We start from the raw sequence: 66,922 nt of genomic DNA on the forward strand, positions 1-66,922 counted from the left end.
ACTTGAACTTGATCCTCACTAAATAAAATGACCTATTTGTGGTCTATCAAACATACATTGTACACCTGCTTTAATTATTAGAGAGAAGGACACACTGACCAGACGTAAAGAACGTCCATGTTAAAAGTAAAGATTAAAAGCCGCTCTTCCTGAGACCGGGATGCAGGACTTTTTGTGATAAAGACTCCCTTCCCAGAGGCAAGGCCAGGTTGACTCCGTCAGCGTGCCAGTCTGTTTTTGTTTGTTTCAACCTTAAAGAAATGTATCCCTGACTTGTTTAACGTTCTTTGCTTTGATAAGATAAAATTGTGCTGAAAACCACGCTTTTCCGGAGCGGTTTCTCAGAGAAACCAGGGAAGTGAGCCTCTGGCCTGGTTCTTAGTTTGGCTCAAATCAAACCCCTTTCTAATGATTGTTGTTAGTTCTGACGGGGGGGCCCCGCCTTTCTTCTAGAAAGGCTGCGTTCTTCTTCACACACGGCCCACCTGGGGGGCTCATATCTAAATACAGCGAAAATAAACACGAAACGGTCGCTGCCTTTCGCGGGCCTATTTTTTTCCGCCTCCACCTCTCACGTCGTCGACCCAACTCCAGACTCAGGCTGAGGGACCGCGCGCTCCCCTACGCCACTCGGCGCCAGCCGGGGTCCAGGGGTCCCGCCGGCTCCTCGGAAAGAGGCTGCGCGCGGCCCGGCCCGCCGCCCCGCGGCTTCGCCTCTCCGCGAGACTTCCCTCGACTCGCCGGAATCTCGGGGCACGGCGGGAGGACGGCGCGGCGGGTGACGTCACACCGCGCCCCCGACGCAGGCGCGTGCGCGAGGCCGGTGGGACTACGCTTCCCAGGGGGCCACGCGGCGCGCCCACTTCCGGGGGACGGTGAGAGGCCCGGAAGCGGCGCAGCGGCGAATCCAGCGGCGACAGGTCGGCGGCGGCGGCGGCGGCGGCGGCGCGGCGGCGGCGGCGAGCATGCGGGGCAGCCGGCGGCCCGCGGCGCGCGGCGCGTTCGTTCCCCGGCGGTGGCAGCGGCGCGCGGCGGCTCTCGCGTGAGCGGCGGCGGCCGGAGCGTCCGGCAGGGCGCCGGGCGGGCGGAGTGCCCGCGTCTGCGAGGCGGCCCGGCCGGGCCCGGCGGCGGCGCCATGTGGAGCGGCCGGAGCTCCTTCACCAGCCTGGTCGTGGGCGTGTTCGTGGTGTATGTGGTGCACACCTGCTGGGTCATGTACGGCATCGTCTACACCCGCCCGTGCTCCGGCCACGGCCGCTGCATCCAGCCCTACCTGGCGCAGAGGCCCAAGCTGCAGGTGAGCGCGGGCCCCCAGCCCGACCGCCACCCTCGGGCCGGGCGGGCCGAGCCGGGCGCCAGACTGACCCGGGCGGGGCCGCCTCCCCGCCCCGAACCCCGACCACCCTCGCCCTCAGCTGGCCCCTGTGCCCCACCCCGTCCAGCGGCCAGCCTCAGGCTTCAGCAGGTGTCCCCCTGCGGCAGGTCTGTCCCTCTGTCCCGTCACCGCCGAGTTCTGTCCCCTGAGGCACGGCAGGCACTTTTTGTGCGGCGGCCGCTCAGGCCTTCCTCTGTCAGCGCCCGGCGCTTTCTGCCAGGGCCCCCGCAGGCTTGATTTTCCTGACGGTCCTTCTTCCAGCTCAGTGTCTACACCACCACGCGGTCCAACCTGGGCGCCGAGAACAACGTGGATCTGGTCTTGAACGTGGAGGACTTTGACGTGGAGTCCAAATTTGAAAGGTACCTATGTGGGCAAGGTGACAGGCAAGCCCCGTAGCCATTGAGATTGTTGAAGAGTCAGTGTGTGTGTGAGTGTGAGAGAAGTGTGCCTCAAGAGAAGTGGTGTTATCGACCCTCTTATGCACGGTGGAGCATTTCAGCTGCAAACATCTGTGAAACGTAGGCAGCAAACTTCGTTTCACTTGAAAGTAGCAGCTGACCAGTTTGTCACTTAGGAAGTAGCTTACCCGGCTTCTAACCAGTTGTGGGATGCAGCTCGGCGCTGGGGAGTTTCCGGAGTGGTGGGGATGGGTGCAGACGACGTGGAGAACAGAGCTTACACAGTTCCCACAGCAAAACTTGTGTTTTCCCAGCAAAACTTGTGTTTTACCATCAGAAGTGGTTCAGTTCTGTCATCTAGAAGGGAAAAGAGAAGGGTGGAGGGAAGAATTTAGCAGAAAATCAAAATTAAGTGAAGCGTAACTTCACAGAAAAGAGCAAGCAGTATAAATATTGAAGTATGTATCGTAACATTTTAAAGCTGCATGTAACTGATGGTTCTAGTTTTTTAAGTTTCAAGAAATGTTATTTTAAAAGCAATGTGTTCATCAGGAGTCGTCCTCTTCCGTCTTTGTTGTCTGGGAGGCATCAAGACGAGCACTGGGTTGTGTGATGTGCAGAGCGCGAGTCCTGTGGGAGAGCTGCTGTGGGGCGGGGCGGGTCACGCGTGCCTGGGGTTGGCCCGCAGCCTCAGCGGCCGGCGTGCAGGCCTTTCAGCTTTGCGGCAGCTGCCCGTGCCTTCAGAGCAAGCTGCGTAAACGTATGTTTAGGACCTCAGTAACATCTAGGCAGGTGGGTTTCACTCTTAGTACATCTCAGCCGACAGTAATCGGTTTGTGTTCAAAACGGCATTTTGTATAGACTTGCATAGTCTCCACCTCCACAGAACAAAACACTTATGGGGTTACTGTCATCATTTGTGTTGTTTCAGGACAGTCAACGTCTCTGTTCCCAAAAAAACGAGGAACAATGGCACGCTGTACGCCTACATCTTTCTCCACCATGCCGGCATCCTGCCCTGGAACGACGGGAAGCAGGTGCACCTGGTGAGCCCGCTGACCACCTACATGGTCCCCAAGCCGGAAGAGGTCAACCTGCTCACTGGGGAACCAGCGGCACAGGTGAGCGGTGCCCGCGGAAGGAAGCCTGCTGGCCTCTTGGAGTCCGCACGTGTCTGCACATGCGGTTATCCCCATTCAGTTAGTGATGTGCAGTCTGAGTATCCGGCGACCTTCTTTACCTGGATTCCTTCTTAGGTCACCAGGCCTCTGAGCCCTGGGAGCGTGTGTGCAGGGCAGAGAGTCGGTGCAGGGTGGCCCCCCTTGGCTATGGTCAGACTTGGAGCTGGTGATGCTGTGCTGGGGCAGGATAAGGCAGCGCTGGGGTGTCAATTCTAAGGATGTGACCTAAATTAGAAAGGCAAGAGTACAAAGTGTGTCTCATACGCCTAGAAAACCACACGTGCAGGGAAGGCTGATGGGCGCGCACTTGGCGGTGACCACAGGGGAGGACAGAACAGGTAGCCTGGTGTTTGGGGCCGTGTGCCCTAGAAGGAGAGTTCTTCATGGCCAGCGGCGGCAGCTCGCCGGGAGGTGTCCCCACCGTCTTCTCTGTGTCCTGGAAGGGCCCCTGGGTTCCCTTCCCGTGCAGACCGCACAGTGCTGCCCCAGGGCCTTCCCGGGAGCCCAGTGGCCTGTGGAGAGTGGAGGGCGGCTCTGGATCGGGCAGGTGCTGAGTCAGCGTCAGCTGTTGCTGCTTCTGGGAAGACGGTTCTGGTGTTACTGCTAGAGCTGAACTGGAGCTGGAGGGTGGAGATAAACAGAGCGTCGCTGTTCACGGGGCTGCTCAGATCCAACGTTAAGATCTCCCGCCGGGAAGGGTTTGTTCTGAATTTAGTGGATTTAGGCTTGTTGCCCAGGTGCGGACATGCCCCCTCCAGAAGGCTGGGTGGAGCTGCTTTAGAAGCATCTGGGTTCAGGCTCCTTGCAGGCTGTAGGGTTCTCCTCTCTAGACTGCCCGCGCCTCCCGCTCCTGTTCCAGGGCTTGGCCTTCCCGGGGCCTCCACTCGGGCTGCGGGCCCAGGACCCCTGCTCGGGCTGGGGGCCCGGGACAGGAGTCAGTGAGATCCAGGACCACGTGCTCTGGAACAGCAGGCCTTTCGCTTCTGCTGTGAGCAGGCGGTGGGGAGTGAGGGTCTGGGCGAGGGCCGCCAGGGTTCCCCCCTCGGGCCTGCTTGGGGCTGTGCTCTCTGCTCGCAGGCTCCTTGAGGGTTCCACACCCCCGCCCCAGACCTGCCGGGCCCCGCCCCTCCCAGCCTTTCCCTGCTGAGTCAGCGCTCATGGTCAGCAGCAGATCGAGGCCAAGAAGAAGCCGACGAGTGCCCTGGACGAGCCCGTTTCTCACTGGAGGCCCAGACTGACCCTCAACGTGATGGTGGACAACTTCGTCTTTGACGGGGCCTCCCTGCCCGCGGACGTGCACCGCTACATGAAGATGTAGGTGCCGCAGCTTGGGCCTCGCCGCTGAGGCCCAGGGCAGGGGGTCGCTGTAGTTCACGTGCCTGGCTTGAGCCTTGCTCGTCACCCCTGAGCCGACAGCAGGGGGGGATCCGGTGGGTGGGGGAGCCCCCTCTTCCGCCTCCTCGGGGGGTCTCACAGATCACAGCTGCCACCAGGACTGGGAGGGAAGAAGGGAACAGTGGGTGTTTGTCTCGGAGGGAGAGTGGAGAACCTGATTCGGCCAGGTCACCCTGCAGGCTCTGCCCTGTCTGCATCCCGCGAGTTTGCACTCCACTCCCTCGGCTTAAACATTGATCGTTAGGTCGTCCTGTTACCGCTACTTGCCATCGGAATCGTAACTGTTAAAACCGGCTTAGGTCACCCTGCGTCTCTGCGCTGCAGGGAGCCCCCGACGCCCAGCCCGGCCCCGGGTCAACACGTAGCGCCTGGAAATGCGGATGAGAATTGTTGCCTTCCGCACTTTGCAGAGGTTCCTCTGGTGTGGTTACGACGTTTTGCCTTTTGTAAAGTCAGGATCTCGTTTTTTAACGCTGGGTGCATTCATAGTTGAGAGCGTGTGGGTCACTGGGTGAGAGGCCCCTGCCCGCGCCCCCTCCCCACCCCCTCCCACCCAGGCATGTGGCCCTCACGTCTCACTGGACCCTGGACGCCCCATGTGGGCGCACGCACGGCCCCTCGTTCTTCTCTGCGTCATGAGTGGCGTCCCACCGAGTGCCCAGTGCCCAACCTCACCGCGTCCTCCTGGTGGCAGCTGTGGGGGGAGGACGTAGTGCGCGGGTCCCTCCGCTCCCTGTGGGAATGCGAGTCCTGGGCCTGTCAGCGACCAGAAGCTGCTGGCGTCACGGTTGGGGGAGCGGTCTGTGAGGTAGACCCAGCATCTTGGGGCTTCAGTCCTCTTGGGTGCTGGAGCCCCCCGGTGACCTGGAGACGGCTCTGCCCCCAGGATCCAGCTGGGGAAGACGGTGCACTACCTGCCCATCCTGTTCATTGACCAGCTGAGCAACCGCGTCAAGGACCTCATGGTGAGTCAGCCACCCCCCCCACCCCCGACCCCCGACCCCAGCACAGCTCACACACTGCGGGCGGGCGGGCCCTACCCGTGATGAGCATGGAGCCTTGGACAGCTGCTCGTCCCCCGAGTGGCTGTGGCCGTGGCTCCATGGGGGCCCAGGTGTCTGGTGTGGAGGCCCGGCCTGTTCCCGAGTATCTGGAGCAGAGCCTGCCTCCTCCAGGCTGGCCCCCAGTCACCTGCTGCCCCTGGGGTGGGCTGGGCTGACCGCAGCGGTAACAGCTGACACCTGAGGTTGCTTACCGCTGCAGGCATCATGCTGGGAGCCTTGCAGCACCCGAACAGGCGTGTCACAGTGTCCCCGACCTGCGGGGACTCATTTAGGGTCTGGGAGGTGACCTCTCCGTGGAGGCCTCCTGCTCAGTGTCTGCTGGACAGAACTCAGCTGTATGGGGCCCGCTGACCCACACGTGCTTGCCTGGGGCTGCAGGGTCGGGTGTCATGGGACACCTCCCCTCTACACACGGTGACACATCAATTCCAAGTGTCCTCAAGGGCCCCATTGAGGGCCACCCCTCCCTGCAGCTCCCGCCGCCCCCGTGAGTGTGGCCGCCCCACGGTGTTCTCCTCAGGGCAGCTCGGCATCTGCTCCTTTGGACAGGCGCAGGCTCCCATGGTCTCTGCTTGACTCAGCTGCCCAAGTGGGTCCCCACTCCTGCCCAGGAGGCGCCGGCACCCAGGGCTGTGGTCACGAGAGACACGTAGGGTTCGGGTGATGGAAAGGAGCTTGAGGAGTGAGGGCTTCCTGGAGGAGACACCTGCAGGTCCTCAGAGGACGGTGTGGTGCCAGGCCCACGGGGGCCCAGCTTGGCACAGGGCCGGACATTCGCTGCTCCCCCCCGCAGGTCATCAACCGCTCCAGCACCGAGCTGCCGCTCACCGTGTCCTACGACAAGATCTCGTTGGGGCGGCTGCGCTTCTGGATACACATGCAGGACGCTGTGTACTCACTGCAGCAGTTTGGTGAGGGTGCCAGGCGTGCCCCAGGAGCAGGGAGTCGGGGGAGCCCAGAACTCGGCGCCTGTCTACCTGTGAGGCCGTCGCCCTTGGGCCCCGTGGGGTCCGAGGAGCTCCTCTGCAGACGAGGTGACCCCTCGGGGCTCTGTAGCATGGGTCCACGTCACCCCTCACTTGGGGCCTCGGTTCTCTCCAGGGTTCTCAGAGAAGGATGCTGATGAAGTGAAGGGGATCTTTGTCGACACCAACTTGTATTTCTTGGCGCTGACCTTCTTCGTGGCTGCGTTCCACGTGAGTGCTCCTGGTTGTCCAGTTTTCCTGGTTTCCTCCCCTCTCCCCAGGAGAGGGGTCTGCACTCAGGCTCGACCAGCTGAAGGGCTCGGCTTCGTCTGTTTAGAGCCATTTTGAAAATAAATCAAAATCAATGAGATTAGCAAAATACGCATTTCCTCGTTCAAGGTCTGGCATGGCGATTCCAAGAGTTACAGTCTGGTCCTGCTGGGAGGGTCTCCGTTAGACGCAGCAGCTGGCGGCTGCCAGGAAAGCCCGTGTTGGGCTGTGCTTGAGGCTAGAGGGCAGGGGTGAGGCCCGTGCACCTGGCTGTAACAGCGGGTCCACAGGCCGGGGGAACCAGAACTTGTCAGAGCCGCGCCAGGGCCGAGGTCTCCCCGAGTGGACAGCATCTCCAACCAAGCCTGTGCTCTCCCACACAGCGTGGGGGCTCATCACTGTTCTGTCATCTTTCAGCTGCTTTTTGATTTCCTGGCATTTAAAAACGACATCAGTTTCTGGAAGAAGAAGAAGAGCATGATCGGCATGTCCACCAAAGCAGGTAGCAGCTCAGGACTTGCCTGTGTCCTCCGAGGTGCCCCTCGCTGGGCCACGCGGGCGGGTGACGAGCTTGCTCTGACGCCCACATGGGTGTTCGCCCAGGATCCTGCAGCTCTTGCTTGGGATGGGTTTTAGGTCCCCATGGGAGCAGCCTGGGAGGGCGAGGGCAGCCTCCTGGCGGTGGTGAGCACCTCGTTCGCCCGGGGCAGGGGCTGTGGGGGCCGGTTCTCGCTCGTCTGCGTGGACTCATGGTCCTGCGGGGCGCCAGGCTGGCTTCCCAGCAGGGGGTGGTTCTTCAGCTCCTGTGGCAGTTCACTCCCGAGGGAGGGGCCTGGGGTGCTTGAGTGGGCCCTGTGTCCAGGGTCCGAGTCTCGGGGTCTTCTGTGCTGACCCCTGACTTCCTCGGAGGGGAGGACCCCAGTGAGCCCCTGGCCCCCCGCCGGCCTTTCCCGGTGGTGGTGTGAGCAGGGTTTTTGGGGCCTGGGACCCGAGTTGCTGGCGGGCACTGCCCTGCAGGGGGCGTTCCCACAGCCCTGGTGGCTCCTGAGTCTCCGCTGGGAAGACAGGCGCGGGCACCGTGGGGTCCAGTCAGGAACCTGGTCCCCGCACCCCGTCCGTGTCGTTGTGTCAGCGAGTGTGGCTCACTCACCTCCCAGCCCCTCAGGGTCGTTCTGCGGTTTCCACCGCTCCCTTTCAGTGGACAGAGGGGAGACGTGCTTGAAGGTGCTGGTGCTTTGGGGCCGAATGCCTGTGTAGGTGTGGGCATGAGTGTGCACCTGTGTGGGTGTGCGTGTGGGCGCAGCCGGCTGGCCCCGCCCCGCGCTCAGCCCCGCCCGTCCGTCCCCAGCCTCTGCCTGGGTGCGTGTGGGCGTGGTGGGCTGGCCCCGCCCCGCACTCGGCCCCGCCCTTCCATCCTCAGCGGCTCTGTGTGCGAGGGTGCGGCTCTGTGTGCGAGGGTGCGTGTGGGCGGGGCCAGCCGGCTCAGCCCCGCCCTCCCGTCCGCAGTGCTCTGGCGCTGCTTCAGCACCGTGGTCATCTTCCTGTTCCTGCTGGACGAGCAGACGAGCCTCCTGGTGCTGGTACCCGCGGGCATCGGAGCCGCCATCGAGGTGAGAGGCCCACCTGGGCACCAGTCTGCGTGCTGCCTCGAAAGTCCTGGGGCCCAGGTGCTCAGTGCGGGTCGGGACCGGCGTCTGCCTGGGGACTGGCCGGCCTGGCTAGGGTGAGGGCGCCGCTGCCTGGCTCCTCCGGTGGAGCTCCGCACAGCCCCGTTTGAGTCCACCTGGAAGTCCCGCATCCCGTCCGCCCGCGGGACGTGGTAACTCGGTGGGTGGACCCCGTGGCTCTCGCTGAACTGATGCTGTGTGGATCAGGATGTGTGATGGGGCAGTGTGGGGGTGATGGGCCAGGGCGCCCCGTTTCTGGAGTCCAGGGCCCCTTGGGCCTCCGGCACCGCCCTCACCAGGACCCTCAGCATGGCTGTGTCCAGGCCCTTGCCTGTGGGCGCCCCTGGGGAATTGCTGGTGGGGCCCTCCCGCAGCCACAAGTCATGTGGAGACCGACTTCATGGCTGTTGTGCTGACCGCACCTCAGGGAGGCGGCCACCTGGAGACACCTGGCCATGGCAGGACGTGGGGCTCTGGGCTGCGTGGAAGAAGGTGCCAGGGCAAGTCTGGAGGTGGCTGGGGGTGGCTAGGCATAGGTGAACTAGGTGGGGACTTGGTGGTCCCCAAGGGTGGACAGGCTGGGTCTGTGTTGGAGATGGGCGTTGGTCAGGGGCCCACCGAGAGGTCAGGCTTAGCTGGGGTGCAGTGCAGCCCGTGTCCTGATCAGTCTCCATCCAAGGAGCGGCCATGGCTTTTTCTGGGTCCTGGAACCTCAGGTGTGGATTTTCCCTTCTCAGCTGTGGAAAGTGAAAAAGGCCTTGAAGATGACCGTCGTTTGGAGAGGCCTGCAGCCCACGTTTCAGGTAGGGACCCCCCCCCCCCCCCCCCCCCCCCCCCCCGTGTCCTCTCGGGGACCCGTCACCTTCGTCCTTTTGCAGCCGGCCTGTGGTGCAGGCTGACCGCTGCACACGTCCCTTGGCTGCATCCCCGTGACGTACAGTCCTGAGGGCAGGTGACCGTCTCGTGGTCACCTGTAGGCCCACAGAGAGACACAGGGGTCTTGGTGTGGGCGGGGCGGCTCACCCCTCCACAGCTCTGCCCTCAAGCCCCCTGGGCTCTGACTCCCCTGGGGTCCCCCATCCCCAGCTGTAGGAGCAGCAACCCCCACCACCCCATGACCAGGCAGAACGCTGGGTAGCCCAGCTCAAGTGGAGCGTCCCACGGGGGTGGGGTCCCCCCGACCACACCCTGAGGGGCTCTCTGGTGTCGAGCTTCCTGGGGCGTCAGCGGGAGGTTACGGCCGGGCGGCTGCTCCGCTTGGTGTGGCGGGCCTCATGTGAAGACCCCTGGGACTGTGAGGCTCCAGGCGTGCGGGTCAAGGGTGGGTCACACGGCGGTGGGGTGCAGCTTCTCTTGGTCCTGGTCACCCCAGCGTGTCTGCCCAGGCTGATGGAGAGCAGGGTGTTTACTGAGAGCCCAGCAGGACCAGGGCAGGAAGCGGCCGCGCTGCGTGACATCCAGGTCGACGGGCCTGCGTCCCAGGCTGTGTGCTTGGGGCTGTAGGTGACCTCATGCCTGGCTGGGTTCCCCCTGCTCAGCCTGCAGCCTGGTCCCCTCTCGGTCGCAGCCGGGCTGAGCCCAGGTGCCTGCCTGGCCCCTGGGGTGACGTGCTTGTGTGGAACTCCTTTGCAGTTTGGCACTTACAGTGAATCTGAGAAGAAGACAGAGGAGTACGACACCCAGGTGAGTGGCGTGCTCCTGGCTGTGGCCACCCGCGGAGAAGGCCCATCCTGGGTGTGGGGCCTGCCCCACCTTAGCCGAGACCCTGGGAAGCTGCCTGCTGGGTTTCTGACCCAGGAGGGGGCGCTGGGGGCTCCCAGGCCCCAGTCCTGTGGACCCCTGCGCCACGTCCTGTCCTGTTGGGAGATGTCTTCCTCCCCGTGGGGCTGTGGGGCTGTAAGCCAGGTCCCTTCTGCGACGTGGGGTTACCCCCCCCCCCACGTGGTTTTCGGGTTCCCCCTCCCACGCGGTTTTCGGGTTGGTTCACACATTCCCTGTGCAGGGATTTTGTGTTCTGGTTTCACGGGCATCGGCTGCATCCCAGTTTTCACTGGGTTTCGGTAAAGCCCGGATCAGAATCGAGGGTGGTGAGTTGCCTTAGTCGGCAGGCAGCCCCAGCGTGGAGCCCGGAGCCTTCCCTCAGAGTCCTTTGCTGGACATCTGGGCCCCCGCCTGCCCCCAGTCGGGCTGTGAGTCTGGCTGTGTTGGGGGCGAGTGTGGATCCGTCACATATTCGTGGTGGACGTCCTGTGGGTAGATGCTCGCCAGCCTGTGTCCTCCACGCAGCCCAGCTTCATTGCCCTCGACGTCCCGCTGCTGTGCCCTCGGGTCTGTGGGTCTAGGCGGCTCAGAGGCCGGGCCCTGACCGGGCGCTTCCTGCTCCCCAGGCCATGAGGTACTTGTCTTACCTGCTCTACCCGCTCTGCATCGGGGGTGCCGTCTACTCGCTGCTCAACATCAAGTACAAGAGGTGAGGGCACCCTGCTGACAGCCGCAGGTCCAGCGCAGCCTCACCCTTGGCCACGGTCCTGGCTGCCTGCTGCTGGCCCCACGCGGCCGTCTGGTCCCCGCGAGGTGGGGAGCACTCGCGGGAGCAGACTTGGGGCTGCCACACAGCCCGTGTCCAGAGGGGCCGGGGCCTGCACACTGTCCTGGCCCCATCCTCCCAGCGCAGGCATCCCTGACAGCACCGGCGCTCAGGCCGGGTTCAGGGCCACCCACGGGCTCCGTGGTTCCGTCCCGCTGGAGGTCGTCGAGGGAAGTCTGTCGGTGCCCAGTCTCTGCCGTCCCCTCAGTGGGGGCACCGGGGAGGCCGCCATCCATGCAGGTGGCCTGGGCTAGCCCGCTGAGAGCAGCCCCTGCCGCGGCACCGAGAGGGCAGGTGCGTGGGGGGCTCGGTCACGACACGGGCTGAGCCGTGTCCCCATCGTCTGCCCTTGCCTTCCAGCTGGTATTCTTGGCTGATCAACAGCTTCGTCAACGGTGAGTCTCCCGTCTCGGCGCCAGTGTTTGCAGTGGGTCACGCTGATCGGCTGCCGTGTGGCCTAGTGTGGCGAGAGGTTCCCTGCCCGCCCTGCCCCGTGTCCCCCTTGCTGGGCCTGTGGGGTTGGCTGTGGGCATCGTGTTCTCGTGGAGGAGTCGGTGTGGGCAGCAGATGCCACTGCTGTGGGGCACCGCAGCCCCTGGCCCTGTGAACCAGGGCAGCACGGCCCACTCAGCTTGTCCAGACCATGAGCTGCCGCTCCGCAGGCCGCCAGGCCCGGCTTGGCGTGTTCACCGGGTGTGGCAGGGCCCTGTCTCGGCCTGAGCAGGAGGCAGTGGGTAGCTGTGGGCAGAGCTCCCGGGCGGCCCCGATGCCCGGCGGGGGGGCAGCCCCAGGCCCTGTGCCTCCACGCCCGTGTCTCCCCAGGGGTCTACGCGTTCGGCTTCCTGTTCATGCTGCCCCAGCTCTTCGTGAACTACAAGGTAAGAGGCACCCCCTCACCTGTGAGCCCCACGCCCCTGGGCCGCCCAGCCCTGACGCGCCCCGTTTTCTTGTCCCCAGATGAAGTCAGTGGCACACCTGCCCTGGAAGGCCTTCACCTACAAGGTCAGTGCGTTGCCTGCACGAGCCCCTTGGGGCCTGGTACTCACAGCCAGGCCATGTGTCAGCCGTGCTCCCGTGGAGGGGCGTTGGGGGGGTTCTCCTTCAAGCACAGAGCCCCGCAGTGGCCCTGGAGGCCCGGGGTCTCTGCCCCAAGTCCCATGAACGGTCTCCCGAGTGACAGCCATGCTGCTTCCTGGCACCACGCACCCTACGGCGGGTGGACGCCCTTGACCCCTGGCTGGTGTCTGGGGTGCTGCTCCCTGTCCACCAGGCGGTGGGTCCAGTGGTCCAGGCCCGGGCTGCCAAGGGCTGTCTGGGTATGTCGTGGCCTGGCCATGTGCAGAGGCTGGCACCGCGTGACCCTCCAGTAACCGTGAACTAGAGCGTGCTGGGTCGGGGGTGGGGGAAGGTCAAAGCTGCCTTCTGCTTTGGATGTGCGTGGGCATTCCATGCAGGCTGGCTCCATGACCCCAGGTTCCCAGGTGGTGCTCCTCCATGCTGTTTGCGGAGGGCGGGTGGGACGCCTGGCCATGGCGTCCGTGCCAGGGTCACCATGGGCCCAGGCCCCCCTGCTTTTCCCCACTTTGGTGGCTCTCAGATCACTGGGCGGCAAGCGCCCACTGGTGACCGCGTGCCCAGGAGACTCTGGTCTCACGGCCCTGCCCGCCCGCAGGCCTTCAACACCTTCATCGACGACGTGTTCGCCTTCATCATCACCATGCCGACCTCCCACCGGCTGGCCTGCTTCAGGGACGATGTGGTGTTTCTCGTGTACCTATACCAGCGGTGGTGAGTGTGGCCCCAGTCCTGCTTCTGTGGGCGAGACACTGGCAGGGGGGGTGTCGGGGCCCTGGGCCCCACGCAGGAGCGCTGCTCTCTGTCTGACCGCCCCGCGAGCACGTCGCTCCCCTGCTCGGACGAGCGTGAGGCGGGCCATAGCCCCGTGAGCACGTCAGGAGTCCGGGCTCGGTCTCCACCTCGGCATGGGTACAGCTGTCGGCGGTGGCCTTGGGAGCAGATGTCTGGCCTGACCGCTCTGAGAATGTCGGGAGGGTGCAAGGCAAACCCGCGCCGGACTCCCACGGGGACTGAGCATCTGAGTCCTGGCTGTCATGCACCCAGGACACATGTGTTCGCTCTTGCACGCCAGCCGGCCTGACGCCCACACGGTCTCGTTGCAGGCTTTATCCCGTGGATAAGAGTAGAGTGAACGAGTTTGGGGAGTCCTACGAGGAGACCCCCCAGCGGAAACCCCACGCAGACTGAGCCAGACCCGGCGCGTGCAGCCGCAGTGCAGGCAGGGCGCTGCTGCGAGGGTCGGCGGTGCGCGTGGGCCTCCCGCCGTCACCGCCTCTACGTTGCCAAACCCCCGGGCGTCCCTCGTGGCCTCGGGCGCCTCCGCATCGTGTCCGCGGCGCTGACGGTGCCGCCCATGCGGACATCCGTCCCGGTCGCCGGGCCCGGGAGCGTCTGGTCCTGGTGGGTGCTGGGCCGCTCCTGCAGGGTCCCCACCCTGGATTCCGTCCCGGGGTCTGTGGGCGCTCCTTGGGGATGTCACATGCCTCCTTGAATCCATTCCGTACAGACTCTGGGATCAAATGGTTTTTTTCTTTTCATTTAAATTTGACTATTTTAAAGCTTAATGTATGTATGTTTCTATTTTAAAATAAATTTCTCTGGCTGTACACTCTCTTTGGCCTGACATGACATGGACGGTTTCAGATAGCGGCATTTATCCCGTTCCCAGAAACGAACACACAGTCGGTTTGTGTATGTGCTTGTCAACAGGAGAAGGTTTCAGGAATCTCGGACCACAACTATTCTTACATGTCTGCGTCTGATTTTGAAGCTGAGTCGTCGCAGTCCTGGGGGTCAGCAGAGGAGTTCTCTTAGAGAAACGCCCTAGGGCTCACAGAGGGAGAAGCTGGGCAGGAAGGTGTCTTCACGGACAGGGCAGATGAGGGTGAGAGCTGGTGGGGGACAGGGTCAGTCGTGTTCCCTGAGATTCATTCTTGGAGCCTGCTGGCACAGTGTCTGGGCACGTGAGCACGTCAGCATCTCAGCCACTGAGCTGACTCTGAGCCCAAACCTCCTCAGTGGGCTCTCCTTGGTGATGTCTACACTGGCAGGCTGTGGCCTCCAGTGATGTCTCCAGGAGTGCATCCAGGGCCCCTCCGTGGCCAGAATGTGGGGCTAGGTGTGGGCTGGCGCCGAGGCAGCTCTCAGGGCCAGATCCACGTGTCCCCGCAAGTCCTCGAGGCCAGACAGAACCACACCCAAGAGTCAGCTGCCAGCACGTGCTGCCCCATTACAGGGGAGAATCTACTGACTGAGAAGACTTCATCCCTGAAAGTATATCAGAATATATTGTAAAATGAAGGCTTTACAGACACTCAGAAGTAGGAGGAACTCCTTGCAGCAAACCTGCTCTTTGAGAAACCTTACAGGGAGTCCTTCCAACAGGGATGAGGGCAACAGGTGCAGATGTGATCTGTGCAAAGGAGGGGGAACCCCAGAGACAGCAACCAAGTGGGTGAGTCTAGACTGACTTGCTCATTTAAGTTACCTAAAAAAAATCACCAACCACTTAGAGCTAAAATAACAATGGTGTTTTGTGAGGTTCCACAAAGCCAGGCAGGGGGTACTCGCGATGCGGCTGCGGGTGAGCTGCGATGGGTTACAGACAAATGGCCTCTGAAGTAAATCGGACAGTGGGGGAAACCCTCGGTGCAGGACCGAACAGGACAGTGTGGAAAGAGGAGTGAGAACAGGGCACAAGTCACCACCTGCAGCTGAAACCCAGCCTGTCAAAAATCACATTAAATGTAAATGATTCAAACACCCCACTGAAAGGCAGAGATTAACAGACCAAATAAAAAGCGGGCCCCAAGAACACAGGTTGAAATCAAACACTGAGACCATATCTACGTTAACATCAGGAAAACATATTTTAGAGAAGTATCAATAATGTTACCAAGAAATAAAGTATTTTTATAAAAATAAAGGTATTCCAAAAAAGGACATAATAATCTCTTGAGTCCATAAACATTTATGTTGAAATATTGAACATATTGAAAATATATTACACAAAACTGTTTAGGAATGCAAGGAGAACTAGTCCACAGGGCAGTCTTAATTCTGTGTCAGAGACTGACAGACGTGTAAGGAGATCTCTCTGAGAACAGGGGGGACCTGAACACGTTCACTCTACCTGACCTGTTGCAGACACTCCTCCCAAATTCAGAAGTGTACACACTTTTCAAGAGCATGCAGAGCATTTACCAAGAATATTCTGCACAATAAAACCAGCCTAAACAAACATGAAATGCTTTAAGAATATGCAAATCATGTTCTTCAGCCCCAGTAGAATAGAGTTAAAAATCAATAACAAATCTGGGAAAATCTCCAAATATTTAGAAATTAAATATCACCACTTTGAAATAAACCATGGATCAAAGAAGCAGCCAAAAGGGAAATTAGAAATTATCTTGAACTGAATGAAAATGAAAACACAGAATACTCATGTTCGTGGTATTTAATGGGGAGACGGAGGCGCAGCTGCAGCACTGAAGACCTCCAGCAGGAAAAGACTCCCGTGTCCTCAGCGTTCGCCTTCGGAAACCAGGAGAGCGGCTGAGACCCCAGGAAAGGAGCACAGCACGTGTGACAGCCGAAATCCGTGATGCGGACAAAAGCGCGCAGAATATTAATAGAAATGGTTGTTCTTCGAGATGATCAATAAAAGTAGCAAACCTCCAGCCAGATTGAGGAGGAGGAAAAGAGAAAACGCAATCACAGCATCAGTGAAGAGGGAGGAGACAGAGCCAGATCGCACACGTGTCTGAAGAACAGTAAGAACCATCAGGGCAGTTTGTACCGACACAGCCAACCACAAGGAGAGACGGACTGATCCCTGGAGACACAAACCAGCCATGCCCCTGAGGAAGCCCAGGACCAGATGGCTCCCAGCGGCCTCTCTTGGCATTTCAGGAGTGGGAGGTACCAGCATGTGGGTACCATTCCCAGGAGAGCGAGCAGGATGCCCGCCTAGGCCCCGCACGCCCAGGCAGACAGACCTCGTGCTCTGCCCCGACCCCAGAGCGGCCCCGCAGGCTCCCATCCGTTTCTGCTGAGCCTCACAGATCAAGTCTCCTTCTCTCACCCGCGTGCTTCCACTCCCTGGCCCACGTTTCGGAGGTCAGACCTCCCCGCCTGGAGCGCATCCTTTAGAAACCGGCTACTCCGGGTTTCTACCCGCATGAGTGCCCTCACTTACCCTCGTCCTTAAAGACACAGCCTGTGGCCTTCCGGGCTGTCGCGGCTCCCCCCGTCTGGGGCCTGGGTGCTCTCCGCCGAGCGTGGCGTCCCACCCGTCCCCTCTCCAGGCAAGGCGCTGATCCCCGTGGCAGTGGGGGTCCTGGGGCCGTCTCAGAAGTGCCTCCTCCACACGGTGCTCCTCCGCAGTGACCTGTTCTCATCTCCCCGCTTGTTCTCAGCCTCCGGGACCCTCTGTGCTGACCTCGGGGGCATTCCAGAGAGAGACAGCTCATGTTCCACAGCACTCATGTTCTCTGCTTGGCACTTAGTTCATGTATTGAATTTTCCATTATTCAGTAATGTGGTTCCAGATGTCCTGTTTTATTTTAACTGTTTCTGTTAAGCCTCCTGGTCTGTCTGAAGGCCTTCTCCTCGGCCTGCCTCCGTGTTTGCACAGTGGACAGGCCGGCGCTGGGGTCAGCGTCCTTCAGCGGCTGCAGCGGCTTTGCTTGCCGGGGTCCAGCTGCTCTCGCTCATGGTGCTGGGTCCTTCCTTCTGTGTGCTGGAGGGTTTTGGTTCTGCGCTCATATTCAGTATGGATCTTGGGGTGGCTGCCCTGGTGGTCCAGGGGTTAAGACTCTGTCTGCCAGTGCAGGGGACATGGGTTCGATCCCTGGTCCAGGAAGATCCCACCTGCCACGGGGCAACTAAGCTCTTGTGCCCAGACCCCACGCTCTGCAACAAGAGAAGCCCTCACAGTGAGAAGCCCATGCACCACAGCTAGAGAAAGACTGCACAACGAAACGAAGACCCAGTGCAGCCAAAAAGGAAAAGAATAAACAAAAACTTTACAAAGAAAGCTCATCTGAGGCCAGCATGTTGGTGACTCCTTCCAGGGAGGATCAGAGCCGGGCCTGTGGGCAGAAATGCTTGGAGACCCTCCAGGGGTGACATAGATGATGTCTATGTGTATAGATGAACCCCATGAACAGTATGAGAAGGCAAAAAGATAGGACACTGAAAGAGGAACTCCCCAGGTCAGTAGGTGCCCAATATGCTCCTGGAGAAGAGGGGAGAAGTAACTCCAGACAGAATGAAGGGATGGAGCCAAAGTGAAAACAATACCCAGTTGTGGATGTGACTGGTGATGGAAGACAAGTCCGACGCTGTAAAGAGCAATACTGCATAGGAACCTGGAATGTGAGAGCCAAGAATCAAGGCAAATTGGAAGTGGTCAAACAGGAGATGGCAAGAGTGAACGTCGACACTCCAGAAATTAGTGAACTAAAATGGGCTGGAATGGGCAAATTTAACTCAGATGACCATTATATCTACTACTGTGGGCAGGAATCCCTTAGAAAAAATGGAGTACCCCTCATGGCCAACCAAAGAGTCTGAAATGCAGTACTTGGTTGCAGTCTCAAAAACAACAGAATGATGTCTATTCGTTTCCAAGTCAAACCCTTCAATATCACAGTAATCCAAGTTTATACTCCAACCAGTAATGCTGAAGAAGCTGAAGTTGAACAGTTAATGAAGACCTGTAAGACCTTCTAGAACTAACACTGAAAAACGATGTTCTTTTCATTATATGGGACTGGAATGCAAAAGTAGGAAGTCAAAAAATACCTGGAATAACAGGCAAATTTGACCTTGGACTATGGGATGAAGCAGGGCAAAGGCTAACAGATTTTGCCAAAAGAACACACTGGTCATAGGAAACACCCTCGTCCAACAGCACAAGAGAAGACTCCACACACGGACATCACCAGATGGTCAAAACTGAATTCAGATTGATTATATTCTTTGCAGCCAAAGATGGAGAAGCTCTACACAGACAGCAAAAACAAGACCGGGAGCTAACTGTGGTTCAGGTAATGAACTTATTGCAAAATTCAGACTTGAATTGAAGAAAGTAGGGAAAACCACTAGACCAGTCAGTCAGTCAGTTCAGTCGCTCAGTCGTGTCTGAATCTTTGTGACCCCATGAATCGCAGCACGCCAGGCCTCCCTGTCCATCACCAACTCCCAGAGTTTATTCAAACTCATGTTCATCGAGTCGGTGATGCCATCCAAACATCTCATCCTGTGTCGTCCCCTTCTCCTGCCCCCAATCCCTCCCAGCATCAGGGTCTTTTCCAATGAGTCAGCTCTTCCCATGAGGTGGCCAAAGTGCTAGAGTTTCAGCTTCAGCATCAGTCCTTCCAATGAACACCCAGGACTGATCTCCTTTAGGATGGACTGGTTGGATTCCTTGCAGTCCAAGGGACTCTCAAGAGTCTTCTCCAACACCACAGTTCAAAAGCATCAATTTTTTGGCACTCAGCTTTCTTCACAGTCCAACTCTCACATCCATACATGACCACTGGAAAAACCATAGCCTCAACTAGACGGACCTTTGTTGGCAAAGTAATGTCTCTGCTTTTCACTATGCTGTCTAGGTTGGTCATAACTTTCCTTCCAAGGAGTAAGCGTCTTTAATTTCATGGCTGCAATCACCATCTGCAGTGATTTTGGAGCCTGAAAAAATAAAGTCAGCCACTGTTTCCACTGTTTCCCCATCTGTTTCCCATGAAGTGATGGGACCGGATGCCATGATCTTAGTTTTCTGAATGTTGAGCTTTAAGCCAACTTTTACACTCTCCTCTTTCACTTTCATCAAGAGGCTCTTTAGTTCTTCTTCACTTTCTGCTATCAGGATGGTGTCATCTGCATATCTGAGGTCATTGATATTTCTCCCGCCAATCTTGATTTCAGCTTGTGCTTCCTCCAGCCCAGCGTTTCACATGATGTACTCTATATACAAGTTAAATAAGCAGGGTGACAATATACAGCCTTGATGTACTCCTTTTCCTATTTGGAACCAGTCTGTTGTTCCATATCCAGTTCTAACTGTTGCTTCCTGACCTGCATATAGGTTTCTCAAGAGGCAGGCCAGGTGGTCTAGTATTCCCATCTCTTTCAGAATTTTCCACAGTTTATTGTGATTCACACAGTCAAAGGGTTTGGCATAGTCAATAAAGCAGAAATAGATGTTTTTCTGGAACTCTCTTGCTTTTTGGATGATCCAGTGGATGTCGGCAATTTGATCTTCTCCACTGGAGAAGGGAATTGCAAACCACTTCAGTATGCTTGCCTTGAGAACCCCATGAACAGTATGAAAAGGCAAACTGATAGGATACTGAAAGAGGAACTCCCCAGGTTGGTAGGTGCCCAATATGCTACTGGAGATCAGTGGAGAAATAACTCCAGAAGAAATGAAGGGATGGAGCCAAAGCAAAAACAATGCCCAGTTGTGGATGTGACTGGTGATAGAACCAAGGTCTGATGCTGTAAAGAGCAATATTGCATAGGAACCTGGAATGTTAGGTACATGAATCAAGGCAAATTGGAAGTGGTCAAACAGGAGATGGCAAGAGTGAATGTTGACATTCTAGGAATCAGCGAACTAAAATGGACTGGAATGGGTGAATTTAACTCAGATGACCATTATATCCACTACTGTAGGCAGGAATCCCTTAGAAGAAATGGAGTAGCCATCATGGCCAACAAGAGAGTCCGAAATGCAGTACTTTGATGCAATCTCAAAAATGACAGAATGATTGCTGTTCATTTCCAAGGCAAACCATTCAATATCACGGTAATCCAAGCCTATGCCCCAACCAGTAATGCTGAAAAGCTGAAGTTGAACGGTTCTATGAAGACCTACAAGACATTTTAGCACTAACACCCAAAAAAGATGTCCTTTTCATTATAGGGGACCGGAATGCAAAAGTAGGAAATCAAGAAACACCTGGAGTAACTGGCAAATTTGGCCTTGGAGTATGGAATGAAGCAGGGCAAAGGCTAGTAGAGTTCTGCCAAGAGAATGCACTGGTCATAGCAAACACACTCTGCCAACAACACAAGAGAAGACTCTACACATGGACATCACCAGATGGTCAACACCGAAATCAGATTGATTACATTCTTTGCAGCCAAAGATGGAGAAGTTCTATACAGTCAGCAAAAACAAGACCAGGAGCTGACTGTGGCTCAGATCATGAACTCTTTTTTGCCAAATTCAGACTTAAATTGAAGAAAGTAGGGAAAACCACTAGACCATTCAGGTATGACCTAAATCAAATCCCTTATGACTATACAGTGGAAGTGAGAAATAGATTTAAAGGACTAGATCTGAGAGACAGAGTGCCTGATGAACTATGGACGGAGGTTCATGACATTGTACAGGAGACAGGGATCAAGACAATCCCCAAGAAAAAGAAATGCAAAAAGGCAAAACGGTTGTCTGAGGAGGCCTTACAAATAGCTGTGAAAAGAAGAGAAATGAAAAGCAAAGGAGAAAAGGAAAGATACACCCATTTGAATGCAGAGTTCCAAAGAGTAGCCAGGAGAGATAAGAAAGCCTTCCTCAGTGATCAGTGCAAAGAAATAGAGGAAAACAACAGAATGGGAAAGACTAGAGATCTCTTCAAGAAAATTAGAGATATCAAGGGAACATTTCATGCAATGATGGGCTCAATAAAGGAAAGAAATGGTAAGGACCTAACAGAAGCAGAAGATATTAAGAAGAGGTGTCAAGAATACACAGAAGAACTGTACAAAAAAGATCTTCACGACCCAGATAATCACGATGGTGCGATCACTCACCTAGAGCCAGACATCCTGGAATGTGAAGTCAAGTGGGCCTTAGAAAGCATCACCACAAACAAAGCTAGTGGAGGTGATGGAATTCCAGTTGAGCTATTTCAAATCCTGAAAGATGATGCTGTGAAAATGCTGCACTCAATATGCCAGCAAATTTGGAAAACTCAGCAGTGGCCACAGGACTGGAAAAGGTCCGTTTTCACTCCAATCCTAAAGAAAGGCAATCCCAAAGAATGCTCAAACTACTGCATGATTGCACTCATCTCACACGCTAGTGCTCAAAATTCTCCAAGCCAGGCTTCAGCAATACATGAACCGTGAACTTCCAGATATTCAAGGTGGTTTTAGAAAAGGCAGAGGAACCAGAGACCATTCAGGTATGACCTAAATCAAATCCCTTATGATTATACAGTGGAAGTCACACATAGATTCAAGGGATTAGATCTGATAGACAGAGTCCCTGGAGAACTATGGACAGAGGTTCATGACATTATACAGGAGACAGTACTCAAGACCATCCCCAAGAAAAAGAAAGGCAAAATGGTTGTCTGAGGAGGCCTTACAAATAGCTGAGAAAAGAAGAGAAGCTAAAGGCAAAGGAGAAAAGGAAAGATATACCCATTTGAGTGCAGAGTTCCAAAGAAGAGCAAGGAGAGAAAAGAAAGACTTCCTCAGCAATCAATGCAAAGAAATAGAGGAAAACAACAGAATGGGAAAGACTAGAGATCTCTTCAAGAAAATTAGAGATACCAAAGGAACATTTCTTGCAAAGACTGGCAAAATAAAGGACAGAAATGCTACAGACCTAACAGAAGCAGAAGATATTAAGAAGAGGTGTCAAGAATACACAGAAGAACTGTACAAAACAGATCTTCACGACCCAGATAACCATGATGGTGCAATCACCCACCTAGAGTCAGACATCCTGGAATGTGTAGTCAAGTAAGCCTTAGGATGTATCCATATAAGCAAAGCTAGTGGAGGTGATGGAATTCCAGTTGAGCTATTTCAAATCCTAAAAGATGATGTTGTGGAAGTGCTGCACTCAACACACCAGCAAATTTGAAAAACTCAGCAGAGGCCACAGGACTGGAAAAAGTCAGTTTTCATTCCAATCCCAAGGAAAGGCAATGCCAAAGAATGTTCAAACTACCACACAATTGCACTCATCTCACACGCTAGCAAAGTAATGCTCAAAATTCTGCAAGCCAGGCTTTAACAGTATCTCAACTGAGAAATTCCAGATATTCAAGCTGGATTTAGAAAAGGCAGAGGAACTAGAAATCAAATTACCAACGTCCATTGGATCATCAAGAAAGCAAGAGAGTTCCAGAAAAACATCTACTTCTTCTTTATTGACAATGCCAAAGACTTCGACTGTGTGGATCACAACAAACTGTGGAAAATTCTTAAAGAGATGGGAATACCAGACCACCTTATTTAATTTATATGCATAGTACATCATGCAAAATGCTGTGCTGTATGAAGCACAAGCTGGAGTCAAGATTGCTGGAAGAAATATCAATAACCTCAGATACACAGATGACACCACCCTTATGGTAGAAAGTGAAGAAGAACTAAAGAGCCTTTTAATGAAAGTGAAAGAGGAGAGTGAAAAAGTTGGCCTAAAACTCAACATTCAGAAAACTAAGATCATGGCATCCAGTCCCATCACTTCAAGGCAAATAGATGGGGAAACAGTGGAAACAGTGACAGACTTTATTTTCCTGGGCTCCAAAATCACTGCAGATGGTGACTGCAGCCAAGAAATTAAAAGACACTCCTTTGAAGAAAAGCTATGACCAACCTAGATAGCATATTAAAAAGCAGAGACATACTGGGCAAGAAAGGTCCCTATAGTCAAAGCTACAGTTTTTCCAGTGGTCGTGTATGGATGTGAGAGTTGGACCATAAAGAAAGCTGAGTGCCAAGGAATTGATGCTTTTGAACTGTGGTGTTGGAGAAGACTCTTTTTTTTTTTTTTTTTTTTAGTTGGAGGCTAATTACTTCACAACATTTCAGTGGGTTTTGTCATACATTGACATGAATCAGCCATGGAGTTACATGTATTCCCCATCCCGATCCCCCCTCCCACCTCCCTCTCCACCCGATTCCTCTGGGTCTTCCCAGTGGAGAAGACTCTTAAGAGTCCCTTGGACTGCAAGGAGATCAAACAAGTCCACCCTGAAGGAAATTAATCCTCAATATTCATTGGAAGGACTGATGTTGAAGTTGAAACTCTGGTATTTTGGCCACCTGATGAGAAGAGCTGACTCATTGGAAAAGACCCTGATGCTGGGAAAGATTGAGGGCGGGAGGAGAAGGGGACGACAGAGGATAAGATGGTTGGATGGCATCACTGACTCAGTGGGCATGAGTTTGAGCAAACTCCGGAAGTTGGTGATGGACAGGGAGGCCTGGCGTGCTGCAGTCCTTGGTGTCGCAAAGAGTCAGACACGACTGAGCAACTGAACTGAATGTGTATCGCTGATGAATGAGGATAAGAGGCTCCTGGCAGCTCCTTGAGGGGAGGGACTGGCTGTGGGGGAATCCTGGTCTTGCTCTCACATGCTGGACCCTGCTCAATAAACCTTTAATCCAGTTTTCTGTTGACGGGTGGGGCTGTGTTCCCTCCCAGAAGTTTGGCCTGAGGCCCAAGAATGTACGGGGGGCGGGGGGGGGGGGCGGGGGGGGGGGAAGGCCGTAATGGCAACCTCCCTCAGAATGACTTAGGGCTGCACTGTTGTATTCAGTGCCCCGGCCCCGCAGCGGCCACTGCAGGCCCACGCCTCCACCGGGGACTCCTGGACACTCACAGGAAGCCCGTCTCGGTCTCTGTGGGGTCACCGCTCCTTTCTCCTGGTGCGCACACGTGTTGGCTCGTGCCCTCCAGAGTCTGCTTCCCCAGTCCTGAGGAAGTTCTGTGAGCAAACCCCACTGGCCTCCAAAGTCACACTCCCTGGGGGTTCTCAGTCGCTTCGCCGGGTCCCCAGGTTGGGAAGCCTGTTGTGTGTCCTAGAGCTTTGTAAGTGTGAGAAATTCTTTGGTATAGTTGTTCTGCAGTTTGTGGTTCGTCTGCTCAGTGGCTCTATGGTGGGAATAATGGCAATCTACTCTAAGAGGACTTATGCCACATGCCGTGCCTCCCAGTTCTGCTGTAGCCAGAGCCCCTGTCCCCGTCGCTGGCCACTGCTGACCCCCCGTGCCTCTGCAGGAGACACTCAGACACTCACAGACAGGTCTGGCTTAGTCTCTGTGGGGTCTCTGGGTCCTGGTGTGCACAAGGTTTTGTTTGAGCCCTCCCAGCATTTCTGGTGGGAATGGGTTTCATTCTAAATGTGATTTCATCCCTCCTACCAACTTGTTGGGGCTTCTCTTTTGCCCTTGGACAGGTGTATCTTTTGGTAGGATCCATTATTCTCCTGTTGATGGTGTTCAGTGGTTAGTTGCCATTCTGGAGTTCTTGCAGGAGAAGATGAATACATGTCCTTCCACTCTGCCATTCAGATCCAGCACTCAATATGTCAGCAAATTTGGAAAACTCAGCAGTGGCCACAGCACTGGAAAAGGTCAGTTTTCATTCCAATCCCAAAGAAAGGCAGTGCCAAACAATGTTCAAACTGCTGCACAATTGCACTCATCTCACATGTTATCAAAGTAATCGTCAAAATTCTCCAAGTTAGGCTTCAACAGTACATGAACTGAGAACTTCCAGATGTTCAAGCTGGACTTAGAAAAGGCAGAGGAACCAGAGATCAGATTACCAACATCCGCTAGTTCATAGAAATAGCAAGAGAGCTCAGTCTGTTGCTGTCTCTTCCCCTGGCCTCTCGCTGCAGCTGAATTGCCAAGATGTCGCTTTCTAACAAGCTGACTCTGGACAAGCTGGATGTGAAGGGGAAGCGGGTCGTCATGAGAGTAGACTTCAATGTTCCTATGAAGAACAACCAGATAACGAACAACCAGAGGATCAAGGCTGCTGTTCCAAGCATCAAATACTGCTTGGACAATGGAGCCAAGTCAGTTGTTCTTATGAGCCACCTGGGCCGGCCTGATGGTGTCCCCATGCCTGATAAGTACTCCTTGCAGCCAGTTGCTGTACAACTCAAATCTCTGCTGGGCAAGGATGTTTTGTTCTTGAAGGATTGTGTGGGCCCAGACGTGGAGAAGGCTTGTGCTGACCCAGCTGCTGGGTCTGTCATCCTGCTGGAGAACCTTCGTTTTCATGTGGAGGAAGAAAGGAAGGGAAAAGATGCTTCTGGGAACAAGGTTAAAGCTGAACCAACCAAAATAGAAGCCTTCCAAGCTTCACTTTCTAAGCTAGGGGATGTTTATGTCAACGATGCTTTTGGCACTGCTCACCGAGCCCACAGCTCCATGGTAGGAATAAATCTGCCAAAGAAGGCTGGAGGTTTTTTGATGAAGAAGGAGCTGAACTACTTTGCCAAGGCCTTGGAGAGCCCCGAGCGACCCTTCCTGGCCATCCTGGGTGGAGCTAAAGTTGCAGACAAGATCCAGCTGATCAATAATATGCTGGACAAAGTCAATGAAATGATTATCGGTGGTGGAATGGCCTTTACCTTCCTTAAGGTGCTCAACAACATGGAGATTGGCACTTCTCTGTTTGATGAAGAGGGATCCAAGATTGTCAAAGACCTGATGTCCAAAGCTGACAAGAATGGCATGAAGATTACTTTGCCTGTTGACTTTGTCACTGCTGATAAGTTTGATGAGAATGCCAAGACTGGCCAAGCCACTGTGGCCTCTGGCATACCTGCTGGCTGGATGGGCTTGGATTGTGGTCCTGAGAGCAGTAAGAAGTATGCTGAGGCTGTTGCTCGGGCTAAGCAGATCGTGTGGAATGGACCTGTGGGTGTATTTGAATGGGAAGCTTTTGCCCGAGGAACCAAAGCCCTTATGGATGAGGTGGTGAAAGCCACTTCCAGGGGCTGCATCACCATCATAGGTGGTGGAGACACTGCTACTTGTTGCTCCAAATGGAACACGGAGGATAAAGTCAGTCATGTGAGCACTGCGGGTGGCGCCAGTTTAGAGCTCCTGGAAGATAAAGTCCTTCCTGGAGTGGATGCTCTCAGCAGTGGTTAGTACTTTTCTGCCTTCTGGTTCCTGTGCATAGCCCCTAAGTCAATACAGCATTGTCTGCATCTCCACTTGGCATTAGCTAATGTCTTCCCCCTTGTCAATAATCAGCTAGTGGCCAAGAGATGTAGTGCCAGGAACCCTCAAACAGTTGCAGAACATCTCAGCTCATCTTTGCTGTACCTGGGAATTGCCTACATTCTTCAAGATCCCATTTGAGTTTCTTAGAGACTAAACCGTTGTGCATTCTATAGTACATATATTTATATTATGCCTGTTAAAGAAAGTGGGCTGTGTTAGCTTAGTTCTCTTTCTGAAGTAGCTTATTCTGATTAGCTTTGTCATTGTTTCACCACTGAGCATGGAAACAAGATGAAATTCCAATTATTGGTATGGAGGGAGATGAAGTTGGTGATATATTAAATAAATAAAAAGATCCATTGAAACTGGAAAAAAAAATAGCAAGAGAATTCCAGAAAAACATCTACTTCTGCTTTATTGACTATGCCAAAGACTTTGTGTGAATCACAATGAACTGTGGAAAATTCTTAAAAAGATGGGAATACCAGACCACCTTACCTGCCTCCTGAGAAATCTGTATGCAGGTCAAGAAGCAACAGCTAGAACTGGACATGGAACTACAGACTGCTTCCAAATTGGGAAAGGAGTCCGTCAAGTCTGTATATTGTCAGCCTGCTTATTTAACTTCTATGCAGAGTACATCATGTGAACGCCAGGCTGGATGAAGCACAAGCTGGAATCAAGATTGCTGGGGAAAATATCAGTAACCTCAGATATGCAGATGACATCACCTTTATGGCAGAAAGTGAACAGGAACTGAAGAGCCTCTTGATGAATGTTAAAGAGGAGAGTGAAAAAGCTGGCTTAAAGCTCAACATTCAGAAAACTAAGACAATGGTATCTTCCCTCATCTATTTACCATGGGAAAGAGATGAGGAAACAATGGAAACAGTGGCAGACTTATTTCTGGGGGCTCCAAAATCACTGCAGATGGTGACTGTAGCCATGAAATTAAAAGATGCTTGCTTCATGAAAGAAAAGCTATGACCATCCTAGACAGCATATTAAAAAGCAGAGACATTACTTTGCTAGCAAAGGTCCATCTAGTCAAAGTTTGGTTTTTCCAGTAGTCATGTATGGATGTGAGAATTGGACTATAAAGAAAGCTGAGCACCGGAGAATTGATGCTTTTGAACTGTGGTGTTGGAGAAGACTCTTGAGAGTCCCTTGGACTCAAGAAGATCAAAGCAGTCCATCCTGAAGGAAATCAATCCTGAATATTCATTGGAAGGACAGATGCCGAAGATGAAGCTCCACTACTTTGGCCACCTGATGAGAAGAACTGACTCATTTAAAAAGACCCTGATGCTGGGAGGGATTGGGGGCAGGAGGAGAAGGGGACGACAGAGGATGAGATGGTTGGATGGCATCACCGACTCGATGAACATGAGTTTGAGTGAACTCCGGGAGATGGTGAAGGACAGGGAGGCCTGGTGTGCTGCAGTCCATGGGGTTGCACAGAGCCGGACATGACTGAGTGACTGAAGTGGGTGCTGCAGCTGGACCTGGTTCTAGGAGCAGAAGGCGGCTCTGGGGGGTGCCAGGCTTTCACCTGGGCTTCTCTGAGCGCAGCTGGGGCCCAGAGGGGGCTGCAGTGTCATGTGTCCCCACCGGGACCGAGCGTGTCCGTGGGGACGACCTGTTTCACGCCTCCTCTCAGTGGAGCTTGGACCTGGGTTCTCCCCACTCCCCCTTCGCTTCCGTCCCAGGACAGAGCAGCCCTCAAGCTCAGAACTTGCCTGGCCTGGCTTCTTGGTGACCCTGGTGAGGACCCCTCCTCTGAAGGGCTTCCCAGAGTGTCCCTGCCCCAACCCGGAGCCATGCCTGCCAGGGAGCTGGGTCGTGGCTGGGCCTGGAGCGCTTAATTCTGTAAGTAAATTCCACCGCTCAGCCCCAGGGTAGGTAATTTTATCTCAGCGCCTTCTTAAATTTCATCAAATAACTTTCAAGGGTGCAGAAAGCCAGGGGTGTGTGCACAGCAGGAGCCGAGCCATGTCTGCCAAAGTGCGGGGACACAGTGCCCCGTTCAGAGGGATTTTCAGTCTTAAGCACTCTTTATTGGTTTTCATGAGGCGGTTTAAGGTCCAAGAGAAAGTACACAAAGGTGTGGAAGTGGTAAGCTGGCTGGCCTGCCGCCTCGGCGGGCAGATCAAAGGCCTCGTGCTCTGAGGAGCTGGGAGGAGATGAGGGTTCTCCCTGGGGCTGCCCCCATGACCCCGCTCCCCACCAAAGTGAAGTGAAGTGCTTGTGTGCTCAGTCGTGTCCGACGCTTTGCGACCCTGTGGACTGCAGCCCGCCAGGCTCCTCTGTCCATGGAATTCTCCAGGCAAGAATGCTGGAGCCGTTGCCATCTCCTTCTCCAGGGAATCTTCCCGACCCTGGGATCAAACCCGCATCTTTTATCTCCTGCATTGGCAGGTGGGTTCTTTACCAGCTGAACCCCGGGAAAGCTCCTCCATGCCCCCAATTCGCTGCCTTTTCTCCTGGCATCTCCCAGCACCAGCCAGGTGAGTGTGGGACACTGTCCCAGCTCTGCCCCTAGTTATCAGGGGGTTTCAGGAAGCCAGCACCCCTGTGCCTGCCACCTCCTCCAGGGCTGGCCGGAGCCAGCGTGCGGGAGTGCTGTGTGAATCGTGAAGCCCCGTGTAAACAAAGACTGCTCTTTCTGTAAACTATCTTCCCCTCTGAGAATTAAACAACCTTCTTAGTAAACCCGAGACAGGAAAAACCCCCAAAAAACAGGGGCGGGAAACACCCTCAGCTCCCACAGAGCTGCCAGGCCCCTGATCCAGGAACCCGGGTGAGGGGATGCTAAAACAGGCTGCTCTGAGTCCCCAGGTGGGGACAATGGGTCCCCCGGCCTCAGAGAGCCTGGGTGCCGGGCCCAAGTGGAGCTCCCCAGGGCAGCCCTCCTCCTGGGGGTCCCCGCGCCAGGACTGGCCCGTGTCCTCTGCTCCATCCTTCCCAGGGCCCCTGGGCTGTCCCTCCCTGCGGAGAGCAGGTCAGGCCCCTCCGCCCTCTGCTGCCCCGGGGAAGAGGTCCTGAATGCCTTCCCTGAAGCAGTGCCCCAATCCGCACGCAGGGCAGTGCCCTGGGCATCATGTGCCTTCTGTTCTCCGCCCACAGGCAGCCCTGCTCTCACACCAGCACCCTTCCCAGGCGTTTCCAGGCCCCCAGGGACTGTCTATCCTTCTCCACCCACCTGAGCCCCTGCAGTGAACAGCAGCGACAGCACCCAGCGCGGGCGGGGACTCTCACACATCTGGTCGAGATGCAAGACAGGCAAGGAGACGTAAGCTCATGGGGTGACCAGGACCCTGGGCGTCCGTCCTGAGCAACGAGAAGCCATGCGGTTATACACATGACATCCAACACTGATGCAGCCCCTCACAGAGCTGAGCTGGCAACGGCTCCAGAGCGGGGAAAGCCCCAACACCCACCCCTGGGCCAGCGGTTGGATCAGCTGCCAGCCCGGCCCAGCACGCTGCTCCGAGATCACACGACCGATGCACGGGCGGTGCTGGGACATTTCAGTATCCGAGGGCGGGGCTGGTCACGCGAGTCCACACGGGGGACAAAATGACATCGCCCTCCAGCCACACGCTCCACCAGGCAGGGTCCCGGTCCCGGCCTGTGCCACGCGGACACTGACCCCGGGCAGAGCTGCATGCTCTCCGCTGCACTGAGTCTCATGGGCAGAGGCTGCCCCTTTCTAGGCTGTGACCTGAGGCAGCGGGATGACCCTGGGTGAGGTGGACCCTGAGTGAATTAGAGGGTCCTCATCAGGGTCCGGGAGGGAAATGGTACCTCAGCGGCAGAGGCTGGACTCAGGGAGCTTGAGGGCGGGGGCAGGGCCCGAGGGCCATCTCACCCTCTCTCTCCACTGAGACCCGTCTGGGTCCTGGTCGCAGCCTGGGCCGCCCCACACTGCGGCCACAGATCTGAGGGCGCCTGGGTGGGGGGCAGCTACCATGCACCAGGCGTGCTCCCCGGAGGGCACAGGCCAGTGCCGGCATGCCACTGTGGCCCGCCCCACTCCCTGCCACCCCCAGGCTGCCCTCCAGAGCTGGCCGCCCGTGCCCTCGGGGTTGCAGTGCCTCCGAGGCCAGTGGCAGTGAACACAGGATGGAACCTGCTGCTCGTGAAGGACAGCCTGCTCGAGAACCATCGGCCTCATCATCTAAACCCCCAGCCAGGCCTCCGGCCACGCTCCCAGGGAGTCAGAGTCTCTGGGATCCTCCCTCTGCCCGGCTCCACCCTCTGTACCATTTGCGGCAGCTCCCCGCAGACTAGGGGTGATGGTCCACGGCCAGCCCTGCAGACGCCCTGCCAGCTCCCCATGGGATCCCCAGTGTCCAACCACTGCACATGCTTCTGTAAGCTTTGCACTTGGCGGTGGGTGGGGGGTCTCTGCTTGCCCCTTCGGAGACAAATGACACATCAGTATTTGTCTCCCAGCATAGAATCCACAGAGGAACCAGAGGTGAAACGTCCAACATCCACTAGATCATGAAGAAAGCAAAGGAGTTCCAGAAAAACATCTGCTTCATTGACTACATTAAAGCCTTTGTGTGGATCACAACAAACTGGAAAATTCTTAAAGAGACAGGAATACCAGACCACCTTACCTGTCTCCTGAGAAACCTGTATGCAGGTCAAGAAGCAACAGTTAGACCCCAACATGGAACAACAACTGGTTCCAAATTGGGAAAGGAGTATGACAAGGATGCATATTGTCATTCTGTTTATTTAACTTCTACGCAGAGTACATCATGTGAAATGCCGGACTGGATGAATCACAACCTGGAATCAAGATTGCCAGGAGAAATATCAACAACCTCACATATGCAGATGACACCACCCTTATGGCAGAAAGTGAACAGAAACTAAAGAGCCTCTTGATGAAGGTGTAAGAGGAGAGTGAAAAAGCTGACTTGAAACTCAGAATTAAAGAAATTAAGATCATGGCATCCGGTCCCATCACTTCATGGCAAATAGAAAGGGAAAAAGTAGAAGCAGTGACAGATTTTATTTTCTTGGGCTCCAAAATCACTGAGGATGGTGACTGCAGCCATGAAGTTAAAAGTCACTTGCTCCTTGGCAAGAAAGCTATGACCAACCTAGACAGCATGTTAAAAAGCAGAGACAACCAAAAAAAAAAAAAAAAGCAGAGACATCACTTTGTCAACAAACTGTGATTTTTCCACTTGTCATGTACGGATGTGAGAGTTGGACCATAAAATAGGCTGACTGCTGAAGAATTGACACTTTTGAACTGTGGTGTTGGAGAAGACTCTTGAGAGTGCCCTGGCCTGCAAGGAGATCAAACCAGTTAATCCTTAAGGAAATCAACTGTGAATATTCACTGGAAAGACTGACGCTGAAGCTTCAATACTGGCAAAGAGTTAACTTATTGGAAAAGACCCTGATGCCGGGAAAGATTGAGGGTAGGAGGAGAAAAGGGCAGCAGAGAACAAGATGGTTGGATGGCTTCTCCAATTCAACGGAGATGAGTTTGAGCAAAGTCTGGGAGGCAGTGAAGAACAAGGAAACCTGGCATGCCACAGTTCATGGAGTTGCAAAGAGTTGGACACGATTTAGTGACTGAACTACAGAATTCCGTTTAGAAACGTCCAGGTGTGAAGTGTGACACCCATCCACTGCCTTCTGGAAGTTCTGGAATCAGATTTTCTTGTATTTCATCATAAACCAAAAATATGAATTTTTTTCTGAAACACCTTCGTGTTTTACGACGTGGTGACTAACACCACTGTCAGCTCTGCGGAGACAGAGTAGCCGTCCATGTGGCAGTGGACACCGTGTTCAAGAGACAAACGATTTCCACTCACGCTAGAAAAGTCTCAAAGGCTTCCCTTGTGGCTCACCTAGCATGGTATTAATCACAGCTTGCTTCTCCTCCTTTTTAAACTATTTTCCATGCTGGTTTCTAGTCGCTGGAGAAGAACACACTTCCCAAGGCTACGCTCAGTTCCCCACTGGCAGAAACGAGCCAGCTTGAGACCTCACAGTGCTCACACTGTGAACTTCCAGGAGAGCCACCCATGGTCCCAAGGGTTACCAGCGGGGCAGACCAGAGCAAGCGGGATGGACATGAAACATTGCCAGTGACGGAGGGAGAGCGGAGGCCTCTTTAAATGCTATGGCCACGAAGAAAAGTAATTTCTGACCAAGTCTCGTAACATTATGAAATATTAACCATTTGTTCAGCCATTCACTGTTTGCGGAACTCAGGTGTATCATTTGTGCAAACCCCCCAAGACCCAGAAGCTTCCTGTTTCTCCTCGAACATCCTGCAAGACGTCATTAGGGTGACTGCTCTGAACCATGCCCTGGGCCTGGGAGGGTCTCTGTGGCTGGGCTGGAAGGTGAGGCCCTGCTCCTCCTGGGGCCATGAGTCTCTGGGCCGGCCCTTGACCCATTCTCGTGGTGCTTGTAGAGGGCAGGGCGGCTCTGGGTGTAAAGCGGGCCACGGATGGGTGCCAACAGCCCGCGGGTGGTGCCCCAGGGAACCCGGCGCTCCACGTCTCCCCTTCCTTTGCCCTACCCAGGGGATGGGCGATTAACAGAGAACTGGTCGGAGGATTTCCGTTTATGGTGAGGACCACGAAAGAACCCGCAAAGAGAAAGGAGCCTGGAGCCTCCTGGAGCCAAGGAAACCAAGCCTACAAACCAAGTGCTGCTGCTGCCCGTTGACCGCTGCCCACCGCCCGTTGACCTCTGCCCACCGCCCGTTGACCGCTGCCCACCGCCCGTTGACCGCTGCCCACCGCCCGTTGACCGCCGCCCGCGCCAGGGAAGGCTCCATGAACTCCCTCGCGGGATGGTCGAAGATGCACCTGCGCCCCCTCGGTTTCCCCAGGCCCGCCAGGCAGGGGCGGTGGTCCATTCTCTTCTTCGTACAAAGTTACGCATTCGCTGCCATGAGCCCCTTCTGGACCCCAGAGCATCCCTCACTGCACGGTCACGGCCCGCGTGTTAAAGCAACTAACCCGAAGAACCTACTCCCCGCGGACGCCGAACGCACCAGGCCTCCCAGGGACCCCGCGTTCTGGTCCCCTCTCTCGGTACCACAGAGCCTTTCCACTGTGCCACCCCTCGCGCGACCCCTGCGCCCTGGGAGGGCTGGCGGCGCAGGGCTGGGGAGACCGCCCGGGAGCAGCCGCGCGGAGGGGCCGGGTCCTCGTCGTACCTGGGCACAGACACCGGGGCCACCTCCGCGGCCCTGAGGGCGCGCAGGAGGCGGGGCTGCGGGCCTCGGCGACCCCGCCCCTTCCTCCTCCCGGCCCCGCCCCTTCCTCCGCCGGGACCCCTGCTCCTCCGCGCGATGCCGCGCGCGCCCAGGTGCCGGGCCGTGCGCGCCCTTCTGCGGGCCAACTACCGGCAGGTGTTGCCCCTGGCCGCCTTCGTACGGCGCCTGCGACCCCAGGGCTGCCGGCTTGTGCGGCGCGGGGACCCGGCGGCCTTCCGCGCGCTGGTAGCTCAGTGCTTGGTGTGCGTGCCCTGGGACGCGCAGCCGCCCCCTGCAGCCCCGTCCTTCCGCCAGGTGGGCCGTCCCCGGGAAGCCTGGGCGGGCCCGGCGGGGTGATGGCGGAGGGGGTGGGGGAAGACGTCCCCGTGTCCCCCGTGACTCACGGATTGTCCCCCGCAGGTGTCCTGCCTGAAGGAGCTGGTGGCCAGAGTCGTGCAGAGGCTCTGCGAGCGCGGCGCGAGGAACGTGCTGGCCTTCGGCTTCACGCTGCTGGCCGGGGCCCGCGGCGGGCCGCCCGTGGCCTTCACGACCAGCGTGCGCAGCTACCTGCCCAACACGGTGACCGACACGCTGCGCGGCAGCGGCGCCTGGGGGCTGCTGCTGCGCCGCGTGGGCGACGACGTGCTCACCCACCTGCTCTCGCGCTGCGCGCTCTACCTGCTGGTGCCCCCGACCTGCGCCTACCAGGTGTGTGGGCCGCCGCTCTACGACCTCCGCGCCGCCGCCGCGCCTCGGCCCACGCGGCGAGTGGGCGGGACCCGGGCGAGCCTCGGACTCCCGCGCCCGGCCTCGTCGAAAGGCTGCCACGGGGAGGCCGGGCGACTCCTGGAGGCGCGGGCCCAGGGCACGAGGCGGCGTCGGGGAAGCGCGCAGGGACGACTGCCTCCAGCCAAGAGGCCCAGGCGCGGCCTGGAGCCCGGGCGGGATCTCGAAGGGCAGGCGGGCTACGGCCCGCAACGCGTGGTGACACCTAACCGAGACGCTGCGGAAGCCGAGTCTCGGGAGGGCGACGTGCCCGGGCCCTGCCGCCCCTTCCCGGGCGGCGAGCGGGGTGTCGGTTCCGCGTCCTGGCGGCTGTCACCCCCGGAGGGCGAGCCGGGTGCCGGAGCATGCGCTGAGACCAAGCGGTTCCTCTACTGCTCCGGCGGTGGCGAACAGCTACGCCGCTCCTTCCTGCTCTGCTCCCTGCCGCCCAGCCTGGCCGGGGCGCGGACACTCGTGGAGACCATCTTTCTGGACTCGAAGCCCGGGCCGCCAGGGGCCCCCCGCCGGCCGCGCCGCCTGCCCGCGCGCTACTGGCAGATGCGGCCCCTGTTCCGGAAGCTGCTTGGGAACCACGCCCGGTGCCCCTACGGTGCGCTGCTCAGGGCGCACTGCCCGCTGCCCGCCTCTGCGCCCCCGGCGGGGCCAGGCCATCAGAACCCCCGGGGTGCGGGCGGCCGCCCCGCGGAGACGCCGGCGGCTGCGCCCGCGGGCGAGGCGCGCTCGGGGCGCCTGGTCCGGCTGCTCCGCCAGCACAGCAGTACCTGGCAGGTGTATGGCCTCCTGCGGGCCTGTCTTCGCCGCCTGGTGCCTGCCGGCCTCTGGGGCTCCCAGCACAACGAGCGACGCTTCCTGCGGAACGTGAAGAAGCTCCTCGCCCTGGGAAAGCACGGCAGGCTCTCGCAGCAGGAGCTCACGTGGAAGATGAAGGTGCAGGACTGCGCCTGGCTGCGCGCGAGCCCAGGTGAGGCCCCCAGGGCTTTCCCGCACCAGGGGAGGGGGCGGGGTCTTCTCGGTAGCTCCCCATCCGCGTTCTCGGCCTCTGACCCCGTCTCCCACCCAGTCTGCGTGAATACCGGACTTGATGGAGGTTCTGGGCCTGGGAAGGGGAAGTGGAAGCTGGGGACTCGAGGAGGGCAGGGCCGCACCTGCAGGCGGGGCACCTGGAGCCCCAGTGGGCGTGGCTGCGGTGGTTCATCGTCCCTCTCTGACCTCAAGTTAACCGCCTTGAACTCTGCTCCCTGATAGAAGTGGGGGCTGGGCCGAGAACCCCCATGCCCGGGGTCGGGAGGTAAGGCTCGGGGTTCCCCAGCCGGCTGTGGTCAGCCGTCTGCAGACCCAGTGAGTTTTATCGTGCGTCCACCAGGCCAGGGCCACTGATGGCCAGAGAGAAAGGACTGTGTCCTTGACCGAGGCGCCGGGCTGGGTGGGCACAGAGGGGAGAGCCGGCCGCCGGCTGGGCCCCAGGACAGTGGGCAGCCGCTGGGGTGCGGTGGGACTTTCTGTGAAACTGAGCCTTCAGCGTCCCTCCCCACGTGGCGGTCTGGGTTTGATGTTGGGGCTCCTCCCATGCAGCTGCCGCCCAGCATGTGCGCAGGGCAGAGGCAGGAGCAACAGGCCAGCCCCTTCCGTACACCCCCGGGTCTGACCCCTAAACTCCTGAGACCCCGACTTATAGGAGACAGAGCCTCTGTGAGAGCCAGGTTTGGCCCCCTGGTGTTGACTCATGAGTCGACTTTCCTCATGAGTGTCTAGTGGCCCTTTTTACCTTAAAGTCTGTTTCCCTGCCTCCCCACTAGTCAGTATTTACCCCTTGTTTTTCGCGATCTAGTTTTTAACTTCAGCATCTTCCCATCTTGTGAGGATGCACAGTGTAGGTGTCCTGTCGCAGCACTGAGCCAACGTTTTACGATTCTTTCCGACCCCGTCTGCCGCTCTTTACCGCTTTCCTGGAGTGACTGACTTACACTTTTCTGTGCTGATCGCCCGTCTGGGTGCATCTTTCTCATCTTCCCAATTTGCCCACTTTTCCCGTGTCCTTATTCCGTTTCTTGACCTGCACTTTCCGATGTGTGAGTGGGTGTCGCATCTAGAATTAGATTTGTGTTCTCCATTGCCCTCCGGGTGGTTTCCTTCCAACCGTATAAAGGTCTCGCCTGTTGGGATCGCATCACAGTTGAACTGTTTCCCCGCCCACCCAGCCGTGTCTCACATTAGACGTTGCTCTCCCTACTCCTGTGGATGTACTCAGTGTGGATGTGGCTCCGCCCCCTTCTCTCTCCTTCGCTGGCTATTAACCGTCCTACCCCGGACCCGCCTCCGGGCCCCCTTCCTTGTCCTCTGAGCCGGTTGCCGGCGGTGAGGCCCGGGCTCCGTCTGCTCTGAGGCCCCTGTGGCCGCCGTGCTCCACTGCCCGAGGGGTTTCCAAGTGCAGAGAGCTAAACCCCAGGGGACGGCGGGGCGGGCCCTCGACTCCTGCAGGCGTGTGTCCCGAGCCGGCAGCATCGGGCATTCCTCCGCATGCAGCCGCCTCTGCGTGCCCCTCCTGCTAAGCCTGGGAAAACCCCAGGCATTTCCAGCCCCTGCGGCCCAGTGGCGATGCCTTGAACTGCAACGCAGCCCCGACCTTGAGCCCCCCGTGTGGAGAGCAGCCCCGGTTCCCCCAGTTTGCATGCATACGGGACAAGTGCTGGGGCTCCGGCAGGAAGGTACGTGGGCTACATGCCTCATTCAGAATTTTTCAGTAGCCACAAGAAGAAAGTAAAAAGAAAGGGGAACCTCATTTAAAAGCATTTTTTATCAAAGCGCAGTGATCCGGTTAGCATCTGTTTAGCCCGTGCCCCGCGGAAGCTCCTGGCCAAGTTACCCGCGTTCTCCTCTGCCCCCGGCTCCGAGTCGCCCTGGACTCGGAGGCCGTGGGCAGCCGTCCAGGCTCGTGGCAGCCGCAGAGGGCGAGCGCCGGCGTCTCTCCTCCCAGGGGCCCGCTGCGTGCCCGCCGCGGAGCACCGCCGGCGCGAGGCGATCCTCGGCCGCTTCCTGTGCTGGCTGATGGGCGCCTACGTGGTGGAGCTGCTCAGGGGCTTCTTCTACGTCACGGAGACCACGTTCCAGAAGAACCGGCTCTTCTTCTTCCGGAAGCGCATCTGGAGCCAGCTGCAGCGCCTGGGCGTCAGGTAGGCGCGGGGATGCCCGCGCCCGCGCTCACGGACCCGCCTGTCTGACGCGGTGCCTGGGGGCACCGTGAAGCAGGCCGCCCAGGGGCTGAGTGCTCGCGCGGCGGCCACGAGCTCTGTCCCCACCCGCCGTCTGTGTCCTCTGCGAAGGCCTGGGCAGCTGTCACTGGACGGGGACCCAGCCAGGGTGGGGGGGGGCGGCCGCCTGAGACACCAGCCGGGCCTACCCAGGCGTCCCGCGAGAGGGGGAGGTGCCCTGGGTCAGGAGCGGTCCCTGAGCACGTGGGCCGGGGTGGTATCCACCTCTGGAGGCCCTTATCGTGGGTCTGAGTGAAGGCACCTCATTAAAGGATTTCCTGGCATGTAAATGGAAGCGGGCAGCACCGCTCTTCTCGCAGGGCCCCTGCAGCCTGTCCCTGCCTGGCGGACACTCAGGTCCCACCACGGGCTTCCTTCGGGGCCACCAGCTCAGGGAGCATATTCCCCGCAATGGCCAGGAGGTGGGAGGACCCCTGCCCATCCCCGTGGATGGTTGTGGGGTAAAGGCTGAAGCTTATGGGTGACCAGGAGCCGGCTGGTCTGCAGGGAGACGATTCTGCTTCTCCCGGGGGCCCCACCAAGCACTCCCTGCCTGTTTCATGTGGAGGACATGGGGTCCCTGCCCACCAGTCTCCTTCAGACCCCAGAAGCACTTGATGGCCAAGCTGCCCACACTCACTCCAGACCCCAGAGTCTCCCCAGTGAGCCGTTCTCTGGCCCAAGGTCCTGTCCAGTCCTGGTCTGGGCTTTGTCCACCGGGAACCAGGCATGCTGGTCATGGGCTCTGCCCACTTCAAGGGCACGGGCGTCCACCAGGCTGACCTGCCCTGGCTGCCCATGGGCACCTCTGTTTCAGACAACACTTAGACTGTGTGCGGCTTCGAGAACTGTCAGAAGCAGAGGTCAGGCAACACCAGGAGGCCAGGCCGGTTCTGCTGACGTCCAGGCTCCGTTTCGTCCCCAAGCCCGGCGGGCTGCGGCCCATCGTGAACATGGGCTGTGTTGTGGGCGCCCCGGCGCCACCCAAAGACAAGAAGGTCGCTGCTCGTGTTGTTCCGGGCAAAGCGCGTTTAAACCCAGGCCCAGTGGGTGTGGTCAAAGTCCCGAGGTGTCTGGTCCTGGGGAGCCAGGGGGTGTGGCCAGAGGATTCTGGGGTCCAGAGAAGGAGCTCCCAGTGAGGCCTGTCCTGCGGGGTGCCAGCCGGGCTCTGAGACACCTCTGTGCCCCCCGGCTCCTGGGCAGAGGGGCGTAGTGTGCTCTCTGGTTGCCGTGGCAGAGAGGCTACTTGACGGCTGTCACCAGCCTGCTGGGGTCCCCAGGACCCCACAGGACCTCACCCCCGTGCTTGGCCCCTGTGACTGTTCCCCTGCTGCTCCCCCCAGCCCCCTGCATCACCAGCAGCTCCCGCCCCTCCCAGAGCCCCCTGAAGCGATTGGGGTGGTTCTACCATTAGTGACAAAGAGAAGCCATCACTCTTGGTGGGGCTTGTCCACAAGCAGTGACGCATTGCTCACCGCGGTGGGGGTGGTCCCCCAGGAGGCAGCGTCCATCCTTGCTGGGTGGGGGTACCAGGGGAGGGGAGGGACCCAGGGTGTGGCTGCTCACCTTTTCTATATGCGGTGTCTGTGATCCCAGGATGGGTCCATGGGGAGACCCTGGGGTCTCAAGTGGGTGTGGGCAGCTTGGCCGTATGGTTCTGGGGTCTGAGGGGGGCTGGTGCGCAGGGGGGAGCATGGAGCAGTGGACCTGCCCCTTATCGCTGGGGCTGTCTGACCCCAAGTTCCCTTGGGGACGGTCCCTGGGGCTGTCTGACCCTTGGTATCCCCTTGGGGATGGTCCCTGGGAGCTGTCTGACCCCGAGTCCCCTTGGGGACGGTCCCTGGGGCTGTCTGACCCTTGGTGTCCCCTTGGGGATGGTCCCTGGGGGCTGTCTGACCCCGAGTCCCCTTGGGGACCGTCCCTGGGGCTCTCTGACCTTTGGTGTCCCTTTGGGGACCGTCCCTGGGGGCTGTCTGACCCCGAGTCCCCTTGGGGACAGTCCCTGGGGCTGTCCAACACCAAGTCCCCTTGGGGACAGTCCCTGGGGCTGTCCGACACCAAATCCCCTTGGGGACGGTCCCTGGGGCTGTCCGACACCGAGTCCCCTTGGGGATGGTCCCCTTGGCTGTGGTCGCTCTGGTGACACTGCTGTTCTGGGCTGGACCTGCAGGTGCAACATCTCAGCGCCCGGGTCAAGACGCTGTTCGCGGTACTGAACTACGAGCGAGCGCGGCGGCCTGGCCTCCTGGGGGCCTCGGTGCTGGGCATGGACGACATCCACAGGGCCTGGCGGGCCTTTGTGCTGCCCCTGAGGGCCCGGGGCCCGGCCCCCCCACTCTACTTTGTCAAGGTGGGCGCCCGTTCCCACCCCCATGGAGAGAACCGGGCCTGCAGGTGACCCTATGGGTCCGTCCCAGCCGATGTGGGGAGTGACCGCCTCCTTCAGCCCCGTGTGTGCCGGGATGGGTCACCCCTGGTGGAGTCACGTCCATGTCCCACAGCTTGTCCTGTGAGCTGGAAGACGGGGGACCCCAGCTCCCGGGGCAGAGGCTTTGTGCCTTTGGAGTACTCTGGGAGTGCACCCCACCTTGCAGGGGCTCCTGCCTGCGGGGATCCCCTCCAGGGAAGGAGACACCTGCTCAGACCCCTGTGCCTAACCCTAGTCGTCCCCTGGGCCCTCCGGGACACCAGCCTGCAGCTCAGAGAGGGCATGCAGGCCAGTCCTGGGGGTGCTGAGTTCAGGGGAGTGGGGGTCTCCCCATCCCTCATGTTCGATTCACCCCAGCATTCGCTGACGGCAGGTCAGGACTAGCCGGACCCAAAGCTCAGGGTTAGAGGTGAACGTGTCCTCAGGACCCCTGTTCCCACATAGGCGGACGTGGTGGGGGCCTACGACGCCCTCCCCCAGGACAGGCTGGCAGAGGTGATCGCTAATGTGCTGCAGCCACAGGAGAACGCATACTGCGTGCGCCACTGTGCCGTGGTCCGGACTGCGCGCGGGCGCATGTGGAAATCCTTCAGGAGACACGTAAGACCCATGGGGCCTGTGCAGTGCCGGGGGGCGTGGTCCGTGGGGCGGCGGGGTGGGGGCGCATTCTCAGCACCGAGGAGTCCCGAGGATGGCTCTTGCCGGTATTCCCGTCGGGTCCGCCCCTCCCCTAGGCCCCACAGCACGTGAGCTGTGCAGAGCGGGGGACCCTGACGGCAGCAGAGCCACACGGGTGTCCCGAGGTGTCCCCACGGCCACGCAGCAGGACCGTGTGTGCCCCGGGGGGGCGGGGCAAGAGGGCGTCCTGCCTGCGACTCAGAGGGTGCGCTGCCTTCTGCGTGCGCGTGCGTCATGGGGCAGGCGGCGGGGCCGCTCCTCCCCCCAGAAATGGGGGCCTCAGGCCAGGAAGAGCTGGAGGAGGACCCCGGGGCCACCGGGGCTGCTAGCGCTTGTCCCCCGCTCAGAGCAGCGTGTGTACGAGGAGGCAGGCTTGGGTGGGCTCCCCCGGAAGCCCTCGGAGAGGGCGCACAGAAGACCTGGCTACAGGCACCGCTGAGCGTGGTTTGTGAGTCCAGGGTGTGTGATGTAGGGAGCTTGGGTGTGTGACACGGGTGAGGCAGCTCCCACGGGACCCCCACTCCCACCCCGGGCCCCCCAGGCGGCAGGCTCACCTGTTTCTAACCTTGCGATGTGAAGCAGGCAAGCTCTCTCTCGGTTTGGTTTCGGGTGTCTGGGGCCCAGTGTGGCAGCCTCTGATGCCACCAGGCGACGCCCGGCCTTCTGCCGGGTGGGCTTTTGCGGATTGGTGCCGGGATGTGGATCCAGGCGGTTGCCAGCACCCCTGTGATGTGCTGTCTGTGGGGACAAACCCTCGTTCCTGTGGGCGGATTCCGGGCTTGTGTCATTTTAGGAGATGTCGCGGGAGAGGTGCCAGGTGCAGTCCCACGGGCCTCAGGGGGTCCAGCAGGCGGTGTTGGGGGCCGCCCGGTAGGACCACACAGGCCTGTGCTGGGACCGGGTCTGGGGGATCCGGCTCTGGGAACCTCGTCTGTCAGCCACCCGGATTGCACGTCCTCTGGGGGAGTTGAGGGGCGCCTGTCCAGTCTCCCCATGTGGGGCCGGCTGTCTCCTTGGTCGTCTGTCTGAGGGGATGAGCCCCGGTCTGGGGACAAGCCTTGGGGCAGTCCTAGGTGCTGTCTCAGCCTACCCTGCCTGTGCCTTTGGAAGCAGAGTCTCTGTGAACAGATGTTTTTCACTCTGATGGACCCAGCTTCTCTGTCGTTTTGGGCTGAAACCGTGCTGTGCTTGAGCGGCCCGCCTGCTGGCTGCCTGACCCCAGTGCTCCGTTAGGACATCTGCCATTTGAGCCGCCGCATTCGGGCGGGGGCTGGCTTTTTAAATTAATTAACTAGACTGCCCCAGGTCTTAGTTCCAGCGTGGGGAATGTGGGTCCCTGATCAGGGCCTGAACCCGGGCCCTGCTTTGGGAGCTTGGAGTCCTAGCCCCTGGACCACAGGGAAGTCCCCGGGGTCTGTTTTGAACTAATTTTTGTGCTGATGCTTTAGTGTGTTCCATCTCTTCTCCAGCCTGGACTTTTGCAGACCTGTCTTGTGGTTCACTTGTCTGTTCTTTTCTGTCTCCAGTTTTAAATGCATTTAACCAACCCTTAAGTTCGACAGCCTGTTTTGCAGGTTTAGAAGTCCATGCTGGTTTTTCTCACAGGTTCCGTCTCTGGTAAAATCCCTCAGCTTTGCCTCTGTTTTGTTAGCAGTGTTATCTTGACTGATTTTAAAAATTCCAGAAATTTGGCGCCTCCCCGGCCCCCAGGCAGGTTTCTCGTGTGTCTGAGCTGTCCTGCGAGAGGTTTTGGTCACACCTGGGCCTGTTTTTCCACAAAGCGCCAGACTTTGTGAATAGGAATTGTAACGTGTGGGATTGTGAGTTCTCCTCCAGGGTGGGTGGAGGTTCTCTGCCAGTGGAACTGTGACCTGAGTCCCTCAAGGGTTCGTTGCAGACTGTGGCGTCTGGCCTGCCTCACTTCACCTTTCCCTGGTGCCCGCTGCGAGGGGCCCCCAGGCCCAGCCCCCGGCTGCTAGGACCATGTGCTTGGCTCAGCGTGGCTCCTGGGGTGCTGAGTGAGGGTCCTTGGTCTGCGAGCCCCCCGGGGATGCCCTCAGTCATTGCTGCTTAGTGGCCCTGAACCCCAGGGTCTTCCTGCTTGGTGGATCCTGGCCTTGGGGCGAGCTCGGGGGAAGGCAGATGCACCCCGAAAACCAAGACCCCACCCAGCCCGTCTGGGTCCGCACCTCCCCGCACCCCCAGCAGCCTGGCATTTCCTCCCTGGTCCGAGTGGCCATGGCCAGCCCCCCAGGCTCTGACCCCTGCCCTCGGCCGGCAGGTGTCCACCTTCTCGGACTTCCGGCCGTACCTGAGGCAGCTCGTGGAGCATCTGCAGGCGACTGGCTCGCTGAGGGACGCTGTGGTCATCGAGCAGGTGGGTGTGGGCGCCCGTGCCCCTGCCTTTGGGCACCTCCTCCCGCTCCCGGGCCTCCCGCACCCCCGCCGGCCATGGCCCCTCTGCACTTTGCTGCCCGTCTTCTCCCTCCGTTTTGGCCTTGAGGCCACAAGAAGGCACGTCCGCCTCCTCTAGGAGGGCAGAGGGCTTGCCCCACAGACCTGCCTCCGACTGACCCCTGTGCTGACTCACTTCCTGTGTGAGTGGGTTCCCCAGCAGGGCTCCCTGCCGCCTCCCTCTGGGTGCGGCCCCGTCCCCTGGGCCACGCGCCGCCCAGAGCGGCGTCCACTCCAGCCCAGCGCCCGCCTGCCTCCACAGAGCTGCTCCCTGAACGAGCCTGGCGGCAGCCTCTTTGAACTCTTCCTGCACCTGGTCCGCAACCACGTCATCAGGATCGGGGGCAGGTCAGTCTGGGCCCCGCCTGCCCGGTCAGCACCCGGGAGGCGCCACAGCCCCGGGGCCAGGGCGGCAGCACATGGCCCCCCCACGTATGGGACGTGCTCGTGGTCAGAAGCCACCTGGTCATTCTCCGAACGTGTGTGAATGCACGCCTGGCCTGGTGGCGCCCGTGTCAGACCCCTCTGCGTCCGGGGGGTCGCAGGGGTCTAGGGCCCTTCGGGCTCGTGGCCACAGCCCTTACAGGTCAGTCTAGACCCTGGGTCCTTCTCAGGGGTTGTGAATGTGCTCCAGGCTCAGGGGACTTTCTGGTTAAAGGATGTACCTTCGTTATTATTACGTTTGAAGTAACTACAATGCTTGTGGCAAAGCAGTTCCAGTAACATATAAAATAACACATACCCCTGGGGAGGCACGCGTGCCCACTGCAAATTCTGACAAGAGCACACGTCTGCACACGTGTGGACATGGCACTGCGGGAGGAGATCCTTCTCTGCGGGAAAGGCCTGGAGCCTGACACCTCCCCAGCGCCACCACCCCGCGTGGAGCAGGGTCCTGCCGCGTGTGGCAGGGCTTCGTGGGGTGTGTGACAAATGTGTTGATGCGCGTTCCCCCAGGTGGGAGTGGCGTGTGCACACCTGTCTGTGCATGTGTGATGTGAAGGTGAGGCTCGCCATGGCTGGCCCGCCTGCTGACCACCTCCTGCCCCCCAGGTCCTACATCCAGTGTCAGGGGATCCCCCAGGGCTCCATCCTGTCCACTCTGCTCTGCAGCTTCTGCTACGGGGACATGGAGAACAAGCTCTTTCCCGGAGTCCAGCAGGACGGGTACGGCCCCGTGCCGGCGCTGTGTCGGCGGGCGCACCCCCGTGTTGGCGGGTACAGACCAGTGTCGGCAGGCGCGACCCCGTGTCGGTGGGCGCGGCCCCGTGTGGGCGCATACACTGCAGTGTCGGCGGGCGCGGCCCCGTGTCGGTGCCTACGCCCCAGTGTCGGCGGGCGCGGCCCCGTGTCGGTGCCTACGCCCCAGTGTCGGCGGGCGCTGCCCCGTGTCGGCGGGCGTGACCTTGTTGGGGCCCCCCTGTTTCTGGTCTTGGGTGCAGGTGGGGCTGCACGGGGCTGGGGGGCGGTGCTCAGTAGGCCTCCAGCAGGGAGTGAGCGTGGCTTGCAGCCTGGCCGGGGCGTCTGGCCAGCACCGAGCCCATCAGCTCCCAGCCGGATTGCTGGGCCCTGCTCGCCCTGGCCGGAGCCAAATCCTACGGACACTGGTCTGTGGTGGCTTCTCTGGAGAAGGTCCCTTTATTTGCGTCCGGCTGAATTCAGACGTTAAGCCTCGCACCGTCCGCCCGCCCCCGGGAGGACGCTGCGTGCGGGCGCACGGCAGTGTGTTCAGGGTCTGCCCTCGCCGTGGGGTCTCTCTGTGCCCAGGGTGCTTCTGCGCCTGGTGGACGACTTCCTGCTGGTCACTCCTCACCTGACGCGGGCCAGAGACTTCCTCAGGTGAGGTCCCCCGTGTGTGTCTCTGCCCCACCTCCTGGGCGTGTCCTGCAGGCGTGTGAACACGGTCCTCCCGGGCGTCCCTGAACCTCCGGGGAGCGTCCTGCAGTGCGGTCCCAGGGCTCCAAGAGCCTGGCGTATGGTCCCAGCGTCCACTCACGCTTCAGGGCCGATCCTTGGGCCGCCCCTGCTCCCGTCCCCTGCCACCGGCCACCCTGGCCCCTGATCACGAGCAGCCAGTCGCCCCGAAGCCTGGAGGCCAGACTTGGGCTGTGTCCAGCCTTCCTCGGGGGCCCGCGGTCCCAGTCCGCCCTCCACACCCTGCCTGCCTCTCCGGGTGCCGGGCAACACTGCCCAGCGCCCCCGAGACACCCAGTGCATCCCATCCATGCGGCACTCACACGGCGCCCGGCCCCAGGACGCTGGTGCGCGGTGTACCCGAGTACGGCTGCCAGGTGAACCTGCGGAAGACGGTGGTGAACTTCCCCGTGGAGCCCGGGGCCCTGGGCGGCGCGGCGCCCCTGCAGCTATCAGCCCACTGCCTGTTCCCCTGGTGCGGCCTGCTGTTGGACACCCGCACCCTGGAGGTGCACGGCGACCACTCCAGGTGAGCGATGGGGCCCGAGGCCCTGGGGCTCAGAGGCCACACAGAGGGTGGCGGGCACCGACGCTCTGAGGCAGCGGTTTTCCGGGCGTTTTCTATAAAAGGAAACTGTGTGGCGGGTTCTGGGGTGAGCGTGTTCCTGGGGAGGCGTGTGGTTGTGACCCGGAGAGGAAGGACATGAGCCCCAGGTCTCACTGGGCTCTGGGCTTCGGGGTTCCCTCTGGTCCGTCGGGGACAGGGCTTCAGGGCACATGGTCAGCTCTGTTGGCGATGTCACGGGTCCCTCCCTGGCCGATCCCTCCTGGGGCCTCGCCGGGGCATGTGGATGCATCTGTCTGCGCCCCCAACCCCGACGTGGTCGCCCTCTGTGTTCAGCATCTCAGCGTCTCTTCTTGGGGCACCTGTCCCAGTGGATTACACACCCCTCCCTTTCGCTCTCATTTTGCCTTAATCACCATCTCAAAGGCCTTGTCCCCGAACGGTCGCGGGGGCCGGGGTTCACCCTGTGACTTTGGGGACACAATTCAGCCTCTGGTGGCCCTCTCCGCATCCCCGCCCTCAGAGCGTGCAGTGAGCCCCCGCTATGCACAGACAGGGAGGGGCTGAGGAGAGATGTGGATGCAGGCGAGTCTGCTGCTTTATGAGTAACGAGCAGTTTCAGGGCAGTGCTAGATGGGGCTACCCTGTCCTGCGCTGGTAGCCCCGTCCTGCTGGGGAGCTGGGGTCTGTCCCCGGCCCCTCACCAGGCACTCCCTGGGAAGACGCAGGGGCGGATGCTTTTCATCTGTGGTTCCGTGTGTCCGTCTGCTGGTCCCGACACCGCCTCTTGTGTCCATGCACTGACCATACCAGCGAGTCATGACCCGCCCACCGTCGTGTCTGGCTGCCTGTGACGCTGTGACCGTGCAGGGGACGGGCGGCCTTCCTGGCCAGTGTAGCTGAGAGGCGGGGCATCCGAGTGTGGGTCAGTGTAGGGTGGACACACGCGCTTCCCGGGACCCCGTCCTGTCTCACAGTTACGCCCGGACGTCCATCAGAGCAAGTCTCACCTTCACCCAGGGCTTCAGGCCCGGGAGGAACATGCGTCGCAAGCTGTTGGCGGTCTTGCAGCTCAAGTGCCACGGTCTCTTCCTGGACCTGCAGGTGGGCGGTGGGTGGGCATGTGTGTGCAAGGGCATTAGTCATCATGTGCGTGTGTGCTTGTATACATGTGACCGAGCGTGTGGGTGTGCATATGTGTGCAAGGGCATTAGTCATCACGTGTGTGTGCTTGTATATGTGTGACCGAGCATGTGGGTGTGCACGTGTGTGCAAGGGCGTTAGTCATCACGTACATGTGTGCTTGTGTATGTGTGACCGAGCGTGTGGGTGTGCGCGTGTGTGCAAGGGCATTAGTCATGTGCGTGTGTGCTTGTGTATGTGTGACCAAGCATGTGGGTGTGCACGTGTGTGCAAGGGCATTAGTCATCACGTGCGTGTGTGCTTGTATACGTGTGACCGAGCGTGTGGGTGTGTGCGTGTGCCTGTGTGTGAAAGAGCATTAGTCATCATGTACGTGTGCGTGTGTGTGACCGAGCGTGTGGGTGTGCACATGTGCACGTGTGCCTGTGTGTGAAAGAGCGTTAGTCATCACGTACGTGTGTGTGTGTGACCGAGCGTGTGGGTGTGCGCGTGTGCCTGTGTGTGAAAGAGCATTAGTCATCATGTACGTGTGTGTGTGTGTGTGACCGAGCGTGTGGGTGTGTGCGTGTGCCTGTGTGTGAAAGAGCATTAGTCATCATGTACGTGTGTGCTCGTGTATGTATGACCGAGCGTGTGGGTGTGCCCGTGTGTGCATGTGTGTGCCCACAGCCCTCGCCCGCTGTCCTGGCCTGACCCCTGCTCGTCCCCGCGGGGCGGGGCCTCTGTGGCCTCAGCCGTGGAGCCGTGGGGTCTGGGCCGTAGTCCGGCCAGGCTCCCACCCTCGCCCTTCCTGTGGGCCTGCCCACACTGCCTCTGAGGGCCCCCGGGGACCTGGTCGGTTACCCCGGAGAGGCCACTGGGCTCTCATCAGGGCAGTCCTTTCTCCTGCTCCACATGACGTGGCTGTAAAGCAAAATCAGAAACACAGCCAGAGGCATCACCGGCGTTTCCTTCTCTCCCTTCCGCAGGTGAACAGCCTCCAGACGGTCTTCACAAACGTTTACAAGATATTCCTGCTGCAGGCCTACAGGTGCGCCTGTGGGGGGTGAGGCCTCAGCCGCAGTGCTGCGCTCGCCCGGGGCCGCCCGGGACCTGGGGGGCATGCCGCTCCCCCTGCGAGGAGGCAGCCTCTGCGTTCTTGGTGTCCCCGACCATCCCGGGACGCTGCTCTGTCCCCAGGGACCGCTGGGGGGCCTGGTCCGCGGGGGTCGGTGCAGCGGGAGGGCTGTAGGTGGGGGGCGGTCAGGGAGCAAAGGTCAGTGCATGCAGTGGCCCCCAGCCCTCAGGTGCCCCCCAAGGGGGCCAGCGGGAAGCCGCTCCAGTCAGAGCAGACCAGCTTCCGGAACATTCCCTGCCCTGGGACCATGCACCCCTCCAGGAGCCAAGCCGGGGCACAGGCAGCTGACCGTGGAGTCCGGGGCTCATCTACCCTTGACCAGGACCCCTTCCCGCCCGCCGAGGGGACCCTGAGCCAGGCTTGTCCTGCGTGGTCTCCAGGGAGCCCCACGCGAGCGGCTCGGGGGGCCGTGTCCTGATGGGGCCACCGCCACCAGGTTCCACGCCTGCGTGCTGCAGCTCCCCTTCAGCCAGCCGGTCGGGAGCAGCCCCGCGTTCTTCCTCCGGGTCATCTCCGACACCGCGTCCCGCGGCTACGCCCTCCTGAAAGCCAGGAACGCAGGTGCTTGGGTGCCCTGGGCTGAGGGTCGGCGGGGGGCTGGGACTCTGGGTTCATGCCCCCCATGCCCCATGGGGCGGGAGACGGAGCTCAGGCCCTCCGTCGGCCCGTCCTCCGCCTCTGGCCTGGAATGACTGGGTGCCTGGGCACCGGCTGGGGGTGCTGCCCCATGCACCCTGCCTGCTCGCGGGCAGCCCTCCTGCCCTGGCGCCCTGGGCACTGGGTCAGCCAGGCCAGCGGGCAGCAGGAGGCCCTGGGCCACCCTTGCTCATGTTGGGGAGGAGCCCACTGAGGGGCCCCCATGTGCTTTGGGGTCTCCAGCCCTCAGCTCTGCTGCGGCCTCGTCTGGGGCTTCACTGACGCGTCTGAGGTTTCGGCTGTGCGGTCTGTGAGGTCCTGGGTTTCGCAGACTTCCTGTCAGTATGTCTGTGGAGGTTTCTTGGAGAAGTTGAAGAAAACGTGTCAGTTGTCAGAATTCCCTGGGGTCCTATTGGGGCGGCCCCTGAAATGAAACGGCCAGTTTACGCCCCACCCCTCGCATTGTCCCCAAAACCGCGCTGATGCTCTCCACCTGGAGGCCCCCCAGTCTCCCCGGTACAGCATCGGGCGGGGCCTCAGTCTCCCGTGTCCCCAGGGGTGTCGCTGGGGGCCAGGGGTGCCTCTGGCCCGTTCCCGTCTGAAGCCGCGCAGTGGCTGTGTCTCCACGCCTTCCTGCACAAGCTGGCTCGCCACCGCGTCACCTACAGCCGCCTGCTCGGGGCCCTCCGGACAGGTGGGTGTGGGCGGCCACAAGGCACCCGCTTCGAGCAGGTGGGTGGGTCCAGGAGCCCCCAGGAGCCAGGGTCACAGCCCCGCCTCGTCCAGGGCATGCCCACCCGGGTCATGCTGCCTCTCACTGCCCTTCTCGGGGTCTCTTCCCACGGCGTCTGCCCACCAGCCCCCCACCTGTGTCCCCCTGGGCACTGCCCAGCTGCCCCCGTGGCCCCGGGAGTGAGGGGGTGTCTGCCCCTGCTGAGGTTCGCACCCCCTAGCCCGCCAGCGCACAGGGGTGTCTGGCCCAGCGTGGGCGCCTGCGTGGCCTCAGCGCTGTGCCTGGCCCCGGTGAGCGGCAGTCTCTGGTGGCCTCCGCGAGGGGCTCTGAGTCCAGTTCCCCCCTGCAGCCCGAGCGCGGCTGCACCAGCGGCTCCCGCGGCCCACACGGGCCGCCCTGGAGGCGGCGGCCGACCCCGCCCTGACCGCGGACTTCCAGACCATCTTGGACTGACAGTCAGCCCTGCCCACAGCTGAGGGTGAGCTCCGGAGCCCATGGGTGAGGCCCGCTCCACGGCAAAGCCTGGGCCCCCCGAGAGCCCTGGAGCAGGGAGCCGGCCCCCACATCCTCAAGGGAGTGGGGCCGGTGCCCCGTGGCCCTCCAGAGACCGTCCATCTCCAACAGCTGACCGCCAGGCCCAGCAACACGCGGGAGAACCTGGCGGGGTGGCAGGGCGTTGGAACAGGAAGTTGGGGGGTTGTCATCCCTGCCCCCTGCCCTGGAGAGAGGACACACGTCTGTCCAGTGGCGCGGGGGGGGCACTCGGGGGCTGAGTGGGCCCTTCCTGCCGCTGACCGCACCTGCGCCCCGCCCGGCGCTCGGGCCACGCCTGCCCCCCTCCACCCCCCGCTGAGCTCGAAGTCCAGCCTGCTGGGCCTTCCCTGCAGTCAGCTGCTGGGGGCCCCACCCTCGCCCTGGTCTCACCGCCCCCCCCACCCCGCGCCACCTGCCCCCCTTACCTCCGTGGGCAGCTGGTCCCTGCTCAGCACCATGCTGGGATCGTCTGTGCCTCCTCCTACCCCGCACTGACCCCAACTCACCGCAGCACCGGGAGCCAGCGGGCCTCTGCCTGTCGTCTCCACAGCTTGCCGTTTTTCTCTGGATGTTTGTGTTAAAAGGCATATCCGTCAGTACTGGGTTCTGTGGTTATAAAAACGCACACCCGCTGGGGTGTCAGATGCTCCTGGGTCCCTGGCCTGGCAGGAGTCCGAGGGGGCCTCCTGGGGGCGGGAGGTGGCGGGAGGGGCTGGGGGCCCGGAGAGGATGCCCCTGTGGGGCCGGCCCAGCACCCATCCTGCCTGCAGCTGCCCTGGCCACACGCTGGGCACACTCGGGAGACGGCGGACCCAAAGATTCCGAGGTCTAGGACCCCTGACCCCACCCATCCCTTCACAGCGGGCCCCGGACTCCTTGTCTCCCCAGAGGGCCCGTGGACTGGACGGCACGGGCCGTGGACACGGGGTCCAGGCGTGGGCCTGGCCCTCCCCCAGGTGTCTGTCCCCTCACCGGTCCCCACGAGCTGGACCCGGGCAGGCGGACGGGCTCGGCGGCAGCCGCTGTGTGTCCGCGCAGGCTTCCCCCCCTCGTCACCCGGGTGACCCTGCCTCTCCCCATGTGTCCTGACCACCAGGGGCTCCTTTGCTCACGTGCCATCCTGTCCGCTGAGCTGGACTCAGGCGGAGCACCTGCAGAGAAGCAGGACAGGCCTGGGGTGGGGCACGCAGAGGTGGAGGCTCCTTAGTGGGGGCTGCTTGGGTGCCTGAGGGTGAGACCTCTGGGGGTCACACGGGGCTCCAGGCCAAGGGCTGTGCTTTGGGGGCCACGTGGAGGGCTTGGGGCGGACAGGTGGCCCTGAGGTTGTGGAGAGGTGCGGCCAGCTGTCCCAGGAGGGCTGGGGCTCAGGCAAAGGGCAGGTTTCAGCCTGAGCCCTCTGGTTGTGTGGGGTGGTGAACCACACAGCTGCTGGGTCCCTGGTCTGGGAGGGTTGGTGAACCACACAGGTGCTGGGTCCCTGGTCTGATGGGGGGTGAACCACACAGCTGCTGGGTCCCTGGTCTGGTGGGGTGAACCACACAGCTGCTGGGTCCCTGGACTGGGAGGGTTGGTGAACCACACAGGTGCCCCTGCCCCAGTCTCTGGCTCAGCAGGTCTGGGAGTGTGAATTTTAAAGTCCCACATGCTGCTGAGGCTGCTCTGAGGGGTGGGGAGGTTGGAGGCTGCCCTGGGGACCATCCCCCCTTGCAGTGGCCCTGGGGCAGAGCAGACAGTGGCTGTGGGGCCAGGGTCAGGGTCAGGATGCTGGAGGTGGGTCGGGGGAGGTGGTGGGCATGCGGCTCAGCCAGCAGGAAGAGGGCTGTGAGGTTATGGAGGGGCTTGTGTGAGAGTGGGGGTCCCCACCTCAGCCCCCTGTTGGAGGCCTGTGTGTCGCCCCAGGCCCAGGTCTGTGGGGCACCCCCCCACCGCCCCCTGGAGAATCCATCGTTGGGAGCTGCTGTTGCTCATCAGGACAGTGGGCCTGGCCTGACCTGTTCTGTCCTCGCCCTTAGACCCCTGCGGGCATGGGAACAGGAGGCACAGTGCAGGGTGCCGCCTGGGGCAGCTGGCCACCCTGTGCCCGGCACAAGCTCCAGAGGCATTTTGATGACAGTGACTGGTTCCCAAGGCTTCCTTCTGGGGTGTTGCTGACGGGGCCGTGCACTGAGGCAGACGCTGTCAAGCGTACCTCGGGTGGGGTCGTGGGAGCCGCCGCTTCCGCTGAGCGCGGGCGCCCGGCGCCGGCCGGCCAAGTTCATGGCTGTTGCCTGTTGGCTGCCACAGCCACAGGCTGCATCCAAGTGCCCGGGCTGCTGCGTTCGTTTATGATGGGCCCAAGTCCAAAAGCACGTCATGAACGGTGAGGGGCGGGCCCCACGCGCCGCGTGCCAGCCTGGCGGTGCCCCCTCTGGGGAGGCCTGGCTTGCTCAGGGTGCCAGGTGCTTCGGGCAGCGGGAGGTGACCAGGACCCCTCAGCTGCATCCCGCTGATTCCCACCAGCCCCTGCAGGCTCCCTGCGCCCCGCAGCTCTTTCTGGCATTTCCATAAAGGCCAGTCATCACTCAGCTTTCCAGCGTCCACATGCCTCTAAAACTCTGTCTACTAAATGCATTTTGTCACAGTTTTACTCAAAATTACTTGTATTTTTCCTGAAGTGTAAAACCCTTGGAAAGGGCCTATGTTCTGGTTGGGCTCAACTAAGACTTCACTTTGATTTATCATTTTTAAAACTGCCATGCAGTTCCTCAGGGTGGAACGTGAAAATGATAGAATTCTGGGAAACAAAAAAAGTCGAGTTTTTCAGGCTTCCCTAGAGCTAAACGGGCTTCCTGGTGGCTCAGCTGGTGAAGAATCTGCCTGCAGTGTGGGAGGCCTGGGTTCTATCCCTGTGTTGGAAGGTCCCCTGGAGAAGGGAACGGCTACCCACTCCAGTGTGCTTGTCTGGAGAATCCCATGGACAGAGGGGCCTGGCAGGACTGAGCGACTTTCACTTCACTACCTCTAAACTGCATGTGAAGTAGACCCTCAGGAGCCCCCACCTCTGTGCTGCCAAAAGTCAAGGTGAGAGGGGAGTGAGGAGGAGGCAAGAGAGAAGGCAGGGCACAGACCACACCTTGGGGGCCCCAGCCCCACGTGCCTGCCCCCCCTCCCTGCCGTAACCCTGGAACATGCTGGCACCTGGCCCTGGGAGGCTCACTTGTGAAGCTCAGTGTGGGGCAGAGGGCTTCCCAAACCCCACAGCTCAGAGTTCTCCAGGTGCTGGTGGGAGGCAAGGTGGTGACCCCCAAACATGCCCAGGGACCCGGACATCTGAACCCCAGAACCCAAGAGCCCGTCCCGGACGTGGTGGAGGGGCATTAGAGTGCCGGGGGATTAGTGATCATCAGCTGGCCTGTGGTGGGACGTAATCCGGACCCGCCTCATGGGTGGGCTAGTGTGAGCCTGGGGTCCCTACACACGGAGGACATAGGCTGAGGCAGACAGCTGTGTTGGCGCTTCTCTGGAAGAGGGGGCCCTGAGTCACCAAGGGCAGCATGGGGGTGAAATGCAGGCCCACCCACTCCACGCGGCTTAGGGCTCACTCCGGGGCAAGCTTGCGCTGACCCGGCTTTAATACCCACTCCCCGTAGGCAGGCAGCAGTGACCAGCCCCATTTACCGGGTCCGAGGGCCCCATAACCGTGCTGGCCTCCTGCGGGGCCATGTCTGTGGGCCTCCTTCAGCACCACGGACAGCTCTCGCCTGCCTGGGGCTGGGCGCAGAGGGATGTGCTCCCAGCGCGAGGCGGAAGACAGGCAGGTTTTCCGGAAGCCCAGCTGTGTGTCCAGGGCCCCTCAGGACTGTCCCTGGCTGGTGCGGGAGGGCCAGAGCGCAGGGGGGCGGGTGGAGGCGAGCGGGCCCTGGAAAGGGCAGGTCTTGTCTGAGGCTGCTGGGAGCAGGGCTTGGTGCAGGCAGGGACCCACGCTCGGGGAGGAGCCTGGCCTTCCTCCCCTGGAGAGAATGGAGACCTGCATGACGATCAGCCTTCCCTTCTCTCTTTGACCTGAAAGTCTCGGAAGAATAAAGGGCAGGGCTTCTGGGCTAAGCCTGCGAAGAGCCAGCCTCGCGGATGGCATGTCGATGCTCCGGCTCCCCCGCCTTCACGGGGGCGGCCCGTGCTTCTAGGACGATTCTCTGTGCACTGGGTGCCCCGAGGTCCGCATCACGCACACCCAGGATAGATCCTCCCCGGGGCCAGGTCTCGGGTAAGCAGAGGTGCTTCCGTGGGGCCGGGCCTCCATCCCGGCTTTCAGCCGTCCCTGCAGTGGCCCTGCTTCAGGCTGTCCATCCGGTGTGGGGTGCGGGTGGGCCTTCCCACACGCCCCTCCCGCTACCACCGCCCGGGCCGTCAGGACCCCTGCCATTCTGCCCGTGGACGCAGTGCATGGCCTCCCCGAGGGCCCCACGCAGGACCACCAGCCACAGGGCCCAGGAGGCGGACAGCGGACTTGGCCCATTAGGAGAGGAGCGTGAACTGTGATGTGGGAGCTGGGCGGTGCCGTGAGCGGGCCCGGCGGGCGCGACAGCGTCAGGAACAATGACCACCGGCCGTCAGGGCTGAGCGCACGTGTATTGGAGCTGCCCCGGCTGCGGCACAGGCAGGCCTCCCCGCCACCCCGGCCCCGTGCTCAGCAGGCCCTGCTGCCCCGCGGCTTCGGGCGTCCGTCCTGCGGCGGGTTCCGCGTCTTCTCTCTGCACCAGGCGAGCAGCTGGCCCAGCGCCACCATCGGGACCCACAGGGTGGGCAGGAAGGACAGGAGTGCACAGGCGGCCAGCACCCAGCCGGGGTAGGGCTTCTCCTGCCGCGAGGGGAACCACTCCTGCAGGACACGCGGCCTGACTGAGGGGGGCGTCTGGGAAGCAGGCAGGTTGCCCCACGTGCGTTCCCTGCATGGAGGAGGCTGGCCCTCAGCCACAGGGGCCGTGAGCATGGGGGGCAGCCTCAGCCCATCTCCTCTATCGGAGCCCCCAGGCTGGGTGGTGGGAAAGGCATGTGGACAGGGCTGCTCCCTGGCAGTGGGCTCCTGGGCAACTGAAGTTTCGGGAACTTGGCCGGCCAAGCCACCCATGGGGTTAGGCTCCGAGGGGCAGGCCGGGGACCTGGGGTGTCGCGTTCTGGAGAGAGCTGCCCTGGACCATCCGAGGGGCCGCAGGGGCCCGGGGCTGACCGCTGGGCCCAGTCAGACTCCGTGCTCCCTCCGTGGCGGGAGCACCACCCGCCTGAGCTCAGGCCCCGCGCTGAGCCCCCAGAAGATGGCGCCATTCCTCCTACGCCCGCCTGGCCGTGTGGAGCGGCTGCTCTCTGGGGAGACTTCAGAGCCGGCTGCGTGCACACCCCGGAGGAGCGGCAGCTCTGAGCTGGCAGATGGAAGGCAGGCTGGCGGAGCTCACGGGCTCAGCGCACAGCCTGGGGCCAAGAGCTGGCTCCAGAGTCCAGGCCACGCCCCGCATTCTGGCACCACGGCACGTGGGGAGTGTGGCCTGAAGCCACATCCCCAGGAGAGGGGCTGCAGGGATCCGCAGGGTCACCAGAATGTGGAACCTGTTCCTCTCCTGACACTGACCGAGGCCCTTGCCCAAGGTCAGCCCCAAGGTCAGAGGGAGCGTTCTGGAGAGAGCTGCCCTGGACCATCCGAGGGGCCGCACGGTCCTGGGGCTGACCCCGGGGCACCGATGTCCACTGTGACTGTCCTCTGGGCATGGCGGGGACTGGGGGCGGTCAGGCTGGGTCCTGGGCCCCTGGGCCGGCCCCCACCCAAAGGACTTACGTATTGGGGGTTCCAGGCCTTGTAGCCTGGCGGCGAGCTGGCCAGGAGGGCAACATAGGCCACGAAGATGGTCAGCAGCAGCAGGGGGCTCACGACCTTCCAGGTCGCCCGCCAGTAGAAGCCAGGCCGCCTCCCGGTCATCCAGGCTATGTCATCACAGAGCCTGCCGCAGGGACGCCGAGCTCAGGCCGGCAGCCTCCGTCCTGTCGCCAGGCTGTGGCCCACGGGACTGTCCCCGCCTCCACTCTGACCTCGGTCCCCGTCTTCCCGAGTGGCCCCTGGACGAGGCGGCCGCCCCGGGTTCTGGTGAGGACTCGCCCCGCCCCCAGGTCAATGGTGGGAAAGGCCCGAGGGGGTGGGCCCAGCCCAGGGAGCGGCAGGACCCATGGTCTGGCCCTGGTCAGGGGGCTCCGGCTTGGTAAGAGCAGGGAAGCCCCCACCAGCTGTCGGGGGGACGCGACGCCTGACCTGGGTCCCAGAACGGGGACAGAGGCCCAGGACACACAGCAGCCGCCGCACACACAGGAGGGAGTTTCTGCTGCTCAGGACCCCTCCCCGGGGCCGCCTGCCTGTCCACGCCCCTCCCAGCTCTCCTCCTCAGGGCACCTGCGGGGCCCCTTCTGAGACCTCGTGGCCCCCCGAGTCCAGGGGTGCTATGTCCCCCACACACTGCTGGCTCTGCCTCTTACTCCCAGCGCTCTCAGGCGTGTCCCCCTGGGGACTAGCCCGCTGTCCCTCTGCCCACAGAGCAGCGTGGAGGCCGGCATTCAGGGCCTCCCAGGAGCCCTTAGAACACAAGGTCAGGGGTCACAACCTCTAGGGTCCCCATCTGGGCAGGGTGACAGGTGTGAGTGCAGGTGTGAGTGACAGGAGTGACATGTGAGTGCAAGTGTAACAGGTGTGAGTGCAGGTGTGAGTGCAGGGGTGTGTGTGTGCATGTGTGACAGGTATGACAGGTGTGAGTGACAGGAGTGTGTGTGTGCATGTGTGAGTGACAGGTGTGACGTGTGAGTGCAGGGGTGTGTGTGTGCATGTGTGAGTGACAGGTGTGAGTGCAGGGGTGTGTGTGTGCATGTGTGACAGGTGTGACAGGTGTGAGTGCAGGGGTGTGTGTGTGACAGGTGTGACAGGTGTGAGTGCAGGGGTGTGTGTGTGCATGTGTGACAGGTGTGACAGGTGTGAGTGACAGGAGTGACATGTGTGTGCATGTGTGAGTGACAGGTGTGAGTGCAGGGGTGTGTGAGTGCAAGTGTGAGTGACAGGAGTGACGTGTGAGTGCATGTGTGAGTGACAGGTGTGACGTGTGAGTGCATGTGTGACAGGTGTGACAGGTGTGCGTGCAAGTGTGAGTGACAGGTGTGAGTGCAGGTGTGAGTGTGTGCATGTGTGACAGGTGTGACAGGTGTGAGTGCAGGTGTGAGTGACAGGAGTGACGTGTGAGTGCATGTGTGAGTGACAGGAGTGACGTGTGAGTGCATGTGTGACAGCTGTGAGTGCAAGTGTGAGTGACAGGAGTGACGTGTGAGTGCATGTGTGAGTGCAGGTGTGAGTGCAGGGGTGTGTGTGTGCATGTGTGACAGGTATGACAGGTGTGAGTGACAGGAGTGTGTGTGTGCATGTGTGAGTGACAGGTGTGACAGGTGAGAGTGCAGGGGTGTGTGTGTGCATGTGTGAGTGACAGGTGTGAGTGCAGGGGTGTGTGTGTGCAAGTGTGAGTGACAGGTGTGAGTGCAGGTGTGAGTGACAGGTGTGAGTGCAGGTGTGACGTGTGAGTGCATGTGTGTGTGCATGTGTGAGTGACAGGTGTGACGTGTGAGTGCATGTGTGACAGGTGTGACAGATGTGAGTGCAGCTAAGAGAAGCAGGTGTGAGTACAAGCGTGAGTGCAGGTGTGAGTGCGGTTGTGCCTCTGTCCTGGGCCGGCTGAGGGTGGTAGAATGTCACTGGGCCTCCTCGCAGGCCTCCAGGGGAGGTTGGCTCTTGGTGCTTTGGGCAGGCCGTCCTGCCCTGGGGTCCACCTGTCCTTGGACACCAGGAGCTCCTGCACGTGGCTGGAGACCGCTCTTTAGTCACTGGCCTCCGCACAGCCAGGTGGTGGTGCCCGGCTGTGCCTGTGGACAGGTCCACTGGGGGGACCTCAGGTGGCCTGTGTCACCCACCGCTGCCCAAGGCCCACGCGGGGACCGGGAGACGCCGGGAGCAGAGGGGCGGGCCGGGTGGCTGACTCACCGCTTCATCCCATAAACGTAAACGACCCCGACCACCTCGAAGAAAGCCAGGAGGATCAGGTTCAGGGCCGCGGCGTACTGGTCGAAGATCTCCAGCCAGTAGCTCCCCGACCGCAGCGTGAAGCAGGAGGACGTGAGGAAGCAGAGCAGGCAGACCAGGCCTGCACACGACCCGTCAGGCATTTCCAGTGGCCCCTGTGTGCCCAGCACCTCCCTGGAGGACACCTTCAGGGGCCGTGTGGGACGCAGTGCCCCACCCGCCCTCCCTGACCCTCCGGGGTCCGCCTGAGCTGCAGGGACCAGCCCTCGAGCCCCTGTTGGGGAGGCTCATCTGACGTCCAGCGAGGAGGCCTGGCTGTGTGCTCACCTGTCAGCGCCTCCTTGGGGACCCTCCTGGGCATGACCCCCAGGTCCAGGAGCGGCGTGGTCATGCTTTCCATGTTCCCGAACATGGACGACAGGCCCAGGCTGTAGAGCATCCCGAAGAAGAGCACGGCCCAGACCGGCGCGCCAGGCATGTGGAGCACGGCCTCCGTGAAGACGATGAAGGCCAGGCCCGTGCCCGAGGCGCTCTGCAACACAGCGCACATGGGCCAGCATGTCCCCCCCTCTGGGACACACGTGTGTACCAGCATGCCCCCCCAGGACACACACATGTGTCAGCATGCCCCCCAGGACACACGTGTGTACCAGCATGCCCCCAGGACACACACATATGTCAGCATGCCCCCCCAGGACACATGTGTGTACCAGCATGCCCCCAGGACACTCACATGTGTCAGAACGCCACCCCCCCCGGGACAAACGTGTGTACCAGCATGCCCCCGGGACACACACATGTCAGCATGCCACCCCGGGACACACGTGTGTACCAGCACGCCCCCCCCAGGACACACACATGTGTCAGCATGCCCCCGGGACACACGCATGTGTCAGCACACCCCCCAGGACACACGTGTGTACCAGCATGCCCCGGGACACACGAGTGTGTCAGCACACAACCCCGGGACACATGCGGGTGTCAGCATGCACCCCCGGGACACATGCATGTGTCAGCATCCCCCCCCCACTGGGACACACGTGTGTGCCAACATGCCCCCTGGGACACATGCGTGTGTCAGCATGCCCCCCAGGGGACACGTGTGTGCCAGCATGCCCCTGGGATGCATGTGTCAGCATGCCCCCCTGCTGGGACACATGTGTGTGCCAGCACCCCAGCCCAGCCAGGACATGTGTGTGCCAACATGCCCCTTCTTGGGACACACGTGTGCCAACATGCCCCGCCACCGGGACACACATGCACACTAGCACCCCAGCCCAGCCAGGACACGTGTGTGTGCCAGCACACCCCTCTAGGGACACACGTGTGTGCCAACACACACCCCCCTGCCAGGACACACGTGTGTGCCAGCACGCATTACCCCCCCCACTGGGACATGTGTGTGACAGCTCACCTCCCCTGCCGGGACACACGTGTGCACCAGCACACCCCCCCCACACACAGGGTCAGATGTGTGCACCGGCACACCCCCTGCCAGAACACACACGTGTGCCAACACAGGCCACACCAGGATGCACACGCACCCACACACTCCCTGCGGGAAGGCCAGGGCACCCTCCTGGGTGAGGCTGAGGTGGCCCCGCCCCATCCAGCCCGTGTTACCACAAACTGCGGGTCCACCTCCGCAGGAGGGGCCCTGTCCCCTAAATCACCCGCAGCGGGGCACGTGCCCCCGGCCCGGGGCTCAGGAGCCCATCCGACAGCTGCCCACAGGGGCCTGCCCGCCCCCAGCCACTGTCCCTGCCCCACGTCGGCCAGCTGAGGCCTGGCTCCCCTCTCTGGGCTCTGGGCAGCCCCAAGGCCCGCTCTCCCCGCCTGGACCCCGCCTGCAGAGCAGAGCCTGTCAGAGGCACTGTGTTTAGGCCACGGGGCTCACCCCGGCCCCAGGTCAACGTCTGCAGCCACCCGCGGCCCCGCCGCGGCCCCTGCGTACCTTGTCCAGGAAGTCCTCCAGGCGGCAGGCCTCCAGGGGGAGCCTGGCCACTCGCGCCGGCTGCGAGGCGTTCAGACGCGCCAGGGCCGCCGCGTAGTCATCCCTGGAAATGCTCTGCTCGGGCAGGTCGAAGGCGTTGATGAGGTGGAGGATGTTTCTGCGGGGCGGGGAGGCGGGTGAGTGGACCCCGGAGGGGCGGGCTCTGGGGGGCGCCCGGGGTCTTGTGCACATGTGGCAGACACAGGCCTCCCCGGGGCCGGGGTGCAAAGGGGCCACGCGGCCTCCTGCCCCTGGCCTGTGGCTCTGACCACCCGGCGGTGGGTCTCCAGCTCCTCACACCACGTCCGTCTCAGGGCTCATGGTTCAGACGCCGCGGGGGCGTCTGTGTTGGCAGATGCTGCTTGTCACCTCACCCTGCAGAGTCCCAAAGCCTTTTGCAGAGGTGTCTGGGGTGGCTGACGTGCCGGTTCCTGCCAGGCCCCTGGGACGCCCTGCCCCCAGGCCGTGGACAAGCCTCTCAGAGGCTGCCCAGGGCCGTGGCTTTCTCGGTCTGTGTGCGTTCCGTCTGGGATTTTGCAGTGTCAGGGCTGTTTAGTGACCCCGATGCAGTGAGAAGGCGGTGACGCCACCCGAGGTGCAGCCGTGGGGGAGCCCGGTGCTGGCTGGTCTGCGATTTTGTTCCCTGGGCGTCTGGGGGGAGCAGCGGGAAGAGCTGGCCTGCGGGGCGCTCACTGCTCCCCAGGCACGGCCATTGCGGCCTCTCGGGGTCCTTGAGCCGCACATGCGCTCCCTGTGACGGGTGCAGGCAGCTTCCCTTCCTCCCCTGCGTGGCCGGGGTGTCATGGCAGGCACCCCCCTGTAGCCTGCCGACACTGCCGACAAGGCCATCGTCCACGAGCTGCCCTGGACATGCAGCCACACGTGGAGGGCGGGCTTGTGTCCCTCTGGTGGGTCTCGCCCAGGAACCTGCGTTGGGAGGCCACCGGGCCATCAATCCCATGCAGTGACTTCCCCTGTGGGGCCGTCCTCACTGGGCCGGCTCCTGGACTGTGGTGAGAAATGACCGCAGCCTGGGCAACCGGAAGCCGCAGGACGTGTGACCTCCTAGCTCTGGAGCAGGGAGTCCAAGACGAGGCGTGCGCAGGGCTGCGGTCCCCCCAGAGGGCCCAGGGGAGGGGCCCCGGGTATGCCTGCGCTTGTGGCCACCTCCCTGCAACCCCCACGTCCTCCTCCGTGTCTGCGTGCACCCCCCTCTCCCATCAGGACACCGGCCGTCGGATGCGGGCCCACCCCGTCCACAACTCCCTCATCGGAACCGATCTTCTCGGCCAAGACCTGACCTCCAGCTCAGGTCCTGCCCCCCGTTCCAGGCGGAACCCCCTCACCCTGACTCCTCAGCGCCCGAGGGCCCCGCTCACCGGTCCAGGCACTGCCCGTGGTCGCTGGCCGCCTTGAACCCCAAGACAGAGAAGACGGCGATGGACGCATAGAGGGACGTCATGCTGTTCACCAGCGCCACGCTCACCGCGTCCCTCCTGCAGTTGTTTCTGTGCAGACGTGTGCGGCCTTAGGGCCCCGGGGCAGGACGCCTGGGGCGGGGCTCGGCCTGGTCTCAGAGCCCTCCCCGGGACCCCAGCTCAAGGCTGCTGCTGGCGCCAACACTCAGGGCCCGTCTCCCCTGGGGCCCTGGGGCGGGAGCGAGCTGGGGGCCCTGGGTGTGGGTGCGTGGCCTCCAGATGAGGAATGGATGTGCAGCAGCCGAGGCAGAGCGCAGCAGGAGCGACCGCTGGAGGCCCCCGCGCCCCCCGCCCCCTCTGCTGCCCCCTCGCTGCCCCCACGGACCCACGCGGAGCCTGCTTTCATTGCATCATCGCTCAGCCATGTGCTTTATGACCCACGGTCGTGCTTGGGCGTCGTCAGGAGGCGGACACCCGGGCGTCTATTTTAAGTGCCGGGCGCTGACCCAGGCTGTATTTCTGCTTTTATGGCCGTGTGTCACACAGGCAGCCCCCGGTTATGGCCTTGTTCCTGGCTTTGATGACCCCAGTTCCCTTCCGGCAGCTGCTCCAGCACTTGCGGCAAGCTGCTTCAGAGGGCCACAGCCTCCCGGCCCTTGGGGTGACTCAGTGACTGCCGGAACCCCGAGCGCTTGGGCTTATCAGCGGCTCACACCGGTTGACCCCGCCTTCCAGGAAGGATGTCATGGCAAGCTGCTCAGCGTGGCCTCAGCAGCGCGGCCCCCAGCCCCAGCCCCAGCCTACCTGGGCTGGTTGTAGCTGGCGAAAGCGATGTGTCCTCCAAAGGCCAGGGACAGGGAGAAGAATATCTGGGTGGCCGCATCCAGCCACACCCGGGGATTCTGCAGGACCTGCATCTGGAGCAGGACAGGGACCCATGGTCCGTAGACAGGCCCCCAGCCTGGTGCCTCCTGGTCCAGACAATGCCCAGCATCCCTGGGACACTCCCACGAGCCGTGTGCCCACTCAGGCCCCGAGACAGCTTGGGACCACGCGTGAGGAGCGCATGGGATGACACGGCCAGTTTGGGCTCCCTGCTTTTGATGCGGAAAGACCCCCAGGCCCCATCCACAGGAGGACGGCCCTCTCAGGGCTGGGAGTCAGATCCAAGGGGCGGCTCAGCTCCCTGTAAGCTGCGGGCCGGTGGGGGCCCCCTGCTCACAGGGCCTGGTGTTCCCACTGCAGGACCCACAGACTCGTCCACATGCCCACCAGGGGGCCTAGCCTGGGAGACGGGGGACTGAGCCATGTGGCCCCTGGGGCTCCAGACACCGCGGAATGGCCCCGTGGCTCCTCTCGTGGTAGGCTCATGTTCCTGGACAAGCCCCTCAGAAATGTGGGGCCTGGGACCCTGGCGGGGCATCAAGGTCCCCAGCAGACCTCTCCGCTACACCCTTATTTCACGCGGCCCCTGCATCCCAGACCATACTCTCCTCTGCCCCCTGCCCTCCAAACGTGGCCCCTGAGATGCCAGGCCGCCCCTCCTTGTGGCGATCTCACTGCTCCCGTGGCTGAGGGTGGCAGGGGCCAGGCTGGGGGGCCTAGCTTATTTGTTGCCTGAGCCTGGGCCTGGCCGCAGTGGGGAGCTTGGGTGTGGGGCCAACTTACGTCAGGGGTGAAGAGGTAGGTCAGTCCTTCCATTGCCCCGGGCAGCGTGAGCCCTCTGACCAGGAAGATGGTGAGGACCAGGTAAGGGAACAGGGCCGTGAAATAAATTGCCTGGAAAAGGCCGGTCATTAGCCTTACCTGCCTCCACTCCTGAGACGGCGGGGCGAGGGAGAGGCCTCAGGCCACTGCCGGGTCATGGGGTCTGATTGGAGAAGGTGGGCTGTGGGCTCCGGTCATGCTCGGGGGCTTGGGCTGCCCTGACGTTCACGTGCGGGTTCTGCCGAGGTGGGCAGTGGCCTCCCTCTGGTCCACAGGCCCCTCCTCCTTCTACCCTGAGGCCCCAGCGGGCCTCTTCGTGGGGTCCAGCGGCCACACACCTGCCCACACGCTCTCCCCCAGCAGGACCAGTCCCCAGTTCTCTCAGGGCTGGGGAGGGGTCTACACACACGGCATCTGAGAAAATAAATTGGCAAACGGGCACCCTTCCCTCCTCAGCCCCAGACCCCAAATGCAGACACGGGGAGCCGCCCGGGGCATCTTCAGGGACGTTTGTGTAGGACTCCTCGGGTTTCTGGCTGATTGGTTGGGTCTGAAATTCCAATCCCCTCGAGCTTGGAGCCCCTCACCTGAGAGTAATTATCACCCTCACATGTTAACCGAAATAAAGTACAGGCGCTCACACACACTCAGACCCGCAAACCTCCACAACCAGCGTCGGGAGGCCCCGTGGAAAGGCATAGAGTGTGGTCACAGTCGCTGAAGGACAAACACAAATACTGGACTTATCCAAGCCCGGGAGGAGGAGAGGCGGGAAGGGCTGTGCTGGGTGGTTTGAAAGGCAAACTCAGGAGGTGCAGAGTCAGGCTCCCCTGGCCCTTTCTGCGTGGAAACTAGCTGACTTTAGATATTCTTTATCATTGCCTCAGTCTCTTTAAAAGATAATGCAGTGTTTAAAACAAAAGTGCTGAGAATGCGGGCGTTCCCGGGTTAGGATTCACCTCTCCCTCTGCCGGGGCCTGAGGTCAGTCCCTGATCGGGACCTAAGATCGCACAAGCTGGGTGGTGTGGCAAAAAAAACGTGCTGAGACTGCGCTTGCTGTTTATGACGCTGTAGTAAAAGGTAAGACGGTGGCGTGGTCACTGCGGGGAGAAGGGCGCTGCCGAGGGCTTCCTCTGCGGGCTGGTGCCGCGTTGCCAGGAGACAGCGTGCGCTGCAGCCCCAGACCCAACCACCCAGCAAAGGACACACAGCGGCATCAAGATACAACAAAAAAGGCGGAACGGGAGCAAAGAGCAGAAATGAACACAAGGTGACAGGCTTCCCCCAGCCAGACCAATAGCGCATTCACTGTAAATGCTCTAACAACCCCAAAGAAAAAAGACGGGGATCATCAGACTGGGTAAAAAAGCAAGACCCAACTGCATGCTGTCTACAAGAATCACACTTGAAGCACAAAGACCCAAACAGACGAAAAAAAAAGTAGCTGGGAAAAAAACCACATTAATTTAGTCAAAGAAGCTGGAACGGCTGTTCCAACATCACAGTGGACTTCAGAGCAGACTCTTGCCAAGCAGAGGAGGTGCACCTCGTGGTTGGGAGGAGCCCAGCTTTCCAGGGACATGGACAGAACCTCTGAACCCCAGAGGCCGAGGAGAAGGAAGTGGGGAGGGGTCCTCGGGGGCCGGGGGGTGGGGGGCGGGGCGCAGGCGCTCACCTTGCCGGTGGTCTCGATGCCCCTGATGACGCACAGGTACACGACGGCCCAGGAGGCCGCCAGGCAGAGTAGCAGCCGCCACTGGACCGGGCCACTGTCGCTGATGTCGGCCGAGACGTTCAGGGTCCACCGGTACCAGAAGTAGCTCACGGGGCTGCTGTCCCGGCACTCCTGCACGAGCCCTGGGGCCGGGAGGGCCCGCACGGGTGGGCCGCGGGCCGCGGGGACCCAGCAGGACCCCGCCACCCCGGGAGCAGGCCCAGGGGCTGGCCGCCAGGGGCCTCTGCAGCTGCCCGACTTGTCCGACAGGTGCCAAGCACGAGCTGGCACAGGGGGTCCTCAGGGACAGAGGCCCACCCGGGGTCGCGAGCACACTTGAAAACCGTGAGTACGCCCCACACCTGAGGTCCCTGCAGAGGGCACACATCCTGGGCTGGCGGGGGGCCCCCTGAAGACCTAATTCAGGGGGATGAGCGGCTGACCCGCACGCTTGTCGTTGCCAGGTGTGTGAACGTCTGCGGGGGCCTGGGTGTTACTTGGTGCGGGCATGGGGCGCCCGGGGCCCGGGGTCCCACCGCAAACGGGCAACCACGGGGTAGCAGGACCCAGCTCCAGGGAACCGGCCGCGCTGGGCGTCTCGCCCGACAGCAGTACCTGTGCGGTTGAGGTCGGGCGGGCAGGCACTCCAGGGCAGCGGGTGCTGGAAGGAGTTGAGGAGGTACCAGAGCACCCAGGTCAGGACCGTGTTGTAGTACAGGCTGACCAGGAAGGACACGGTGAAGCAGCCCAGCCCTGCGGGCCCCGGGCACGGTCAGCGCCTCCCTCAGCTGCCCGACAGACCCCCTTGCGCACAGCCCATGTCTGCCCCCTGCGTCGGCCCCGAGGGCCCTGCTGCCCACCTGCTGGCCGGCACCCGGCTGCATCGCCCACAGGCCACCCTCGTTCTCCGGCCGGGCAGCGCCCTCCCAGCTGGGCCGCAGTGGTCCTCCCCCAGCCTCAGCCTGCTTCCAGCTGGGCCTTCGGACAGCCCAAAGCCACCAGGTGTGGCACAGGCCTGCACGGCGACGCTGGGACCCTCTGCGGCAGAGCCCACCTCACGGGCACGCAGGGAACCGCTCTGCCCTCTGCCCAGCCTCCCCAGGTGCCGTGAGGTCCCGGGTCACGTGTGCTCAGGGCCCCGTGTGCACGGACTGGGCAACGTGGGTCAGTCTGCTGCTGACCGCCTCTGGGGTGGACCCCTGGCTCCACCATCACGCCTGACTCCTCCCTCGGGGACCTGCGTGTCCGGGACCCCTGCCCCTTCCCGACTGGGCCCCTTCAGGTTCTGAACCACCAGGCGTGCACTGGCGTGACGAGCGAACACCCAGCAAACACGCGTGGCACGTGTAGACGCAGCCCCCCGCTACCGAGCAGCTGCAGGTGGGGGTCACGGGGGGCACCTACCCACGCCGCCCAGGTAGGGCGAGATGGCCGTCCACACCCCGATGCTGCCCCTGCGCAGGCGCTGGCCGATGGCGAGCTCGATGTGGAACAGCGGGATGCCCTCGAAGGCCAGGGCGATGACATAGGGGATGAGGAAGGCGCCTGCAGACACGTGGCTGTCAGTGGGCTGTGCGCACGGCCCGGCCTCGGCGAGTGTGACGTGGGTGCTGGGAGTGGTGAGCAGAAGCTCTCGTGCCCGCCGAGGGAGACCGCCCGACGTTGGGGGTTTGCTTGTGTTAAAGCCATGGCTCCCCACCCTCTGCGGCCGTGTGTCCCCCACCCTCTGGGGCTGTGTGGGGTTCCCATTGACACGTGGGCTGAGCTGCTTTCTCAATGGGGCCCTGACACCCCTGGTTCCCAGGCTCCTGGGATGGGGAGCTGGTCTGCTCACAGCGGGGCCTTGCAGAAGGGGGTCACCAGAGGTCCCCCAAGCTGCACCCTGGGTTGGGGTTGGAAGCCCCTCCCAACCCTTCACCCTTGCCCGGACTCTGGGAGTGGACACAGCGGGGTGGGCCTGGGTGCCGAGCCCCTCGGACGGAGCTGCCTCTTGGGAAGGACCCGAGGGCAGGCAGGTAGACACAGCAGCTTCCTTCTGCACCACAAGCCTGCATGGACAGGGCGGGTCCCGGCAGGTGGCGGGGGGCCTGGTGTCCCTGAGCCCACAGGCCTGCTAGGGAGACGCGGGTTCCTGTGGCACGCTCCCACACTGTCAGGAGGAGGACTGAGTCCCCAGAAGCGGAATCGGCCCTGTGTGCGCCGTTGGCGTCTCAGCCGCACATCCGGGAAAACTGCCTGCTCTGGGCCTGCGCGTGTGGCTGCTTCAGCACTGCCTGGCTGACCACGGCTGCTGCCCGCGCTCGCCCGGGCCCAGCTGACCCCTGGGAGCAGCCCCAGCCAACGGCACGTCTACAGTGGGCACGGCTCTCCCCACTGTCCACGGGAAGCATGGGTTCGGCCTCCGAGAGCCACTCCCACGAACCAAGGCCCCGTGCTGGCTTCTTCTGTCACCGTCCGAAGTGTGGATGAGCATCAGAGCCCTGGACAGAACCAGTGGCCACGGAGCCCTTGGCCCACGTCAGCCCGACAGGACCCTGGGGT

At 60.7% G+C, this 66,922-nt stretch overlaps 4 protein-coding genes across 8 annotated transcripts in view; 3 read left to right on the plus strand and 1 right to left on the minus strand.

Annotated features, from left to right (window-relative positions):
• The first annotated feature begins 905 nt into the window (after positions 1-905).
• Positions 906-13,589, plus strand: CLPTM1L (CLPTM1 like). Of its 2 annotated transcripts, none has more exons than XM_043887338.1 (17): positions 906-1,297; positions 1,637-1,737; positions 2,708-2,897; positions 4,123-4,271; positions 5,239-5,317; positions 6,210-6,327; positions 6,518-6,612; positions 7,069-7,153; positions 8,158-8,261; positions 9,056-9,121; positions 9,951-10,001; positions 10,706-10,788; positions 11,266-11,300; positions 11,728-11,783; positions 11,863-11,907; positions 12,578-12,693; positions 13,086-13,589. In XM_043887338.1, exons 1-17 carry the CDS (start codon positions 1,136-1,138, stop codon positions 13,168-13,170), a joined length of 1,620 nt encoding a protein of 539 aa, XP_043743273.1. In that variant the 5' UTR covers positions 906-1,135; the 3' UTR covers positions 13,171-13,589. The 2 variants fall into 2 exon arrangements, with proteins under 2 accessions (XP_043743273.1, XP_043743274.1); XM_043887339.1 differs by having other exon boundaries at positions 4,126-4,271.
• An 11,020-nt stretch (positions 13,590-24,609) lies between these two features.
• On the plus strand, positions 24,610-26,367 carry LOC122683611 (phosphoglycerate kinase 1-like). Its single transcript, XM_043887340.1, has one exon. It carries the CDS (start codon positions 24,661-24,663, stop codon positions 25,912-25,914), a length of 1,254 nt encoding a protein of 417 aa, XP_043743275.1. The 5' UTR covers positions 24,610-24,660; the 3' UTR covers positions 25,915-26,367.
• A 6,957-nt stretch (positions 26,368-33,324) lies between these two features.
• On the plus strand, positions 33,325-49,430 carry TERT (telomerase reverse transcriptase). Of its 3 annotated transcripts, XM_043887334.1 has the most exons (16): positions 33,325-33,553; positions 33,659-34,985; positions 36,999-37,194; positions 38,090-38,270; positions 39,443-39,622; positions 40,145-40,300; positions 42,660-42,755; positions 43,095-43,180; positions 43,886-43,999; positions 44,600-44,671; positions 45,087-45,275; positions 46,289-46,415; positions 47,423-47,484; positions 48,008-48,132; positions 48,764-48,901; positions 49,290-49,430. In XM_043887334.1, the coding sequence occupies exons 1-16, from the start codon at positions 33,335-33,337 to the stop codon at positions 49,391-49,393; spliced, it is 3,372 nt and encodes a 1,123-aa protein (XP_043743269.1). In that variant the 5' UTR covers positions 33,325-33,334; the 3' UTR covers positions 49,394-49,430. The 3 variants fall into 3 exon arrangements, with proteins under 3 accessions (XP_043743269.1, XP_043743267.1, XP_043743270.1); XM_043887332.1 differs by having other exon boundaries at positions 48,764-49,430; XM_043887335.1 differs by lacking the exons at positions 48,008-48,132; positions 48,764-48,901; positions 49,290-49,430 and adding an exon at positions 47,833-48,006.
• A 4,633-nt stretch (positions 49,431-54,063) lies between these two features.
• SLC6A18 (solute carrier family 6 member 18) overlaps positions 54,064-66,922 on the minus strand; it is a 16,760-nt gene continuing 3,901 nt past the window's right edge. The window contains exons 2-12 of one of the 2 annotated variants that reach the window (XM_043887336.1): positions 65,786-65,926; positions 64,997-65,134; positions 64,343-64,524; positions 62,628-62,738; positions 61,764-61,876; positions 60,921-61,049; positions 59,503-59,659; positions 57,876-58,080; positions 57,510-57,669; positions 55,281-55,443; positions 54,064-54,332 (exon numbers count right to left, since the gene is read on the minus strand). In XM_043887336.1, the coding sequence (XP_043743271.1) occupies positions 54,141-54,332; positions 55,281-55,443; positions 57,510-57,669; positions 57,876-58,080; positions 59,503-59,659; positions 60,921-61,049; positions 61,764-61,876; positions 62,628-62,738; positions 64,343-64,524; positions 64,997-65,134; positions 65,786-65,926 (1,691 nt within the window). In that variant the 3' untranslated portion in view covers positions 54,064-54,140. Of the gene's footprint in view, positions 54,333-55,280; positions 55,444-57,509; positions 57,670-57,875; positions 58,081-59,502; positions 59,660-60,920; positions 61,050-61,763; positions 61,877-62,627; positions 62,739-64,342; positions 64,525-64,996; positions 65,135-65,785; positions 65,992-66,922 lie in introns of both variants that reach the window. The other variant, XM_043887337.1, reaches the window with a different exon arrangement.

The sequence above is a fragment of the Cervus elaphus genome, chromosome 25 (assembly GCF_910594005.1).
Source record: "Cervus elaphus chromosome 25, mCerEla1.1, whole genome shotgun sequence".
Lineage (NCBI taxonomy): Eukaryota > Metazoa > Chordata > Mammalia > Artiodactyla > Cervidae > Cervus > Cervus elaphus.

Coding starts and splice junctions, on each gene's coding strand:
- CLPTM1L (XM_043887338.1), top strand. CDS start 1,136: ATGTGGAGCGGCCGGAGCTCCTTCACCAGCCTGGTCGTGGGCGTGTTC. Junction 6,328..6,517: donor GTACTCACTGCAGCAGTTTG/GTGAGGGTGCCA, acceptor GGTTCTCTCCAG/GGTTCTCAGAGAAGGATGCT. Junction 10,002..10,705: donor CAGAGGAGTACGACACCCAG/GTGAGTGGCGTG, acceptor CCTGCTCCCCAG/GCCATGAGGTACTTGTCTTA.
- TERT (XM_043887332.1), top strand. CDS start 33,335: ATGCCGCGCGCGCCCAGGTGCCGGGCCGTGCGCGCCCTTCTGCGGGCC. Junction 40,301..42,659: donor GGAAATCCTTCAGGAGACAC/GTAAGACCCATG, acceptor CTCGGCCGGCAG/GTGTCCACCTTCTCGGACTT. Junction 46,416..47,422: donor GTCTCTTCCTGGACCTGCAG/GTGGGCGGTGGG, acceptor TCCCTTCCGCAG/GTGAACAGCCTCCAGACGGT.
- LOC122683611 (XM_043887340.1), top strand. CDS start 24,661: ATGTCGCTTTCTAACAAGCTGACTCTGGACAAGCTGGATGTGAAGGGG.